Below are 58,604 nucleotides of genomic sequence, written 5' to 3' on the forward strand. Positions count from 1 at the left end.
GTTCAGGAGTTCTCTGGTGGATCACAGTCCTGGATTTGGGTCTCCAACCTCAAGCGTTCAAGCCTGAGGTCTTAGAACCAAGACCTCACAAGTCACATAGAACAGAAGACAAAACTCCAAGACTTTTGGTGAAGGCAGCGCTCAACATCCCAGAATACCCAATGAAACTGACCCCAGAATCCTCTGATATTTCTCAGATCTCTGGATTTGTTGTGGGCAGTGTGGGGTCAGCTCATCCTCAGGTCTGGCCTTATGTCAGCTTATCCTTTCTCCTAAAGCTCACTGCTGCTGCTGCTGCTGCTGCTAAGTCGCTTCAGTTGTGTCTGACTGTGCAACACCAGAGACGGGAGCCCAACAGGCTCCCCTATCCCTGGGATTCTCCAGGCAAGAACACTGGAGTGGGTTGCCATTGCCTTCTCCAATGCATGAAAGTGAAAAGTAAAAGTGAAGTCGCTCAGTCGTGTCTGACTCCTAGCGACCCCATGGACTGCAGCCCACCAGGCTCCTCCGTCCATGGGATTTTCCAGGCAAGAGTAGTGGAGTGGGTTGCCATTGCCTTCTTTGCCTAAAGCTCACAGTTGCCCCTAAAGTCCCTGTTCCATGCACAGACATGAGGGAGCAAAGACCGAGGCTTAATAGGGCACATTTGTTACTCAGGCTACAGAGTAGGGAGAATATAACAGCCACAGTTGGGATGTACTGGGGAGTGTCTGCAGAGATAGAAACCTTCAGGATGTTGTTACAGTCTCTGGCAGGTCATGTATTCTCCCAGAGCAATTGTCTCCAGATCATGAGTCCCTTCAAAGAGCCAAGCTGTTTAAGCTCCCAGCAAAGTGTGGGCAGTAACCTGTGCCTGCTCACAGCCTGGTGGTAGCTGCCACCTCTGGGGCTGAGACAGTATCAGCTATGATTTTTTGTCCACTGCCTCACTTTCCCCTGCTCTGGCAGTGACAGTAGCTTCCAATTTCACAGCTGGTGCTCCAACTGGTTTTGATGCTTTTGGTGGCCACTGGTGGGCACTAAGCCACTGTCTGCACATGTGGAGTTAGTGTTCTGGCAACAAGGACTTCTTGCCACTCTGAGGTGCAAAGTCTTATCTCTGGACTTCCTCCACTGAGCTGAATTAGCCCCCTCAGCGTATCCTCGGAGAAGGTAATGGCACCCCACTCCAGTACTCTTGCCTGGACAATCCCATGGACGGAGGAGCCTGGTATGCTGCAGTCCGTGGGGTCTCGAAGAGTCAGACATGACTGAGCAACTTCACTTTCACTTTTTACTTTCATGCATTGGAGAAGGAAATGGCAACCCACTCCAGTGTTCTTGCCTGGAGAATCCCGGGGACAGGGGAGCCTGGTGGGCTGCCTTCTATGGGGTCGCACAGAGTCGGACACGACTGGAGAGACTTAGCAGCAGCAGCAGTGTATCCTCACAGCAACCCATCCTGGTCCTCTCTGTGGGATCTGACACCCACGCCTGAGCCTGGTACCCTGCCCCCACTGTCTGCTGTGGGCAGTGATGTGCAAGTTGCTTCTATGCTGGAAAGGGGTGTTCTGCAGTGATTTCTGTGGTGAATTTTCTCTCTTTTGCCTTCTGAGCCCCTGCTGTTGCACTCTCCTCTCAAGTTCTGAAGGTCCTCCCTGGCTCAGCCTATAGGGGGCTTTCCTAGTGTGTAGAAACTTTCTTCCTTTGAGACTCCCTCCCCAGGTGCAAATCCCCATCTTGAAATCCTTTGACTCTTTTTTTGTTTTTATCTTTTGCTTTACCTCATTCTAAGAAGATTGGCTTGCCTTTTTGGAAGTTGGGGGTCTTCTGCTAGTATTCAGAAGTTGCTCTGTAGGAGTTGCTTCATATTCAGATGAATTTGTGATGTGTTTGTGGGGAGGAAGGTGATCTCCCGGTCTTACTCCTGCACCATCTTTTTCTGCCCCACTGCTACCCCATGAAGGTTTTGATGCAGAGATTCCTTATTTCTCTGTATTCTGGCATTATTATCAGTGTGATCATTGCAGAATTGTTAGGGTGACAGGGCAACCTTGAACAGCAATAAGTATAGAAATATTTTACTTTTAATTGTTTTAAACCTCTTAGCTTCAGGATGATTTGTACTCCGTTTCTTATAATTAAGTCAGTGACGCCACATGGAAGAAATTCTAAATCAATTATCTTACTGTTCCAGGTTACTTGGCTGAGCAATGAACTTTGGTTGCTATTCATAAACCACTGGTAAAAACAGGATATAACATCACTTCCTTGGGTTTAAAATAAAAATCCCCTACAAGAGTAAGTGGTACAGTCAAAGTTAATATGTAAGACCAGACACTTAAAACTCATTAGTATTCAGCTGTTGATGAAGAAAGTTATAGGCTTGGGAATTTACCAGATAATAAATTTACCAAAGATGCATGACATCATAAAGAGATAATATAGATTGCTCATGCCTATTCTATTGGTCCAACCTGCCCTATTCAAAGTGAAATTTTGACTCCACTTTTAATAGAGTGGGCAAAGAAAATCCCTGCTGTACACACCAAAGCTTAAAATGTGCAGACTAGCATGCAGGCCACTGGTTAAAACACATGTCATATATTTGGCACTTGTAATTTCCCCAAATGAGTCTCATTCTTTCTTTTTGCCTGTTACAAAGACCAAACTGCTTTGTTCAAACATTTGGCTTATCAGTCAGCTCTAAATGAGTTTCTTATGGACTATGTGTTCTTCAGCAGCTTCCTTACAATTTAATTAGGAAGTGCAGTATATCCAGAAAAGAAGTAGTGAACACTACAGACATTGCAGAATAAGATAATTCTGTGGCCTCAGAGCTTGATAAATTTTGGACCCAGTGAATGTTTGAAAGGGCCTTTGAAGGGTAAAGGACAGTTATGATTTCATTGGGCAGAAGGCCTATTTTTCCTCATACTAGACTATTTTGTGCCTATTAGGATTAGTTTATCAATGCACTGAGCATACAATAGCTGTTTTTTTTTTTTTTTTTTTCCCATACCCATGTCTTTTCACTTACCCTGTACCTACTTCATGAATCTAAAGAAATAAGCTTTATAGACAAATGAAAATCTGTTATCTTCTAAGCCACAGAAGTTTGCAAACTTAACTCAGCTTATGTTGAAATATAACTCCAAATATTCAGAACTGAACAGAGAAACCTTGACCGCTTCCTCCAAAACAATGAGTTTAACTTAATTATACTTTAGTCATTGATGTAGAACCCCTTGAAATTATTCCATATAGCATTCATCACCACCTGCATTTACATTAGTCTCTTTCTTAAGCACAGCCTGGCACTCCACTAAACATTCTTCAACTTTGGCAGACAGCTTAAATGCAGAAATAATCTCTTCTTCTTTGATTTTAAAATTGGCAATAAACTGAGCACTCAGAGAGACCTGATTGCAACTTGAGAAGTTGCAACACTTTAAATTTTGTTTCCCAAAGGCTCAAGGCTGCAATTAGAGAACTCTGAACAATCAATCAGCTGAGCTGTCTAACAGAGAATATAGCGTTCAGGCCAGAATAGGAAACCCAGTAAGTGCTTTAAATATCAATTTTGAAACCTTTAAAACTCAAGGTTTTGAAGATGGTAGAGGAATAGGATGGGGAAACCACTTTCTTCCCCACAAATTCATTGAAAGAACGTTTGAAAGCTGAGCAAATTCCACGAAACAACTACTGAATGCTGTCAGAGATCGGGCACCCAGAAAGGCAGCCCATTGTCTTAAAGGAGGTAGGACAAAATATGAAAGATAAAAAGAGAGACAAAAGAGGTAGGGATGGAGATCCATCCCGGCAAGGGAGTCTTGAAAAGAGAGAAGCTTCCAAACACCAGGAAACACTCTCATTGGTGGGTCTATGGTGAGTCTTGGACTCTCAGAGGGCAACATAACCAGGAAGAAAAATAAATAAATAAATAAATAATTAAAATCCACAGATTACATGCCTAATGGCTATTCCCAGCTGAAAAGCACCCCAGACGCTCACATCCGCCACTAGTAAGCAGAGGCTGGACAGGGAGGCATGGGCTGCATTGTTTAGGGTAAGGACTGGGCCTGAATGCCCCAAGGGCAATCTGAGGGAATTAACCTGAGATAGCAACCCAGACTGTGGGATAGCCGGGGGGGGGGGGGGGGGGGGGAGGGGAAAGAGAGAGAGGAAAAAGAGAGAGAGAGAGAGAACTATCCAGCGAAAAGGCCTAACCTAAGACACTGCCAGGCCTGCTCACAGAACAAAGGACTGAGCAGAGCTAGCCAGCTTCAGACTGGCCCATTCCCTGCCAGAGACAGGCAGGCAGGGGCAGCAAGAGCCAGAAAGGGGCAACTGTGGCCCCAGAGAGGCATCCTCTACCAAACTGCAAGCAAGCTTCTGTGCTAAACAAGAATATTTGGGATTCTGGACGGTTGACATCAGCTGGGAGGGTCGCAGCCAGAGATCAGCCCCCCAGAAGAGACACATAGCACACCCGAGAAGGCGCCCCCATTGTACACCCAGAAAACCAAGCAGCTGGGGCAGGGGAGGTGATAAGACGCAGCCCCCACCTGGGGGTGAGTGCACTCGCCAAGCACCTGGTCACCTGAGCTGCTCGGACCTGGGAAGGGCACAAAACACAGGCCCAACTGAGTCTGTGCCTTTCTGGAGTACCCAAGAACCTGAACCTGAGCGACTTAGACCTGGGATATGCATGCAAACCAGGGCCCGCCTCAGACAGTCCCTGGCGGAGGAACTTAGAGCCTGAGAAGTGTAGACCATGAAAGCACTCACGCCATGAGTGAGGGCAAACCCAATGTGGCTGAAACACTGCAAGCACTCCCCAACCACGACAACGATATTTGTTTGCAGTGTTCCTCCCTCCCCACAGAACAACTGAACAATTGAGCCTAAAAAAGTGACCACCATTGCCCCCTTGTGTCAGGGCTAAAATTAGACACTGAAGAGACCAGCAAACAGAAGAAGCTAAAATAAACAGAGGGAACCGCTTTGGAAGGGATAGGTGAAACAGATTAAAACCCTGTAGTTAGACTGACTACATAGGAAGGGGCCTATAGATTTTGAGAAGAAGTATAAGCCAGATCAAGGAACTATCTCAAAATGAACTGACCCTGCACTGTTCGCAACAGCTCCAGAGAAATTTCTAGATATATTTTTACTATTATCATTTAAAAAATTTTTAAGTCCTCTATTATTCCTTTAACTTTCATTTTTATAACCTACTATTACCCTGCAAAAAAAGACTATTTTAAAAGCAAACTTCATATATATATTATAATATTTGTGATTTTTTTTAATATGGTATTTTTGAGAATTGAAACTCTACTCTAGATTTTTAATATTTGCTTTTTAGTATTTGTTATCAATTCTGTACCTTTAAAAACCCAATGTTCAGTACCCATTTTACTTGGGAGTCAGATTACTGGCTTGTTTGCACTCTCTCCCTTTTGACTCTCCTTTTTCTCCACCAGGTTGCCGCTATCTCCTCCCTCCCCCTTCTCTTCTCTACCCAAATCTGTGAATCTCTTTGTGTGTTCTTGGCTGTAGGGAACACTTAGGGAACTGATTACTGGCTGGATCTGTCTCTCTCCTTTTGATTACCCCCTTTCGCCTCCAATCCACTCTAGCACTCTTGCCTGGAAAATCACATGGATGGAGGAGCCTGATAGGCTACAGTCCATGGGGTCGCAAAGAGTCGGACATGACTGAGTGACTTCACTTTCACTTTTCTCCTCCTGGCCACCTCTGTCTCCTTCCTCCCCCTTCTCTTCTCTGTGTAACTCTGTGAACATCACTGAGGGGTACAGAATGTGGAGAGCACATAGGGAAGTGAATACTGGTTAGCTTGCTCTCTCCCCTTTTGATTCCCCCTCTTCTCCTCCTGGTCACCTCTATCTCCCTCCTCCCTCTTCTCTTCTCCATGTAACTCTGTGAATGTCTCCAGGTGTCCCTCACTGTGGAGAAACTTTTCGTCAATAACCTAGATGTTTTATCATTGGTGCTGTATAGATGGAGAAGATTTGACGCTACTGTAAGAATAAGACTGAAAACCAGAGGCAGGGGGCTTAAGTCCAAAACCTGAGAATACCAAAGAACTCCTGACTCTAGGGAACATTAATCAATAAAAGCACATCAAAAGCCTCCATACCTACACTGAAACCAAGAACCACCCAAGACCCAACAAGGTCCAGAGCAAGACATACCATGCAAATTCTCCAGAAACACAGGAACATAGCCCTGAGCTTCAATATTCAGGTTGCCCAAAGTCACACAAAACCCATTGACATTTCAAAACTCACTACTGGACACTTCACTGAACTCCAGAGAGAAAAAATCCAGCTCCACCCAACAGAACACCAACACAAGCTTCCCTAACCAGGAAACCTTGACAAGCCACCCATCCAACCCCACCCACAGTGAGAAACCTCCACAATAAAGAGGAATCAAAATGGCCAGAATACGGAAAGGCCACCAAAATTCAGCAATCTAAACAAAATGAAAAGGCAGAGAAATACCCAGGAGGTAAAGGAACATGATAAATGCCCACTAAAACAAACAAAAGAAGAAGAGATAAGTAATCTACCTGATAAAGAATTCCAAATAATGATAGTGAAAATGATCCAAAATCTTGAAAACAAATTGGAGTTACAGATAAACAGCCTGGAGACAAGGATCGAGAAGATGCAAGAAAGGTTTAACAAGGACCTAGAAGAAATAAAAAAGAGTCAATCAATAATGAATAATGCAATAAATGAGGTCAGAAACACTCTGGAGAGAACCAACAGTAGAATAACAGAGGCAGAAGATAGGATAAGTGAGGTAGAATGCAGAATGGTAGAAATAAATGAAGCAGAGAGGAAAAAAGAAGAAAATAATTAAAAGAAATGAAGACAACCTCAGAGACTTCTGGGACAATGTGAAACGCCCCAAATTCGAATCATAGGAGTCCCAGAAGAAGACAAAAAGAAAGACCATGAGAAAATACTTTAGGAGATAACAGTTGAAAACTTCCCTAAAATGGGGAAGGAAATAGTCAGCAAAGTACTGCCGGAGTCCAGCTCCAGCAGCCAGCGATTCAACCTGAAGGGGTGAGCAGTGTCAGTGAGAGAAACTGAGGCAGCCTCTCATTTTAATTGGACTGCCTGTTTATTTCAAGCTTATGATTCTCTTTTATACTTTTACAAAAGCATTAGGTCAGAGGTTTGATATTTTTAGTTCCCATGAACCCAGATTTATTTTTCTCCAAAAATCATTGTTGCCCCTCAAAAGGAGTTCCTTCCTCAGCAATTCTCTTATCTACTTTTTCTCATGTGTCCTTGTGAATACACTGTAACTCATGCTAATGTCTGGGCTGCATACCACATTCCTCAGTTTAATTCTTATCTTTCTAAGTCCTGTTTTCCCCTAGTATCCTAAGCTCACTATTTCTTAGAAAGGGCTTCTACCTAATAATATCTCTAAAGTCCCTAATTTCTATAAGCTATAATAAAATATGTTAACATTACAGCAATCCTTAAATCTGTAGCTTCTATTTTAATTATTCCTAAGCCCTAAATTTAGCAAACTCCTTTGCCATAAACTTTTCTCACAAATGGGCTTCAGATAGCAATCCTTCCCATGGCCTCAAGCTGTGGCATGTGTGCTCACCCTGGAACACTTTTTGGTAAAAGTCCTTGAACAAATGTCAGAGATTAACTTTATAAACTATTCTTTGAGCACAGCTGCAGAAGGCTTTATGCCTTCTCATGCTCCTCTCAAAAACAATAAGCACCTTAATATTCTCTTCAGTCAACTCAGCCCAAGGAAAGGGAAAAACAAGTCAGAATCACAAAGCCTAACTCCTTCATTCTGGGTCTGTGCCTATGGAACAAAGGGAGGGGGTTTAGGGCCATGCCTCCATTTTGTCAGTAATGCCTAACGTGGCTCCCTACAAAGTACAAGAAACCTAGAAAGTCCAAAACAGGATAAACCCAAGGCGAAACACCACAAGACACATATTAATCAAATTAACAAAGATCAAACACAAAGAACAAATATTAAAAGCAGCAAGGGAAAAACAACAAATAACACACAAAGGGATTCCCATAAGGATAACAGCTGATCTTTCAATAGAATCTCTTCAGGCCAGAAGGGAATGGCAGGACATACTTAAAGTGATGAAAGAGAAAAACCCACAAATCAGATTACTGTACCCAGCAAGGATCTCATTCAAATATGAAAGAGAAATCAAAAGCTTTACAGACAAGCAAAAGCTGAGAGAATTCAGCACCACCAAAACAGCTCTTCAACAAATGCTAAAGGATCTTCTCTAGACAGGAAACACAAAAAGGGTGTATAAACTCGAGCCCAAAACAACAAAGTAAATGGCAACTGGATCATACTTATCAATACTTACCTTAAATGTAAATGGGTTGAATGCCCCTACCAAAAGACAAAGACTGGAGGAGTGGATACAAAAAACAGACCTCTATATGTGTTGTCTACAATAGACCCACCTCAAAGCAGGGAACACATACAGACTGAAAGTGAAGTGCTGTAAAAGGTATTCCATGCAAATAGAGACCAAAGGAAAGAAGGAGTTACAATACTCATATCAGATAAAACAGAATTTGAAATAAAGGCTGTGAAAAGAGACAAAGAAGGACACTACATAATGGCCAAAGGATCAGTCCAAGAAGAAGATATAACAACTATAAATATGTACACACCCAACATAGGAGCACCACAATATGTAAAGCAAATGCTAACAAGTATGAAAGGGAAAATTTACAATAACACAATAATAGTGGGAGACTTTAATACCCCACTAACACCTATGGATAGATCAACTAAATAGAAAATTAACAAGGAAACACAAACTTTAAATGATACAATAGACCAGTTAGACCTAATTGATATCTATAGGATATTTCACCACAGAACAATGACTTTCACCTTTTTCTCAAGTGCACATAGAACCTACTCCAGGATAGATCACATCCTGGGCCATAAATATAGCCTTGTAAATTAAAAAAAAAAAAAAAAATTGAAATCATTCCAAGCATCTTTTCTGACCACAATGCAGTAAGATTAGATGTCAATTACATGAGAAAAACTATTAAAAATTCCAACATATAGAGGCTGAACAACCAAAAAATCAAAAAGAAATTAAAATATGCATAGAAATGAATGAAAATGAAAACACAACAACCCAAAACCTATGGGACACTGTAAAAGCAGTGCTAAGGGGAAGGTTCATAAAAATACAGGCATACCTCAAGAAAGAAGAAAAAAGTCAAATAAAAACCTAACTCTACACCTAAAGCAACTTGAAATGAAGAACCCCAGGTTTAGTATAAGGAAAGAAATCTTAAAAATTAGGGCAGACATAAATGCAAAAGAAACAGGAGACCATAGCAAAAATCAACACAGCTAAAAGCTAGTTATTCAAGAAGATAAATAAAATGGACAAACGATTAGCCAGACTCATCAAGAAACAAAGGGAGAAAAATCAAACCAACAAAATTAGAAATGAAAATGGAGAAATCACAACAGATAACACAGAAATACAAAAGATCATAGGAGACTACTATTAGCAACTATATGACAATAAAATTGACAACTTGGAAGAAATGGACAAATTGTTAGAAGAGTAAAACTTTCCAAAACTGAACCATGAAGAAATAGAAAATCTTAACAGACCCATCACAAGCATGGAAATTGAAACAGTAACTAGAAATCTTCCAGCAAACAAAAGCCCAGGACCAGATGGCTTCACAGCTGAATTCTACCAAAAATTTAGAGAAGAGCTAACACCTATCCTACTCAAACTCTTCCAGAAAATTCCAGAGGAAGGTAAAATTCCAAACTCATTCTGTGAGGCCACCATCACCCTAGTACCAAAACCTGACAAAGATGTCACAAAAAAGAAAACTACAGGCCAATATCACTGATGAACACAGATGCAGAAATCCTTAACAAAATTCTAACAATCAGAATCCAACAACACATTAAAAAGATCATACATCATGACCAAGTGGGCTTTATCCCAGGGATGCAAGGATTCTTCAATATTCACAAATCAATCAACATAATACACCACATTAAAAAATAGAAAGATAGAAACCATATGATTATCTCGTTAGACGCAGAGAAATCCTTTGACAAAATTCAACATCCATTTATGATAAAAAAAAAAAAAAACGCTCCAGAAAGCAGGAATAGAAGGAACATACCTCAACATAATAAAAGCTATATATGACAAACCCACAGCAAGCATTATCTTCAACGGTGAAAACTTGAAAGCATTTCCCCTAAAGTCAGGAATAAGGCAAGGGTGTCCACTATCACCACTGCTATTCAACATAGATTTGAAAGTTTTGGCCACAGCAATCAGAGCAGAAAAATAAATAAAAGGAATCTAGATTGGAAAAGAAGTGAAACTCTCATTGTTTGCAGTTGACATGATCCTCTATGTAGAAAACCCTGAAGACTCCACCAAAAAATTACTAGAGCTAATCAATGAATATAGTAAACTTGCAGGATATAAAATTAACACCCAGAAATTCCTTGCATTCCTATACACTAACAATGAGAAAACAGAAAGAAAACTTAAGGAAACAATTCCATTCATCATTGCAATGAAAAGAATAAAATACTTAAGAATATACCTACCTAAAGAAACAAAAGACTTATATATAGGAAACTATAAAACACTGACGAAAGAAATAAAAAATGACACAAATAGATGGAGAAATATACCATGTTCATGGATTTAAGAATCAATATAGTGAAAATGAGTATACTACCCAAAGCAATCTATAGATTCAAGGCAATCCCTATCAAGCTAGCAACAGTATTTTTCAGAGAACTAGAACAAATAATTTCACAATTTGTATGGAAATACAAAATACCTCGATTAGCCAAAGCAATCTTGAGAAAGAAGAATGGAACTGGAGAAATCAACCTGCCTGACTTCAGGCTCTACTACAAAGCTACACTCATCAAGACAGTATGGTACTGGCACAAAGACAAAAATATAGATCAATGGAGCAAAATAGAAAGCCCAAGGATAAATCCATGAATCTATGGACACTTTATCTTCGACAAATAGGCAAGAATATACAATGGAGAAAAGACAATCTCTTTAACAAGTTGTGCTGGGAAAACTGGTCAACCACTTGTAAAAGAATGAAACTAGAACACTTTCTAACACCATACACAAAACTAAACTCAAAATGTGTTAAAGATCTAAACGTAAGACCAGAAACTATAAAAATCCTAGAGGAAAACATAGGCAAAACCCTTTCCAACATAAATCATAGCACGATCCTCTTTGACTCACTTCCCAGAATGTTGGAAATAAAAGCAAAAATAAAAAAATGGGACCTAATTAAACTTAAAAGCTTTTGCACCACGAAGAAAACTATTAGATCAGATCAGATCAGTCACTCAGTCGTGTCCGACTCGTTGCGACCCCATGAATCGCAGCATGCCAAGCCTCCCTGTCCATCACAAACTCCCGGAGTCCACTCAGACTCACATCCATCGAGTCAGTGATGCCATACAACCATCTCATTCTCTGTCATCCACTTCTCCTCTTGCCCCCAATCCCTCCCAGCATCAGAGTCTTTTCCAATGAGTCAACTCTTCCCATGAGGTGGCCAAAGTACTGGAGTTTCAGCTTTAGCATCATTCCTTCCAAGGAAATCCCAGGGCTGATCTCCTTCAGAATGGACTGATTGCATCTCCTTGCAGTCCAAGGGACTCTCAAGTGTCTTCTCCAACACCACAGTTCAAAAGCATCAATTCTTCGGTGCTCAGCTTTCTTCACAGGCCAACTCTCACTTCCATATATGACCACTGGAAAAACAATAGCCTTGATTAGATGGAACTTTGTTGGCAAAGTAATGTCTTTGCTTTTGAATATGCTATCTAGGTTGGTCATAACTTTCCTTCCAGGGAGTAAGCGTCTTTTAATTTCATGGCTGCAGTCACCATCTGCAGTGATTTTGGAGCCCAGAAAAATAAAGTCTGACACTGTTTCCACTGTTTCCCCATCTATTTCCCATGAAGTGATGGGACTGGATGCCATGATCTTCGTTTTCTGTATGTTGAGCTTTAAGCCAACTTTTTCACTCTCCACTTTCACTTTCATCAAGAGGCTTTTTAGTTCCTCTTCACTTTCTGCCATAAGGTTGGTGTCATCTGCATATCTGAGGTTATTGATATTTCTCCCGGCAATCTTGATTCCAGCTTGTGTTTCTTCCAGTCCAGCGTTTCTCATGATGTACTCTGCATATAAGTTAAATAAACAGGGTGATAAAAGACCGCCTTCAGAATGGGAGAAAATCATAGCAAACAAAGCAAATGACAAACAATTAATATACAAACAACTCCTGCAGCTCAATTCCAGAAAAATAAAAGACCTAATCAAAAAATGGGCCAAAGAACTAAACAGACATTTCTCCAAATAAGACATACAGATGGCTAACAAACACATGAAAAGATGCTCAACATCACTCATTATCAGAGAAATGCAAATCAAAACCACAATAAGGTACCATCTCACGCCAGTCAGAATGGCTGCTATTCAAAAGTCTACAAGCAATAAATGCTGGAGAGGGTGTGGAAAAAGGGTTCCCTCTTACACTGTTGTTGGGAATGCAAACTAGTACAGCCACTATGGAGAACAGTGTGGAGATTCCTTAAAAAAACAGGAAATAAAACTGCCATATGAATCAGCAATCCCACTTCTGGGCATGCACACTGAGGAAACCAGAATTGAAAGAGACACGTGTTCCCCAATGTTCATCACAGCACTGGTTATAATAGCCAGGACATGGAAGCATCCTAGATATCCATGAGCAGTAGAATGGATAAGAAAGCTTTGGTACATATACACAATGGAATATTACTCAGCCATTAAAAAGTATACATTTGAATCATTTCTAATGAGGTGGATTAAACTGAAGCCTATTATACAGAGTGAAGTAAGCCAGAAAGAAAAACACCAATTCAGTATAGTCATGCATATATATGAAATTTAGAAAGGTGGTGATGATAACCTTGTATACGAGACAGCAAAAGAGACACAGATGTATAGAATAGTGTTTTGGACTCTGTGGGAGAGGGCGAGGGTGCTATGATTTGAGAGAATGACATTGAAATGTGTATATTATCATATGTGAAAAGGATCGCCAGTCCAGGTTTGATGCATGAGACAGGGTGCTTGGGGCTGTTGCACTGGGATGACCCAGAGGGATAGGATAGAAGGGAGGTGGGAGGGGGGTTCAGGATGGGGACCACATGTACACCCATGGTGGATCCATGTCAGTGTAAGGCAAAACCACTTCAATATTGTAAAGTATCTGTGCAACCCCATAGACGGCAGCTCACCAGGCTCCTCCGTCCCTGGGACTCTCCAGGCAAGAACACTGGAATAGGTTGCTATTTCCTTCTCCAGTGCATGGAGGTGAAAGTTGAAAGTGAAGGCGCTCATTCTTGTTCCACTCTTCATGACCACATGGACGGCAGCCTACCAGGCTCCTCCATCCATGGGATTTTCCAGGCAAGAATACTGGAGTGGGTTTCCACTGCCTTCTCCATGTAAAGTAATTAGCCTCTGATTAAAATAAATACACTTATATTAAAAAATTAAAGAAAAGGACACCAAAAAAGAATTAAAAAAAAATAAAATTCAAGGATTCAAGTGTAGTATCTCAAAGGGAAATTTCATGTCTGTGTTATAAAGAGAAACCAAGTAAATTCCATGGTAATGGCCTTTTTGTAAATTCCTGAAAGTTGAGGTTAAGAAATCCAAGGAAAAAATATCCTAATGGTTACAGTTACTTTGACAAGAATTCCATTTCCCTCAATATGCCATCATGAGACTAGAAGAAAATTTTAAGAAAGTAAAGTTAGGGTATTTTCTCTGAGCTCCATCTCCATTCTAAAAAATTAGAAATAAGGAGGGAAAAACAAAACAAAACAAATAACCCCCAAATAAATGTTTACATTAATTTTATTGGGTTGGCCACAAGGTTCTTTTGTTTTTTTTTTTTTTCATAACATCTTATGGAAGAACCCAAACAAACTTTTTTGCCAATTCAATAGTTTTGCCTAGGCACACAAAGCGTTATATCTGAGGTGCATTTCCTTCTCAGTCACAGGTCTGATTTCAGAAGTTGACACCTGTGTCTTTGCTCTGGACAGTTCTACAGAAAACCATGCAAAAAATAGTTCATCCCCCCTCACCCATGCAAAATTTCAGCTTTTATCCCTTCTTAGTTATTCCCATTAAGCTACTCTTGCCCTCCTATTCTGATTTCAATTCCACCCTTTTCCCTTAGATACTAATGACTAAGAACAGTTTGTCCATAAAGAAGACTGTCATTTTAATTCATTCAAATTTGTATTTAACATCTATTAGGTGTAATGTCTTTTCATTCATCTGAACTGGGGGATGACGGTTTTAAACAAATACACAGACATGTGTTCATGTGTGTGCTTATGCACACAGGCACACACACATGCACACAGAAGTCTTTCCTGGAAATATTTCAAGGTAAGTCAGGTCGAAGAGATATTTGTCATGGAGTTTTTGGGTGAATGTAACTACACACCTTAATAGTTCTAAAAGATACCTATATTGAGAAAATTGAAAATTTGTCTAAGAAGGTTTTCCTCTCATCTTTCATAGAGAGGATGTGTTGAGATCTCAAAATAAGCCCTTTGTTTGTACTGATAAATTGACTAGACTCTCCAATGAAAGGATATCTCTCTATCATCCAAATTAGTAATGATTTTAGGTGGCCCAAATTATCTGAACTATCTTATATACAAATTAAGGATTAAGACAATCTCTTTAAAATACTTTTAACAGCAATAACAATAATTTATTTTATTGTCATTGGCAAACATGTTGAATGCATTTACTATATGCATATATACATATGCATACATATTTATATATACTGAATACTTCTTAAATTGCATTTATATTGACTAAAGTGAGCACTCATAAGTAGAGTTGAATATATATTATTTACATTTGGCAAGTGAGAAAAACTGGCAAAAGAATCATACATTTTTTTTTTCAATTCCAAAAGTTAAATAAGCAGCATATCTGAGATTATTAAATAGCTCAATAGCTATGTACTATACTACCTTTAAAAACTTGTAATTAGAATTAATTATATATCTCTTCTTTTGTTTCTGTAGTTACTCAGTAGGTAAATACCCCCCCCCAACCCCGCAAACCACATACTTCGGTTTAAAGGAATGCTTATGGTACAGCAGAAGGGAGAATGTGCTGATCCAGAGGTATTTGTGAGGCTTTCATCCCTAAAAGAGTATAAATCCTGAATCGGAAAGGAAGGGACTATGAGAATTTGCAGGAGTGAAGAAAAAGAACAACTCACAGGGGTGGGAGAACTGCAGAGTTATGCATCAAGATTCAAATTTCACATTGCGGCCAGATTTGCAGAGACTGTGACCAAAACTGGGTGACTGGAGTGCAACATGGGGAATGCACGTCTTGGGCTTTATGTGCTACTAGGAGAATCTACCTGTACTCATAAGGCTGACTGTTTGCTAAACCCAGGGTAGGCACGGTAGGAGCTAAGAGGCTGGCAGAAGACTCGAGGAGACATAGGAACTGCAGATATATTTATTATCTCCTGGCTGACACAGTAGCCATATCAGTGGACACATTATTTCTCTACTCTTGTGGCCAACCCAATGGACACAGCCATGAAGCAGCAGTAATTGCCACCCCTTTATAGGTGGAGCTCATATATCCCTACAGCACAAACTAGCTCATGACCAAGTGAATACCACGTGATGTGTGTGCACTGTGATATAAATGATTTCAGCTGTTACATAGTCATAATTTACAAAACATAGGGTGAGAGAACCTGAACATACCATCTTGGCTAATTTGCCCTCTCCCCACACTTTCCAAACCAAACCAATCCAGAGGACACAGCAGGAAAATAAAAACTGAAAGATTTAGTAGATTTCAGAAACATTTTTAGAATTGAAAGTGGCCTCAGAAATCATCTAATCTAACAATTTTTTTATAGAGGAGGAAAAAGGCCTGGGTGGATGGAGACAGGGATAAGTAGGCTACACACTTATTTAGTGAGAGAGCTGGAACAAGAGCTTTTTGTCTGTGTTTCTTTCCATTTCACTTTACTTCAAAGACAGATATTGCCTTGCAGCAAGGAAATAGCAATCTGAGTAGAGACACTTTAGAGTTAAAGGGAGACACCATTAGAAAAGACGTCTGCCTAATTACAGCTTTATAGATTACTTAAAAATTATACTAGCTACTCACCAGTTGCCTGCAGAGCCTGAAAGGTGAATGAATACATGGGCCTGTGTGCAGGAGGATTTGGTCAAGGGCAGAGTACAAATACTCAAGAGGAAAATAAAGGAGCTTCCATAACAAGGGAAACAACAGTGCACAGCTGTGGAATAACAAAAGAGTAACAAATCATGTTTGGAATTTCACAGCTTTGGGGGCAAATTTGCAAAAGTTGTACCTTATCCTGGGAACAGCAAGCGAAGTATGGGGAACACGTACTCTTATGTACCTGGTGTTCCAAGTTGGAGAGAGCTAGAAGCTTGGGAGAAGGAAGCCTTCCAAAAATCTACTGCATACCTGCTTTTTAGAAAGTCCACATATAAAACCACGCACACATGGACACCTTATCTTTGACAAAAGAGGCAAGAATATACAATGGAGAAAAGACAATCTCTTTAACAAGTGGTGCTGGGAAAACTGGTCAACCACTTGTGAAAGAATGAAACTAAAACATTTTCTAACACCATACACAAAAATAAGCTCAAAATGGATTAAAGATCTAAATGTAAGACCAGAAACCATAAAATTCCTAGAGGAAAACATAGGCAAAACACTCTCTGACATAAATCACAGCAGGATCCTCTATGACCCACCTCCCAGAATAATGGAAATAAAAACAAAAATAAACAAATGGGACCTAATAAACTTAAAAGCTTTTGTATAACTAAGGAAGCTATAAGCAAGGTGAAAAGACGGCCTTTAGAATGGGAGAAAATAATAGCAAACAAAACAACTGACAAATAATTAATCTCAAAAATATACAAGCAACTCCTGCAGCTCAATTCCAGAAAAATAAGTGACCAAATAAAAAAATGGGCCAAAGAACTAAACAGACATTTCTCCAAAGAAGACATACAAATGGCTAACAAACACATGAAAAGTTGCTCAACATCACTCATTATCAGAGAACCGGTCAGAATGGCTGTTATCAAAAAGTCTACAAACAATAAATGCCGGAGAGGGTGTGGAGAAAAAGGAACCCTCTTACACCATTGGTGGGAATGCAAACTAGTACAGCCACTATGGAGAACAGTGTGGAGATTCCTTAAAAAGCTGGAAATAGAACTGCCATAAGACCCAGTAATCCCACTTCTGGGCATACACACTGAGAAAACCAGAATTGAAAGAGACACGTGTACCCAGTGCTCATTGCAGCACTGTTTACAATAGCCAGGACATGGAAGCAACCTAGATGTCCATCGGCAGATGAATGGATAAGAAAGCTGTGGTACACATACACAATGGAATGTTACTCAGTTATTAAAAGGAATCAGTTCTAATGAGGTGGATGAAACTGGAGCCTATTATACAGAGTGAAGTAAGTCAGAAAGAAAAACACCAGTACAGTATATTAATGCATATATATGGAATTTACAAAGATGGTAACGATGACTCTATATGCAAGACAGCAAAAGAGACACAGACGCAAAGAACATACTGTTGGACTCTGTGGGAGAAGGCGAGGGTGGGATGATTTGAGAGAATAGCATTGAAACACGTATATTATCTTATATGAAATAGATCACCAGTCCAGGTTTGATGCATGAGACAGGGTGCTTAGGGCTGGTGCACCCTGAGAGATGGGATGGGGAGGGAGGTGGGAGGAAGGCTCAGGATGGGGAACACATGTACACCCATGGCTGATTCATGTGAACGTATGGCAAAACCCATCACAATATTGTAAAGTAATTAGCCTCCAATTAAAATAAAAATAAATAAAAGAAAAAAGAAAATTTAAAAAATACCATGAAGGATTATTAAAAAAAGAAGAAGAAGAAGAAGAAGAAATACCCTCACAGAAACACCTAGAAATCCTATCTTCTCACTCCATGCATGGACTAGTCAAATTGACACATAAAATTAGACATCATATTCCATAAGGGTAAAAGCAAAAAGAACTATGCAGAAATATTTTACTTGAATTTATAAATTTGTTTTTCACAGAAGTATGGATTAAGCAACTCTTGGAATTACTTTATATCCATTATAAGATTGTGCAAATAAATGTCTAGATTATATTTCTCAGCTATTAAAAAGAATGCACTTGAATCAGTTCTAATGCAGTGGATGAAACTGGAGCCTATTATACAGAGTTAAGTAAGTCAGAAAGAAAAACACCAATACAGTATATTAATGCATATATATGGAATTTAGAAAGATGGTAATGTTGACCTTGTATGTGAGACAACAAAAGAGACATAGATATAAAGAACAGACTTTTGGACTCTGTGGGAGAAGGTGAGGGTAAGATGATTTGTGAGAACAGCATTGAAACACGTGTATTACCATATGTGACATAGATCACCAGTCCAAGTCCGATGCCTGAAACAGGACACTCAAAGCTATTGCACCGGGACAACACTGAGGGATGGGATGGGGAGGGAGGTGGGAATGGGGTTCAGGATGGGGGACACATGTACACCTATGGCTGATTCATGTCAGTGTATGGCAAAAACCACTATAATATTGTTAAGTAATTAGCCTGCAATTAAATAAATGAATTTTAAAAATCTAATATATGCCTGCTTTTGCTGTTTGATATTTTACTAATCCTATAATTTAAAATGTGCATTTTTTCTTCTAAAGTTGCCTGAAGATAGGAAGCATAATGTTGAAAATATTAAAGTTAGCAAGCAAAAATGATTCAAATGGCATCAGGAGAACCTGGGTACAGTTATCTCTCAATATATTTTTAATACTTCAGTGAATCTTCTCTTCCAATACTCCACTCACACTCTATGTCCTTATTTTGCCCTTTCACTAGTCAAAATTCCCTTCTTCAACCCTCCATCCACATCTGCCCCCCCATAAAATCTCCAGAATCCCTAGTTTGTTCTCAGATCATAGATGCTGCTGCTGCTGCTAAGTTGCTTCAGTCGTATCCGACTCTCTGCGACCCCATAGACAGCAGCCCACCAGGCTCCCCCATCCCTGGGATTCTCCAGGCAAGAACACTGGAGTGGGTTGCCGTTTTCTTCTCCAATGCATGAAAGTGAACTCGCTCAGTCGTGTCCAACTCTTTGCGACCCCATGGACTGCAGCCCACCAGGCTTCTCTGTCCATAGGGCTTTCCAGGCAAGAGTACTGGAGTGGGGTGCCAATAGCTACCAGATCCTAAAATAGAATTTCCGTTCCTTGAAACAGCTGATAATACTAATTTATAACATGAATTGGATCACTGGTCAACCCAACTATACCTACAGCCCTCTGAGATGGTTTTCATCTTGTAATAAAAAGCTGGTTGGAGCCGGGTCACCTTTAAGGGACCTGGAAGGGAGTGTTTGGCCTCCGGAACCGCGTCGCGATGTGGTTCGAGGTTCTTCCTGGGATCGCCGTTATGGGCATGTGCTTGTTCATCCCGGGAATGGCCACCACGTGCATCCACAGGTTCAGTAACGGGGGCAAGGAAAAAAGAGTTGCCCATTATCCATATCAGTGGTATTTGATGGAAAGAGATAGGCGCGTCTCTGGAGTAAACCATTCCTATGTGTCAAAGGGTTTGGAGAACATTGATTAAGAAAACGTTTTCCTGGTTGATGAAGAACAACTCAGTCATGCTCTTCTATCCCTGCTAGTAGATTATGCAGCATATTGTGTAGCATGCATTGTATTTTGTAGTGTGTAATAAAAATAAAAAATAAAAAAAGCTGGTTGACTGAAGGTAATGTGTATTTAGGCCAGAGATTGGCAAATGTTTTCTGTAAGGAGTCAAAACAGTAAATAATTTTGACTTTTTGGCCATATGAAATCTATTGCAATTACTCAGTTCTGACTGATTTCAAAAGTAGGCATAGACAAAAATGTATTCATGAATAAGCTCATATATGAGTGAACATAGCTGCATTACAATAAAACTTCACTTATAAAAACAGGTTGGTAGTGGGGGTAGCTCAGCAGACTTTCTTCACAGAGCAACAAACATTTAGCTCATGAAAATTATAGAAAACAATTATTAAATTATATGAAAATTGCTCAAAGCAACACATAGGAAATGATGAAATAGTTACCCAAGAAAATCTACCAAATCTAATAAATCTCAGCAATAAAAGTTAGAGTCTGTGGCACTTAAGCTATGAGCTCCCATCCTCTGCCCTCCCCAGCTCTGTGTTATAGGAGCTTTACTGTAGGCATACTACAGTTTTACCTGACAGGGGCAGGATGATTATCTCATGCTCTCCTCTTGATCAATGTTGCTTAAGCACGATTCCAAACAGATCTAGCTGAAAGGACTGGAAGTTCTTCTGACTACCCAACTTAGACTCACAGAGTTAAGACTTTGCCTAAGAAAGGACAAAAAATGTGGGAGCCTGATTAACTCCATTCTCCTTTGCAGAGATCCTACTCTGAAAAAAACAAGCTGAGAAAAATCAAGTACTATCACACCCCACCTCCAAAATTCATGGCACAGGAAAGATTCACTCCTAGAAAAATAATGTGTTATTTTCCACTCTCAGCTCCTACTCAATGGCATAGAGATGTGAACAAGAGAAGAGGCAAGCCACAAGGAAAGAATGGAAAACTCCATACCTAAGTGAAGTCGCCTAGTCATGTCCAAATCTTTGTGACCCCATGGACTGTAGCCTGCCAGGCTCCTCTATCCACGGGATTCACCAGGCAAGAACACTGGAGTGGGTTGCCATTTCCTTCTCCAGGGATCTTCCTGACCCAGAGATTGAACCCTGGTCTCCCACTCTGCAGGCAGACTCTTTACCATCTGAGCCACCAGGGGCCTTGTCAAAACAGTGGAGATTTCAGCTAAGAACAATTAAGAGGCAGCCAGTAGCTCTGATATAAGCAAAACAGAAGAACAGCCAGAAGTGCAGTAGAGATCTCTAGAGAAAGAGAAAGCCATGAAGAACCCTCTTGGGATCACAGTAAACTCTTAGGGTTGGTAAGATTGTGTGCATGCACTACTAATGAGCAGTCAGAGTAGGACATGGGGTAGACTTGAAAGGATTCCCCAAACCACATACAGATAGATCAGCAAAAAGTGGAAGACTTCTTGGCTCAGGCAGCTTAAGCACAATATTTCTCAGGTATAAAAAGGAACAAAATTGGGTTATTTGCTGAGATGTGGATGGACCTAGAGTCTGTCATACAGAGTGAAGTCATAAAGAGAAAAGTAAATATTGTATATTAATGCAAATATGTGGAATTTAGAAAAATGACACAGATGAACCAATTTGCAGGACAGGAATAGAGACACAAATGTAGAGGATGCACAGATAGTAATGAAAGGGAATGGGGATGTGATAAAGTGGGAGATTGGGATTGACATATATACACTACCATGTATAAAATAGCTAGCAAGAACCTATTGTAAAGTGCAGGGAACCCAATTCAGTGCTTTGTGGTGACCTGAATTGGTGGGATAGCAAGGTGGGAGGATAATCCAAGAAAGAGGGAATATATGTGTGTATATATATATATATATATATATATATATATATATATAAATTTAAATATATATATATAAATTTAAATATATATATATAAATTTAAATATATATATATATATATATATACACACACACATTTGATTCACTTCATTGTACAGCAAAAACCAACACAACATGGTAAAGCAACTATACTCCAATAAAAAAGAAGTATATATAATAAAAATGAAAATTCTAGAGATTTAAAATATAATAAGCAAAGTGAAAAATCAAATGAATGGACTCAAGGGTGCATTGTTTTCAGATTAAAGAATCAGCATGCTTTGTAATAGCTTATAATGCAAAGTAATCTGAAAATAATGTAAAGCTGAATCATTTTGTCATACAGTCAAAACTAATACAATGTTGTAAATCAACTTCCCATGTGTGCTAAGCCATCTCAGTCTTGTCTGATTCTGTGTGACCCCATGAACCATAGCCAAGTCCAAGTCCAAGTCCCTGTCCATGGGATTCTCCAGGTAAGAATACTGGAGTGAGTTGCCACATCCTTCAACTGGACTTCAATGAAAAAAAGAATCAGCAAACTTGAAAATACATTAACAGAGATTATGCATCTGGAAAACAGAAAGAAAAAGGAGTACAGAAAAATGAACACAGTCTGAAAGAGAGATGCTACAAGATGAAGCAGACTAACAGTGCTGCTGCTGCTGCTGCTGCTAAGTCGCTTCAGTCGTGTCCGACTCTGTACGACCCCATAGATGGCAACCCACCAGGCTCTGCCATCTCTGGGATTCTCCAGGCAACAACACTGGAGTGGGCTGCCATTTCCTTCTCCAATGCATGAAAGTGAAAAGTGAAAGTGAAGTCGCTCAGTCGTGCCCGACTCTTAGAGACCCCATGAACTGCAGCCTACCAGACTCCTCCATCCATGGGATTTTCCAGGCAAGAGTACTGGAGTGGGGTGCCATTGCCTTCTCGAGACTAACAGTAGCATAATAGAAATACCAGAAGGAGAATATAGGAATAAAGGAACATAAAATCATTTTCAAAAGAGATGGCGGTAAACTTTATCAATTTGGTGAAAAATACTAACCTTAACATCCAAGAAATTTAAAAAAGAAACTTAAATTCAGATTAATAGGAAGAAGTCCATAACCAGACACATAAGCAAAACAATGAAAGCCAAAGAAAGAGAAAAACACAAAAACAGCAAGGGAAAAACAATAACATAAGAGGAACCACTATTGGATTGACAACTGACTTTATATCAGGAACAGTGGAAGTCACAAAGCAGTGAAATGGTATGCTCAAAGTGTTGAAAGGGCGTAGGGGGATCAACCAAGAATTCCTTATGCAGAATAAATATTCTTCAAAAATGAAAGAGAAATGAAGGCATTCTCAAATAAACTAAGAAAGAGATTTTCTTGCTAGCAGACATGCATTGTAACAAATACTGAATAAAGTTTCTTTAGGCTAAAAGGAAGTGATACTACATTACAATGTAAAATAACATAGAAAACCAAAGAACTAAAGTAAAGATAACTACTCAGTTAAAAAAAAAAAAAGCATAATTACATATATCGTTCCCTTTCTTCTCTAAAATAATTTAAAAAGCAAGTGCATAAAACAATATGCATACAATTGCATCACAGCAACCATAATATATGTCTATTGAGCATATTGGTAATAACAGTGTTGGAGTAAGAAAATTACTCTTGGTGGTAGTGTGAATCTACAGGAAGAAATGAAGAGAATCAGAGCTAATAAAAGAGAGTGAAATTATCTTTTTAAAAACTCTACAAATATATTGTGCTCTCATTCTTCTCCTAGCTTCTTTAGAAGAAACAAAATTATACATAGTAATAATTTTAACAAGGTATTGTTAATTTGTTCATATGTTTGTATATCTATATCTACAGAGTCTTATTTCTTCCAAAGTACCTGGAAGATACATATCTCCCATATGTCTTGTGCTTATATAGATTAGTACAGAAATGGGAGAGTAAATGAAGGAAGAAGAGACTGGCGGGATACAGTCAATGGGATTACAAACACTCGGGCAAGAAGAAATGACTGGATAAATGAAGCTATATAGGAATAAATTTCCTTTATTTTACTTTAATTAAGTTGGCATAAATCTAAAAGTAGATTCTAATAAATAAAAATATATGTATTAAGCATCTAAAAGTAGGTTCTAATGAATAAAAATATATGTATTAAGCCTAAGAACTACCAGCAAGAAAACAACTGAAAGCATTAATACAGCTAAAAACTCCTAAAGGAATAAAAATGGCATATTGGAAAATATCTACTTGGAAAACTCAGCGGTGGCCACAGGACTGGAAAAGGTCAATTTTCATTCCAATAACAGAGAAGGGCAATGCCAAAGAATGTTCAAACTACCGCACAATTGTACTCATTTCACATGCTAGCAAGGTCATGCTCAAAATCCTCCAAGCTAGGTATCAATAGAACGGGAAATTAAAACTTCCAGATGTACATGCTGGATTTAGAAAAGGCAGAGGAAACAGAGATCAAATTGTTGACATCCATTGGATCACAGCAAAAGCAAGAGAATTCCAGAAACACATCTACTTCTGCTTCATTGACTATGTTAAAACCTTTGATTGTGGATCACAAAAAAACAGTTGAAAATCCTTAAAGAGATGGAAGTACCAGACCATCTTACCTGTCTCCTGAGAAATCCATGTGTAGGTCAAGAAGCAACAGTTAGAAGTGGACATGGAACAACAGATTGGTTCAAAAGTGGGAAAGGAGTGTGTCAAGGCTGTATATTGTCAACCTGTTTATTTAACTTCCCTGGTGGCTCAGATAGTAAAGCATCTGCCAACAGTGCAGGAGGCCCGGCTTTGATCCCTGGCTTGGGAAGATCCCATGGAGAAGGAAATGGCAACCCACTCCAGCACTCTTGCCTGGAAAATCTCATGGATGGAGGAGCCTGGTAGGCTACAGTCCATGAGGTCACAAAGAGTTGGACACGACTGAGCAACTTCACTTTATTTAAGTTATATGTGGAGTACATTACGTGAAATGCCAGGCTGGATGAATTACAAGGTGGAATCAAGATTTCCAGAAGAAATAACAATAATTTCAGATATGCAGATGATACCACCCTAGTGGTAGGAAGTGAAGAGGAACTAAAGAGCCTCTTCATGAAGGTGAAAGAGGAGAGAGAAAAAAACTGGCTTAAAACTCAACAGTAAAATAGCTATGATCCATTCTACCAAGTTTTGCCTAGTTTTAACAGTACTCTTGCCTGGAAAATCCCATGGATGGAGGAGCCTGATCAGCTGCAGTCCATGGGGTCGCTAAGAATCGGACACGACTGTGCGGCTTCACTTTCACTTTCATGCATTGGAGAAGGAAATGGCAACCCACTCCAGTGTTCTTGCCTGGAGAATCCCAGGGACGGGGGAGCCTGGTGGGCTTCCGTCTATGGGGTCGCACAGAGTCGGACACGACTGAAGCGACTTAGCAACAGCAGTGGCAGTAGCAAGACATAAAGAACAGACTTATGGACACAGGGAGAGGAGAGGAGAGGGTGAGCTGTATGGAGAGAGTAACATGGAAACTTACATTACCATATGTAAAATACATAGCCAATGACGGGGGAAAGAAAAACAACAACAACAACAACAAAAAACTAAGATCATGGCATCAAGTCCCATGGCATATATATGAGGAAACAATGGAAACAGTGACAGAGTTTATTTTCTTGGGTTCCAAAATCACTGTGGGAGGTGACTGCAGCTATGAAATTAAAAGATGCTTGCTCTTTGGAAGATCCCCTGGAGAGGAATGGCAACCCACTCCAGTATTCTTACCTGGAGAATCCCATGGACAGAGGAGCCTGACCCTGGCAGGGGGTCGCCAAGAGTCAGACAGCACTAAGCACATACATACGCACAGAAAACAAAAGAAAAAAAGCAAACTATGGAAATGCCAATAATAACATTAAATTTAAATAGATTAAATGATCTAATCAAAAGTAAAGAATTAGAAAGTTGAAATAAATTAAAAGAATATTCAACTATATGCTGTCTACAGTGGACATACTTTGTTTTCAAAGCTAAAAATAGGTTGAAAATAAAAGAATGGGAAATTATATATTAAACAAATAGTAACCAAAAATTAGATGGGGTGACTATACTAAAATCAGACAAAATAAACATTGTTACAAACACTGTTACTAGAGAGAAAGAGGGATATTTATAATATAATGGTGATTTCTCGTTAGTAAAATGGCATAATTATAAACATGTTTGTATCTGACAAGAGAGCTCCAAAATACATGTAGCACAAACTGATATATTTGAAGAGAACTAAGTCACTTTTAAAATGGATAGACTGATAAGGCAGAAAACCAATGAGGAAATATAAGATGTTAACACTATAATATACATTTATAGAAAAATTCAAGAAACAGCAGGAGAACACATACTTTTTTCTAGATAGACATGACATATTCTCCTTCATATACCTATACTTGGCCATAGATAAAGCATTATCAAATTTGAAATGACTCAAACTATACCTAGTATGCACTTTGACTAAAACGAAAGTAAATTAAATTTGAACAATAACAATTTTTTTTTAAACAAATATGAACACACTTGTAAATAACCACTATATCAGAGAAAAATGTGAAAGAAATTGTAAAACACATTGAGTTAAAACAAAACAAACACAAAATACTACAGTTCCAGAGCTTATGGGATGGAGAAAAATCACTGCTTAGAGGGAAATTTTATCCATCAGTTCAGTTAGTTCAGTCTCTCAGTCATGTCCAATTCTTTGCAACCCCATGAACCACAGCATGCCAGGCCTCCCTGTCCATCACCAACTCCTGGAGTACACCCAAACCCATGTCCATTGAGTCAGTAATGCCATCCAACCATCTCATCCTCTGTCGTCCCCTTCTCCTCCTGCCCTCAATTTTTCCCAGCATCAGAGTCTTTTCAAATGAGTCAGCTCTTCACATCAGGTGGCCAAAGTATTGGAGTTTCAGCTTCAACATCAGTCCTACCAAAGAACACCCAGGACTGATCTCCTTTAGGATGGACTGGTTGGATCTCCTTGCAGTCCAAGGGACTCTCAAGAGTCTTCTCCAACACCACAGTTCAAAAGCATCAGTTTTTTGGCACTCAGCTTTTTTTATAGTCCAACTCTCACATCCATACATGGCCACTGGAAAAACTATAGCCTTTCTAGATGGAACTTTTTTGACAAAGTAATGTCTCTGCTTTTTAATAAGCTGTCTAGGTTGGTCATAACTTTCCTTCCAAGGAGTAAGAGCTTTTTTTTTTTTAATTTCATGGCTGAAATCACCATGTACAGTGATATTGGAGCACCCAAAAATATAGTCAGCCACTGTCTTCACTGTTTCTCCATCTATTTGCCATGAAGTGATGGGACCAGATGCCATGATCTTAGTTTTCTGAATGTTGAACTTTAAACCAACTTTTTCACTCTCCACTTTCACTTTTATCAAGGGGCTTTTTAGTTCTTCTTCACTTTCTGCCAAAAGGGTGGTGTCATGTGCATATCTGAGGTTACTGATATTTCTCCCAGCAATCTTCATTCCAGCTTGTGTTTCTTCCAATCCAGCGTTTCTCATGATGTACTCTGCATATAAGTTAAATAAGCAGGGTGACAATATGCAGCCTTGACGTACTCCTTTTCCTATTTGGAACCAGTCTGTTATTCCATGACCAGTTCTAATTGTTGCTTCCTGACCTGCATACAGATTTCTCAAGAGGCAGGTCAGGTGGTCTGGTATTCCCATCTCTTTCAGAGTTTTCCACAGTTTATTGTGATCCACACAGTCAAATGCTTTGGCATAGTCAATAAAGCAAAAATAGATGTTTTTCTGGAACTCTCTTCCTTTTTCAATGTTCCAGCAGATATTGGCAATTTGATCTCTGCTTCCACTGATTTTTCTAAAACCAGCTTGAACATCTGGAAGTTCACGGTTCATGTATTGCTGAAGCCTGGCTTGGAGAATTTTAAGCATTACTTTACCAGCGTGTGAGAAGAGTACAATTGTGTTGTAGTTTGAGCATTCTTTGGCATTGCCTTTCTTTGGGATTGGAATAAAAACTGACCTTTTCCAGTCCTGTGGCCACTGCTGAGTTTTCCAAATTTGCTGCTATATTGAGTGCAGCACTTTCACAGCATCATCTTCCAGGATTTGAAATAGCTCAACGGGAATTCCATCACCTCCACCAGCTTTGTTCGTAGTGATGCTTCCTAAGGCCCACTTGACTTCACATTCCAGGATGTCTGGTTCTAGGTGAGTGATCACACCATTGTGATTTTCTGGGTCGTGAAGATCTTTTTTGTACAGTTCTTCTGTGTATTCTTGCCACCTCTTCTTAATATCTTCTGCTTCTGTTAGGTCCCTACCATTTCTGTCCTTTATTGAGCCCATCTTTGCATGAAACATTCCTGTGGTATCTCTAATTATCTTGAAGAGATCTCTAGTCTTTCCCATTATATTCGTTTCCTCTATTTCTTTACACTGATCACTGAGGAAGGCTTTCTTATCTCTCCTTGCTATTCTTTGGGAGTCTGCATTCAAGTGGGTATATGTTTCCTTTTCTCCTTTGCTTTTCGCTTCCCTTCTTTTCACAGCTATTTGTAAGGCCTCCCCATACAGCCTTTTTGCTTTTTTGCATTTCTTTTTCTTGGGGATGGTCTTCATTCCTGTCTCCTGTACAATGTCACAAACATCCGTCTATAGTTTATCATAAGAAATTATATTAAAAAGAAAATTTCACAAATCAGTAACCTAACCTTCCACCTAAGGCACAAGGAAAGAAGAGCAAATCAAACCCAAAGCAAGCAGGCAAAAGATAACGAATGGAAATTTATGGAAAGATTTTTAAAAAGAGAAAAATTGCACAAAAATTGCTTCTATTAAAAGATCCAAACTCTTAAACTAATAAGGAAAAAAAATGATTCACATTACTAAAATCAGGAATAAAATCTGAGTCATTGCTATTCGATTACACAAATAAAGGTTATAAAGGCATACTATGATATTCCTGTATGAAAAGAAGTTATGGAATGCCAACATTTATTTTTATTCAGGTATAGTTGATTTACAGTATTGTATTAGATTCTGCTGTACAGCACAGTGATTCACACTAACATATGTAGATACTTATTCTTTTTCATATTCTTTTCCATTATAGTTTGTTATAGGATATTGAATGTAGTTCCCTGTGCTATATAGTAGGATCTTTTTGTTTATCTATTTTATATATAATAGGTTGTATCTGCCAGACCCAAACTCCTAATTATCCCTCCCACCCTCTTATAATAACCATAAGTTTATTTTCTATGTCTATGCATCTGTTTCTATTTTGTAAATAAGTTCATTTCTGTCATATTTTATATTACACATATAAGTGATACCATGTGATATTTGTCTTTCTCTTTATGACTTGTTTCACTTATTATTATAATTTTTAGGTTCATTCATGTTGCTTCCAGTGACATGATTACTTTATTATTTTCTATGGCTGAATAGTATTCCATTGTGTGTGTGTATATTCATTTATTGATGGACATATAGGTTGATTCCATGTCTTGGCTATTGCAAATACCTCTGCTATGAACACTGAGGTGCAGTTATCTTATCAAATTAGAGTTTTCTTCAGTGGATTGCTGGAATCATATGGAAACTATTTTTAGTTTTTTAAGCAACCTCAATATTGTTTTCTACGGTGGCTGCACCAGCTTACATTCACACTAATAGTGTAAGAAAGTTCCCTTTTCACCACACCCTCTCCAGCATTTATTATATTTAAACTTTTTAATGATGGCCATCCTTACAAGCATTAAGTGGTACACCATTGTAGTTTTGATTTCTATTTCTTTAATAATTAGTGATATTGAGCATAATTTCATATGCTCATTGGCTATATGTACATCATCTTTGGAGAAATGTCTATTTACATCTTCTTCCTGCTTTTTTTTGGCTGAATTGTTTGTTTTGTTATTGAGTTGTAAAAGTTGTTTGTATAATTTGGAAATTAAGCTCTTGTTGGTTGCATCACCTGCAAATACTTTTCTCCAAGTCTGTAGGTTGTCTTTTCACTTTGTTTATGATTTTCTTTGCTGTGGAAGAGCTCATGTTTGAATAAGTTCCATTTGTTTAATTTTGCTTTTATTTCCATTGTTTGGGAGACTGACCTAAGAAAATATCGATACATTTTATGTACCAGAGAATATTTTGTATGTTCTCTTCTAGGAGTTTTTAGGCAACATGTCATATTTAAGTCTTTAAGCCATCTTGAGTTTATTTTTGTGTATGATGCATGGGTGTGTTCCATTGATCTTTCTGTTTTTTGAATGCTTCTGTTCCATGGATCTTTCTGTTCCATTGATCGTACTGTTTTGATTACTGTAGCTTTGCCATATAGCCTGAAACCAGTGAGCCTGATTCCTCCAGCTTCATTTTTCTTTCTCAAGATTGCTTTGACTTTTAGTGTCTCCATTTTTTCCAAGATCTTGGATTATTTTTGTTATCATCACTCTGAATTATTTTATCTGATAGATTGCTTATCTCCTGATCATTTAGTTGTTCTTACAAGTTTTTATCTAACTCCTTCCTCTGCAACATATTGCCTTGTCATTTCATTTTGTAAAACTTACTGTGTTTGTGGTCTCCATTCTACAGGTGGAAGGATCATAGCTCCTCTTCCTTCTGGTGCCTAACCCCTGGTGGGTGAGGATTGGTCCAGAGGCTTTTACCATTATCCCCTTGATAGAAGGTTTGATTGGTGTTGTGTTGATTGAGCCTGTCCTAGATACTGAATGGGGCTTCCCTTTGCTCTGTGGTTACCACTGCCCTTTAAGGGGAGTGTCTGCTCCATAGTTGTTGGATTAGGGCCCCCCAAATCTGTTTTTAAGATGTGATGTGACATAGGTGGGATTGGAGCACTCCCACTGGGAGAGAAGTTATGGAATAGTCCTCCTCTGGAGCTGTTCACCTGTGAGTATGCTTTATTGCTGTCTCCTTTCACCCTTTGTGTGGGTTCACAAATTCACTGTTGTTGCCATTGCTCTAAGTTTCACCTTAACTGTGGGTGTGTGGGAAACTGGCCCTGGTGACTCTTGGCTGTTGTTTTCACTCAGACACTTGTGCAGATCAACTGAGGCCAGGCCCCAGGGCTGCAATAGTTGTGTAGTAGTCACTCAATTGTGGGAGCTATGGAGGCAATTTGAACCCTGGTCTGGCCCAATCTCCACGTGTAGGTGCCCACAGCTGTTAAAATCAGACCCATTCCAGCTACATGAGGACATGTTCTTTTGGATGTTTCACAGGTGCTGAATTTAGGAAGCCGTCAACAGAGGTGTTCATGCTCCTATGTTCATGCAGCCAACAGGAGGGATTTCAGCTCTTCTTTCATAGTTTCCCAGCCCCTGGTGCTCAGCTGTGGCTTCAGCGTTTCCTCTGGGCAGATTTCCTGGTGGGAAGAGCCTTCTGTGCCCTCCCCAGACTCCCTCCAGGGACTGAAGGGTGGGTCCTGATACCCACTGGTGGATTTTGTAGTAGTGAGAGGTTTTCATATGTTCCCAAGTGATGGGGGTACTTTTGGCACCCACTGATAGATTTTCTAGTGGAGAAAGTTATCCATGCACTCCAGGGACAGCATGAGCTGGTCCTGGCACCTGCTGGTGGGATTTCTAATGTCAGGAGCTGTCCATGTGCTTCCAGGTCAGTGTGGGCAGGTCCTGGGGCTCCCTGGCCATAAGTCCTAATGGGGAAAGCTGTTTGTGTCTTTCTGGGACAGTGATGGTGGGCCCTGTGGCCCACTGGTAGAATTTTTAATGGAGAAATCTATCTCTGACCTTATAGGTGAGTTTGGCATCTTCCTATGGGTCTGGAAGAGGTGGCCAGTGCCAGCCTCTGAAGCTTAAGATGGTAGTAGTGACTAATCTCTGCACCTAGAACTCCTATAGGCTGTATCTTATTGCCTGGGAGTGCTCACAGAAATAGAAATTCTTCTGGTGGTCTCACCTCTCTCCTCATGTGCCTCCCTATAATGGTGTCTTGTCTCTCTGGTATGTCCAGGATTCTTCCTAGTACACCATCAGTTGCCATGGCCTGACTTCTTCAAACTGTTTCCACACCTAAACCTGGTCCTCTCCCTGAGACTGAGCTTTGGAGCCTGAGTTTCAGCTCCTGACACACCAACCAACACTGACACCGAAAGAGAAGTGCAAGGTGGTAGTGCTGACCCTCTGTGCAGGTTATTTTCCATTTGCCTTCCACAAATAGGTTGCTGCTATTTCCTCTTGGGCTTGAAAATTCCCACTCCATCCAGTCTAATATCTCCACTGGTGAGGGCCTTCCCAAAGGTGTGCGAAGCTTTCCGCCTTCAAAGCTCCATCTTGAGGGCACAGGCCCTATCCTGATTCCTTCTTTTTGTTTTTCCTTTTGTTCTACCTCATTATATGGAGGTTTTATTGTCTTTTTAGGCATCTGAGGTCTTCTGTTGGTATTCATTAACTGTTCTGTGTGACTTGTTCCACTTGTAGGTGTATTTTCAGTATTTCTGAAGAGGGAAGTGAACTCTGCTTCCTGCTCTTCTGCAATTTTTATCCCACCCCTTCTTATGTTTGATTACTATAGCTTTGTAATAGTCTATGAAGTCTGGGAGGATTATGCCTCTGATGTAGTATATCCTCAGGATTGCTTTGGCAATTATGAGTCTTTTAAGGTTCCATATAAATTTCAAGATTATTTACTATAGCTTTGTTAACAATGCCATGGATAATTTAACAGGGATCACATTAAATTTGTAGATTGCCTCTAGTAGTTTGGTCATTTTAACAATATTAATTCTTCCAATCCAAGACCATAGGATATTTTTCCATTTCTTTGAATCATTTTTAATTTCCTTTATCAATATTTTATAGCTCTAAGCATATAAATATTTCACCTCTTCAGTCAGGTTTATTCCTAAGTATTTTTGGATGCAATTTTATAAATCATTAGATGGCTTAACCTAAAATTTAGACAAGAGCTAACACCTATCATACTGAAACTCTTCCAGAAAATTGCAGAGGAAGGTAAACTCCAAAACTCATTCTATGAGGCCACCATCACCATAATACTACAACCAGACAAAGATACCACAAAAACAAGAAAACTACAGGACAATATCACTGATGAACATAGATACAAAAGTACTTAAGAAAATTCTACCAAACAAAGTCCAACAACATATTAAAAAGATCATACCTCATGACCAAATGGGCTTTATCCCAGAGATGCAAGGATTCTTCAATATTTGCAAATCAATCAATGTGATACACTGCATTAACAAATTGAAAGATAAAAATCATATGATTTTCCCAATTGATACAGAGAAATCCTTTGACAAAATTCAACACCCATATATGATAAAAAAAAAAAAAAAACTCTCCAGAAAGCAGACATATACCTCAACATAATAAAAGCTACATATGACAAACGGACAGCAAACATCCTCAATGGTGAAAAATTGAAAGCATTTCCTCTAAATTCAGGAATAAGACAAGGGTGCCCACTCTCACCCCTACTATTCAACATAGTCTTGGAACTCCCAGCCACAACCATCAGAGAAAAAAAAGAAATAAAAGGAATCCAGATGGAAAAGAAGTAAAACTTTCACTGTTTTCAGATGACATGATTTTCTACATAGAAAACCATAAAGACACCACCAGAAAATTACTAGAGCTAATCGACGAACATAGTAAAGTTACAAGATATAAAATTAATATGCAGAAATCCCTTGCATTTCTACAAACTAACAATGAAAAATCAGAAAGAGAAATTAAGGAATCAATCCCATTCACCATTGCAATGAAAAGAATAAAATACTTAGGAATAAAGTTGCCTAAGGAAACAAAAGACTTGTATATAGAAAACTATAAAACACTGATGAAAGAAATCAAAGATGACACAAATAGATGGAAAAATATACAATGTTCGTGGATTGGAAGAATCAATGTAGTAAAAACGAGGATACTACCCAAAGCAATCTGTAGTACAATGCACTCCCTTTCAAACTACCAATGGTATTCTTCACAGAGCTAGAAAAAATAATCTCACAATTTGTACGGAAGCACACATAAGCCTTGAAATAGCCAAAGCACCTCAAGAAAGAATAAGGGAACTGGAAGAATAAGCCTTCCTGCCTTCAGACCATACTACATAGCTACAGTCATCAAGACAGTATGATACTGGCACAAAGACAAAAATATAGACCAGTGGAACAAAATAGAAAGTCCAGAGAAAAATACATGTGCCTATGGACTTCTTATCTGGGACAAAGGAGGCAAAAATATACAATGGAGAAAAGTCATTCTTTTTAACAAATGATGCTGAGAAAACTGGTCAACCACCTGTAAAAGAATGAAACTAGAACACTTTCGAATACCATACACAAAAATAAACTCAAAATAGATTAAAGATCTAAATGTTAGATGAGAAATTCTAAAACTCTTAGAGGAAAACATAAACAGAACTCTCTCTGACACAAATCACAGCAAGATCCGCTATGACTCATCTCCCAGAGTAATAGAAATAAAAAGAAAAATAAACAAATGGAACCTAATTAAACTTAAAAGCTTTTTCACAATGAAGGAAAAATATAAGCAAAGTGAAAAGACATCCTTCAGAATAGGGGAAAATAATAGCAAATGAAAAAACTGACAAATAATTAATCTCCAAAATATACAAGCAGCTCATGAAGCTCAATACCAGAAAAACAAACAACCCAATCAGTAAGTGGGCAGAAGATACAAATAGACATTTATTCAAAGAAGACATGCAGATCATTAACAGACACACACAAAAAGTGCTCAACATTGCTCATTATTGGAGAAATGCAACTGAAAACTACTATGAGATATCATCTCACACTAGTCAGAATGGCCATCATCAAAAAGTCTACAAACCATAAATCCTGGAGAGGATGTGGAGAAAACGGAACCCTCTTACACTGTTGGTGGAAATGCAAACTGATACAGCCACTATGAAGAACAGTGTGGAGATTTTTTAAAAAATCTGGGAATAGAACTGCCATACGACCCAGCGATCCCACTACTGGGCATCCATATCGAGAAAACTAGAATTGAAAGAGACACATATACCCCAATGTTCATTGCAACACTATTAATAGCTAGGATATGAAAGCAACCAAGATGTCTATCAGCAGATGAATGGATAAGGAAGTTGTGGTACATGTACACAATGGAATATTACTCAGCTATAAAAAGGAACACATTTGAGTCAGTTCTAATGAGATGGGTGAAACTTCAGCCTATTATATACAGTGAAATAAGTCAGTAAGAGAAGCAAAAATACTGTATATTATCGCATATACCTGGAATTTAGAAAGACAGTAACAACAATCCTATATTCAGGTCAGCAAAAGAGACACAGATGTGAAGGACGGACTTTTGGACTCTGTGGGAGAAGGAAAGGGTGGAATGATTTGACAGAATAACTTGAAACGTGTATTTTCATATGTAAAATAGATGACCAGTGCCAGTTTGATGCATGAAGCAGGGCACCAAAAGCCAGTGTTCTGGGACAACCCAGAGGGATGGGGTAGGAAGGGAGGTGGGAGGGGGCTTCAGGATGGTGTGACACATTCAGACCCGTGGCTGATTCATGTCGATGTGTGGCAAAAACCATGACAATATTGTAAAGTAATTATCCTCCAATTAAGATATATTAATTAAGAAAAATAAAGTTTTGAGTTTTCCTTTAGCTTTCCCTTTCTGTTATCTCATTGTTCATGTATAGAAATGCAACAGATTTCTGTGTATTAATCATGCATCCTTCTACCTTACTAAGCTTTTTTATCAGTTCCAGTAGATTTTTTGCATAGTCTTTAGGTTTTTCTATATGTAGTATCACTTCATCTGCATATAATGACAGTTTCACCTCCTCTCTTCCAATTTGGATACCCTTTATTTCTTTTTTGTGCCTGACTGTTGTGGCTACGACTTCCAATATGACACTGAATAGAAGTGGTGAGAGTGGGCATCCTTGTCTAACTCTAGGTTTTAGTGGGAATTCTTTCAGCATTTCACCATTGAGTATTATGTTGGCTGTGGGGGTTTTCATGAAGAGCTTTTATTGTGTTGCAATATGTTCTCTCTATACACACATTAGGATGCCAACAAATTTAATAACCAATAAAATAGACACATTCTTAGAAAGACACAAACTACTATATTGATTTTTGATGAAATAGAAAATATGAACAGATGTATATAACAAATATAATATATAATAAAAACTTCCCTAAAAGAAAATCTCAGGACTAATTGGCTTCTCTTGTGAAGTCTACCAAACAGTTAAAGAGGAATTAGTACTAATCCTTCTCAAAGTCTTCCAATAAAACAGAAGAGGAGAAATCATTTCATGCCCTACTCATTCTATGAGGTCAGTAGTACCTTACAAGTAAAGTTAGAAAAGATATCACAAGAAATGAAGACAAAACACTAATATCCCTTACAAATATAGATGCAAAATTCTTCAAAAAAAAAACACTAAATGAATCCAGTAATATGTAAAATATATTACATATCATTAAAAATAATACTTATATCAGGAATGAAAGGTTTGTTTGAACATCCAAAAATCAGTGTTATATACCTCATTAATTAAAAAGAAAATATATAATTATTTCAATAGATACAGAAGAATCATTTGATGAAATCCAATACACTACCATTATAAAAACTGCTCAACAAAGTAAGGAATTTGAGAAAGGAATTTCCTCAACATGTTTAAGGACATCTATCAGCAATCCAAACCTAACATCATATTCTTGGTGAATGTGAAATTGAGTGTTTCTCCCCTGCTATTTGGAACAAAATAGATATTCATTCTCATCACTTCTATTCAACATAGTACTAACCTGGGCAAATAGATAAGAAGAATTACAACTCATTTAAATCAGAAAGAAAGAAATTATCTATATTCAGAAATGACATAATCTTCTGTAAAGAAAACCTTAAGAATTCTACTAAAAATATATAAGAATTAATATTAGAGCTAATTGTTCTAAAGTTAAAACTAAGAAACAAGGTTACAGTATATAAGATCAACATACAAAAATCAATTATATTTACATACCCTAGGAATAAACAACCTGAAGATGAAATTAATAATATAATTTTGTTTTATAATACTATGATATGTATCTATTATATAATAATATAACTTGCTATATGTTGCAATAATATAAAAATGAATGAATCAATAAAGTGGAAAACTTGTACATTGAAAACTACAAAACATCATTGAAAGAAATTAGAGATGACCCCAATAATGGAAGTGCATTCTTGATCTTGAAAATGAAAAAATGAAAATAAATTTAGAGAAGTCTCAATTTTCAACTTTAAACCTAATACAAGGGAGCAGTAATCAAGATCGTGTGGTACTAGTATTAATATGAGCTCAGTTACTCAGCTGTGTCAGACTTTACCAGACTCCTCAGTGCATAAGATTCCCCAGGCAAGAATCCTGGAGTGGGATGCCATTTCTTTCTCCAAGGGATCTTCCGAAACCAGGGATCGAACCTATGTTTCCTGCATTGGCATTGGATTATTTACCCCTGAGCCTTGAGGGAAGCACGCTCATATCAATTATAATGGCTATAATTAAAATAAAATTTAAAAAATAAATATACATGAACAACAAAAGAATACAGAAAGTAACGTGTTTACAAGGATATGCAGTAATAATTGGAACCCTTATATATTGCTTGTGGGATTGCAAAATAGTGTATTTAGTTTGGAAAACAGCCTGTTTGTTACTCAAAAGGTTAAAATGGAGTTGCCATAGGATCTAGTAACTGTATCCCTACATATTTACTCTAAAGAAATAAAAAAATTCCACTCATACAAAAATTTGCACAAAAGTTCTTAGTAGCCTTATTCATGATAGTCCAAAATTCAAAACAATCCAAATTTATATCAACTGATGAATGATAAACAAAATGTGGTATATCTGAACAATGAAGCATTAAACAAATATTAGAGTGGTGATGCATATTACAATGTGAATGAATCTTGAAAATATTATGCAAATTGAAAAAAGTTAGTCACAGAATGCCACATATTTTATGATTCCATTTATATAGAAGGTTCAGGACAGACAAATCTATACAGACAAAAAGCGTATTATTGATGGTTTCGGGCTGGAGGTGTGGAGGGAATGGAGAATGACTGCTAATGGTTTCCTTTTGGCATTCCAGTAATGTTCTAAAATGTCCTAAATTTGATTATAGTAATAGTGTACCACTCTTTAAATAAATATGAAGTTAATGGCATAAACATTAGATATGACCTGCATGTCATACCTTGCCAATTCCCAACTTTAGTGATAGAATTCCAATTTGTGGGATAGAGGAGAATGGTAGGTAGAGATTGGGCAATGGTTGGGAGAAATTAATTTTTCAGTCCTTTTCTAACACATAACACTTAAGTAAATCTATACAAATATGAAAGAAAGTGAAGTCGGGTAAATTTTCTTAAATAAATATACATCTAACATTAGCCTTATCAATTTCCCTCTTTTTTCTTTAGTTCCTTCACAGTTCTGAGCTACTGAAATACAAGCCCTATCCTTGTCAATAGGAAGATGATGAGACCTCTGTTGTTTTTGTTCAGTCGCTAAGTCATGTGTAACTCTTTGCAACCCCATGGACTGCAATGTAACCATCTCATACTCTACTGCCTCCTTCTCCTTTTCCCTTCAATCTTTTCTGTATCAGAGTCTTTTTCAATGAGTCAGCTCTTTGTATCAGGTGGCGAAAGTATTGGAACTTCAGCTTCAGCATCAGTTCTTCCAATGAACATTTAGGGTTGATTTCCTTTAGGATTGACTGGTTTGATCTTCTAGCTGTCCAAGGGACTCTGGAGAGTCTTCTCCAACACCACAGTTTGAAAACATCAATTCTTATGCACTCAGCCTTCTTTATGGTCAAATTCTCACATCCATACATGATTGCAGAAAAAACTATAGCTTTGACTATACACACCTTTGTCAGCAAAGGGAAGTCTCTGCTTTATTTTTTTAATTAATTAATTTATTTTAATTGGATGCTATTTACTTCACAATATTGTAGTGGTTTATGCCATTAATTGACATGAATCAGCCATGGGTGTACATGTGTCCTCCATCCTGAACCTGCTCCCACCTCCCTCCCCATCCCATCCCTCAGGGTTGTCCCAGTGCACTGGCTTTGAGTGCCCTGTTTCATGCATCAAACTTGGACTGGTCATCTATTTCACATATGGTAATACACATCTTTCAGTGTTATTCTCTCAAATCATCCTGACCTCACCTTCTCCCCAAAAGCTTGTTCTTTATATCTGTGTCTCTTTTGCTGTTCTTTATATCTGTGTCTCTTTGCTGTTCTTTATATCTGTGTCTCTTTTGCTACCTTGCATATACGATCATCATTACCATCTTTCTAAATTCCATATATATGTGTTAATATACTGTATTGGTGTTTTTCTTTCTGACTTACTTCACTCTGTATAACAGGCTCCAGTTTCATCCACCTCATTGGAACTGATCAAATGTGTTCTTTCTAATAGCTGAGTAATATTCCATTGTGTATATGTACCACAGCTTTCTTATCCATTCGTCTACTGATGGGCAATCTAGGTTGTTTCCATGTCCTAACTATTGTAATCAGTGCTGTGATGAACATTGGTGTACACGTGCCTCTTTCAGTTCTGGTTTCCTCGGTGTGTATACCCAGTAGTGGGACTGCTGGGACGTATGGCAGTTCTATTTCCAGTTTTTTAAGGAATCTCCACACTGTTATCCATAGTGCCTGCTCAGTTCAGTTCAGTTCAGTCGCTCAGTCATGTCAGACTCTTTGCAACCCCATGAACCGCAGCACGACAGACCTCCCTGTCCATCACCAACTCCCAGAGTTTACCCAAACTCATGTCCATTGAGTTGGTGATGCCATCTAACCATCTCATCCTCTGTCATCCCCTTCTCCTCCTGCCTTCAATCTTTCCCAACATCAGGGTCTTTTCAAATGAGTCAGCTCTTCGCATCAGGTGGCCAAAATATTGGAGTTTCAGCTTCAACATCAGTCCTTCCAATGAACACCCAAGACTGAATTTTTTAGGTTGGACTGGTTGGAGCTCCTTGCAGTTTGCATTCCCACCAACAGTGTAAGAGGGTTCCCTTTTCTCCACACCCTCTCCAGCATTTATTGTTTGTAGACTTTTGGATAGCAGCCATTCTGACTGGTGTGACATGGTACCTCATTGTAGTTTTGATTTGCATTTCTCTGATAATGAGTGATATTGAGCATCTTTTCATGTGTTTGTTAGCCATCTCTATGTCTTCTTTGGAGAAATGTCCATTTAGTTCTTTGGCCCATGTTTTGATTGGGTCATTTATTTCTGATATTGAGCTGCATGTGCTGCTTGTATATGTTTGAGATTAATCCTTTGTCAGTTGTTTCATTTGCTATTATTTTCTCCCATTCTGAAGGCTGTCTTTTCACCTTGCTTATAGTTTCCTTCATTGTGCAAAAGCTTTTAAGTTTAATCAGGTCACATTTGTTTATTTTTGCTTTTATTTCCATTACTCTGGAAGGTGGGTCATAGAGGATCCTGCTGTGATTTATGTCAGAGAGTGTTTTGCCAATGTTTTTCTCTAGGAGTTTTATAGTTTCTGATCTTACATTTACATCTTTAGTACATTTTGAGTTTATTTTTGCGTATAATATTTGAAAGTGTTCTAGTTTCATTCTTTTACACGTGGTTGACCAGTTTTCCCAGCACCACTTGTTGAAGAGATTGTCTTTTCTCCATTGTATATCCTTGCCTCCTTTGTCAAAGATAATGTGTCCATAGGTGCATGAATTTATCTCTGGGCTTTCTATTTTGTTCAATTGATCTATATTTCTGTCTTTGTGCCAGTATCATACTGTCTCGATGACTGTATCTTTGTAATATAGTCTGAAGTCAGGCAGGTTGATTCCTCCAGGAAGAAATAGAAAATCTTAACAGACCCATTACAAGTCTCTGCTTTTTTATATGTTGTCTAGGTTTGTTATGGGTCTTCCCAGTTGGTGCTAGTGATAAAGAATCTGACTGCCAATGCAAGAGACATAATGAGATGTGGGTTTGATCCTTGGATTGGGAAGATCCCTTGGAGGAAGGCATGGCGACCCTCTCCAGTATTCTTGCCATGGATAGAGGAATCTGGGGAGCTACAGTCCATAGGGTGACAAAGATTTGAATACAACTGAAGTAACTTAGCTCACACACATGCTAGGTTTGTCACAGCTTTTCATCCAAGGAGCAAACATCTTTTAATTTTATGCCGCAGTCACCATCTACAGTGATTTTAGAGCTCAGGAAAATAAAATCTGTCACTGCTTCCATTTTTTCCCCCTTCTATTTGCCATGAAGTGATGGGACTGGATGCCATGATCTTAGATTTTCAATGCTGAATTTTAAGTCAGCTTTTCAACTCTCTTCTTTCACCCTCAAATGGCAAGAAATTATTGTGCTATTGTTGGATACCTGAAGTTCGTAGCCATACTCTGAGAGTACTCTGAGAGTGGGCTTAGAACTTATTACAAATTATCATTGTGACTTCGTATAATAATGTTATTGATAATAATAATAATAGCTAACATAAATTTAATGCTTACTTAGTACTTTGCTTATATTAACTTTTCATACTGTTCATGGGGTTCTATGAACAGTAATAAATATATTAACTTAAATATGCCTCACAATATCCCCACACAGTAGACTCTATTATTATCCACCTTGTACAAATGAGGACATTCAGACCCTGGGAAGTTAAACTGTTTGTCTAAGATTACAGGTGGATCTCTAGAGACTTTGGTTTTAATTATTGTACTATGTGATCATTGTACCTCAAGTTTGGGAAGGATCAGAAGAATTAGTGAGCTCAACAATTTTTTCCAAATGTTTTTAAAGCTTTCAAATTATTTATTTAAATCACTTTTACATAGGAATTATATATATATATAACATTTTAACATGGAACTCTTTGAGTTTTTTTTTTTTTTTGCCAGTGTTCCTGCATTTCCAGATTCCTTCAAAAAGTGAAAATGAAAAAAAATGATAGAAGGGTTTTTAAAAATATTTTGGAATCTTTGACATGGCATAAGTTGCCTTCATGTGCTTAAAGTCTTCTGCAGCATCTCTGCTTTAGTAGGCTTAGGCTGACATAACAGAATAGACTGGGTGTCTCAAAAAACAGAAATTTATTTTGTCATAGTTCTGGAGCCTGGAAAGTCCCAGGTCCAGATTCTGGCAGGATTTAGGATTCAGTTTCTGGTGAGAGCTTTCTTCCTGGTTTGTAGATAGTTGCATTCTCACTGTGTCGTCACAAAGGGAGAGAGACGGAGACAGAGAGAAACAGAGAGAAAGGGAGAAGGTACTCTGGTAGCACTTCCTCTTTTTATAATGTCACCAGCTCTATTGGTGGAGAAGGCAATGTCACCCTACTCCAGTACTCTTGCCTGGAAAATCCCATGGATGGAGGAGCCTGGTAGGCTGCAGTCCATGTGGTCACTAAGAGTCGGACACAACTGAGCGACTTCACTTTCACTTTTCACTTTCATGCATTGGAGAAGGAAGTGGCAACCCACTCCAGTGTTCTTGCCTGGAGAATCCCAGGGACGGGGGAGCTTGGTAGGCTGCCGTCTATGGGGTCACACAGAGTTGGACACGACTGAAGTGACTTAGCATAGCATAGCTCCATTGGATTAAGGGCCCATCTTTTTAACTTCATTTAACTTTTAATATCCCCATCACAGGCCAGCCTCATCTCCAAATGTTATCACATTGGGGACTATGACTTCAACATAAGAATTTTGTAGACGCTTTGATTCACTGCACAGCAAATCCCATTATGAATATTCTAGCTTCTACTTTCATAACTTCTGGGGGACAAGGAACTCATTTGCTTGCCTAGGTTGTCTTTTTAAATTTTGACATAAATAACTGCTTGAATGTTTCTTTTTCTAACATTTAGGAAGCATATGTCTCTTGGAAATCTGCATTTATGGCTTCCTGATCTCCCTTTAGAATTGTGTTAATCAATCTGCTTATGTAAATAGCTTGGTTCTATAGCTGATGTATAGTGATTTCTGAATAAGATATTGTTATTCTTTTGTATAACAGCCATTGACTTATTTTAGGATAGAGGGCATGTGCTCCATTCCAAATTCCCAGATTCTGCACACTAAACTTCCTCAGTTCTTTCAACTGTCTTATCTGGTACCTTTTTATTTTGATAGATGTTCTCTTCTTATTGTAGTCTCGCCTCAAATTGGGGCCACCTGAACTTTATAAACAGTAAGTAGAGTTGACTAACTCAGAGTAGAATGTAAGTATCACCTCCATCATTCTAGATAGTTTATTTTCATTAATTCAGCCTAATATGGAATTTATTTTTTGCTATTGATGATGATTATTGCTCACTGCTCACTGATCCTGTGCCAAGTGTCAGCTGAAATTCCTCAGTCTTTTCTTCATATGATGCTACTTAGCCACGTTGCTCCTTTTCTCTAAGTGATTGATTACAATTTTGGATATAGAGTAAGGCAAGGGACTTTTCCTATTTAAAACTTATCTTATCAGAGCCATTCCTGTTTAGGATGCTCTTGGATCTTCAGTGATGAGCCTTTTCTGAAGCTCAACCACAGTTTCAAGTTTGCAGTAGGCATCTCATGCTATACAGAGAAATCCTGAGCCAAAGTGAGATATATATATATATATATATATATATATATATATATATATATATATATATATGGTTTCCTTGTTACATGATGCTGTCAGGTTATATCTGCCTACATTTAGTTACTTAAGCAACAACTGAAGTAAAATGTACGTCTAAAATGATGTGAAGTGTCTGATACAGTCCCATATTTAACTAGCTTTGTGACTTTGAGCAATTCTCTTAGGTATTTAAATCATCTGTGGTTCATTTTCCTCATGTATAAGAGAGTATAACAATATCAGGGCTTCCCTGGAGGCTCAGTGGTACAAAACCCACCTGCCAATGCAGGAACCATGAGTTCAATCCCTGGATCAGGAGGATCCTCTGGAGAAGGAAATGGCAGTCCACTCCAGTATTCTTGCCTGGAGAATCCCATGGATAGAGGAGTCTGGTGGGCTGCAGTCCATAGGGTCACAAAAAGAGTCAGACATGACTTAGCAACTAAACAACAAATAATAATACCTGCTCTACTTATCTTCCAGGACTATTATGAATATAGCATATCACCACTTGTGGATAGCCTACCTAAGAATAAAGCCAAATCAGAGGAAATAAGAGTTTAGATATGACAAAAAATATCTCTGCTTTGATAGTCTGAGAACCTAAGTGCAGCAATGCTTGAAGTCCTGGAAATTCCAGGTACATAAGCTAACACATTTTTTAAAAATCCCGTTTAATTGGGTTTCTGTCCCTTACATATGAAAGTGTCCTGAATAAAACATGTAGGGTAGGGAAGAGGATGATTTGATAGAGATAATAATTGAGATGATAATCCCTGAGAGTTCAAGTGTCTATGCTTCTTTTCCTTAGTCAAGGCATATGGAAGGTAGAGGAAAGGAATAGCAATGAGACACATGTGGAGGCTTCAGAAAGGGGGAAATGACTTTGAATTCATCTATTGAGTATTCTATTAATTACTTGACAGGGAGCATGGCCTTTTGGGACAGGGGACCAGGGATTCACCTTCTCCCTACATAGTGGCAAGGGGAGCAGCTTTTCACTACTATTCATTTACATTTTACAAAGTTAAATTTTTCATACATAATGCCATATTCTCTAGGTTGAAGAATCTGTGCTTTATTCAACATTTCCTTTCCCTTTTTGTCATCTCTCCTCTTCTACCATTACTCATATCTGAAAGTACCAGCATAAACCTGAATTCAACACACTGAGGACCCCCTTTTCCACCAGTGACCCTCAGAAAGATAACATTGAGGGAGATAGAGATTAAGAGAGATTTATTTCTCATTCAGATCAGATGAATCGCTCAGTCATGTCCGACTCTTTGCGACCCCATGAATAGCAGCACTCCAGGCCTCCCTGTCCATCACCAACTCCCGGACTTCACCAAGACTCACATCCATCGAGTCAGTGATGCCATCCAGCCATCTCATCCTCTGTCGTCCACTTCTCCTCTTGCCCCCAATCCCTCCCAGCATCAGAGTCTTTTCCAATGAGTCAACTCTTCACATGAGGTGGCCAAAGTACTGGGGTTTCAGCTTTAGAATTATTCCCTCCAAAGAAATCCCAGGGCTGATCTCCTTCAGAATGGACTGGTTGGATCTCCTTGCAGTCCAAGGGACTCTCAAGAGTCTTCTCCAACACCACAGCTCAAAAGTATCAATTCTTCAGCACTCAGCCTTCTTCACAGTCCAATTCTCACATCCATACATGACCACAGGAAAAACCATAGCCTTGACTAGATGAACCTTTGTTGGCAAAGTAATGTCTCTGCTTTTGAATATGCTATCTAGATTGGTCATAACTTTCCTTCCAAGGAGTAAGCGTCTTTTAATTTCATGGCTGCAGTCACCATCTGCAGTGATTTTGGAGGCCAGAAAAATAAAGTCTGATACTGTTTCCACTGTTTCCCCATCTATTTCCCATGAAGTGATGGGACCAGATGCCATGATCTTCATTTTCTGAATGTTGAGCTTTAAGCCAACTTTTTCACTCTCCACTTTCACTTTCATCAAGAGGCTTTTGAGTTCCTCTTCACTTTCTGCCACTTTCTGCCAAGAGTGGTGTCATCTGCATATCTGAGGTTGTTGATATTTCTCCCGGCAATCTTGATTCCAGCTTGTGTTTCTTCCAATCAGCGTTTCTCATCATGTACTCTGCATGTAAGTTAAATAAGCAGGGTGACAATATACAGCCTTGACGTACTCCTTTTCCTATTTGGAACCAGTCTGTTGTTCCATGCCGAGTTCTAACTGTTGCTTCCTGACTTGCATACAAATTTCTCAAGAGGCAGATCAGGTGGTCTGGTATTCCCATCTCTTTCAGAATTTTCCACACTTTATTGTGATCCACACTGTCAAAGGCTTTGGCATAGTCAATAAAGCAGAAAGAGATGTTTTTCTGAAACTCTCTTTCTTTTTCCATGATCCAGCGGATGTTGGCAACTTGATCTCTGGTTCCTCTGCCTTTTCGAAAACCAGCTTGAACATCAGGAAGTTCACGGTTCACATATTGCTGAAGCCTAGCTTGGAGAATTTTGAGCATTACTTTAATAGCATGTGAGGTGAGTGCAATTGTGTGGTAGTTTGAGCATTCTTTGGCATTGCCTTTCTTTGGGATTGGAATGAAAACTGACCTTTTCTAGTCCTGTGGCCACTGCTGAGTTTCCCAAATTTGTTGGCATATTGAGTGCAGCACTTTCACAGCATCATCTTTCAGGATTTGGAATAGCTCAACTGGAATTCTATCACTTCCACTATCTTTATTCATAGTGATGCTTTCTAAGGCCCACTTGACTTCACATTCCAGGATGTCTGGTTCTAGGTCAGTGATCACACCATTGTGATTATCTGGGTCATGAAGATCTTTTTGGACATTTCTTCTGTGTATTCTTGCCACCTCTTCTTAATATCTTCTGCTTATTTTAGGTCCATACCATTTCTGTCCTTTATCGAGCCCATCTTTGCATAAAATGTTCCTTTGGTATCTTTGATTTTCTTGAAGAGATCTCTAGTCTTTGCCATTCTGTTGTTTTCCTCTATTTCTTTGCATTGATCACTGAATAAGGCTTTCTTATCTCTTCTTGCTATTCTTTGTAACTCTGCATTTAGATGTTTATATCTTTCCTTTTCTCCTTTGCTTTTAGCTTCTCTTCTTTTCACAGCTATTTGTAAGGCCTCCTCAGACAGCCATTTTGCTTTTTTGCATTTCTTTTCCATGGGGATGGTCTTGATCCCTCTCTCCTGTACAATGTCATGAACCTCATTCCATAGTTCATCAGGCACTCATTAGACTTAAAATAATTTCCATGGAGCTCATCCTGATTATACTGTATTGGATGAGATTTTTAACTCTCTTGGCTTTAATTTCCTCACCTGTAAAATGAGGAGATTGGACAGTTTAGTGGCTTGTAACCATTTTGGGGGATTACTATCTGAAAACTCTCAACTCACTAAGCTTTTCCTGCCAGGATGAACTTCCTGAGAGCAGATAATCCAAGGTGGCCCCAGTCTCATCCAAGTATCAGATTAAAATATGGACTTTCTCCCCACAAAGTTGCATGTATGTTTACACACAAAAATTTTATAAATACTTTCAGAGAATCCAGAACTTTCTGAAGTTCCTGCATGGCCCACCAGTAAAAACTCATGCACAGAAAGATGTCTAAGAATTCTTTTACTCCAATACTTTTTCTCTTAAGTGGTCAGCATGCTTGGCCCAAGGCAAAATTATGTGTGGACATAATTTCCATTCCTTTTCAGTTTTCCTTTCCTGTTAATTGTCCTGAAACTGCCAGGGTCTCTACTTAGAACAGATTTGCTTGACTAACCTACACAAAGTATGGAATATGAGGCTATCTATACATGTTATGCTTCTCAACAGAGTTTGCTTTTGCAAAAAGGACACAGAAGAGGAACAACAACAAAACATTTCTGAAATACTGACTTATCAGACCTGGTGGCAGATTTGTGAATGGGCTTTTGAGTGTTATAATATTTGCACAGAGTTTTACATTATACAAGATAAATGACTTTCTAGTCTGTTTATGGATAAGTGTGTTTCTTTCTCTGTTAGTCATTGTCCATGTGTGTATGTCTGAATACAGGCTGTATAATGTGATCTTGCTGGGCTTCAGCTGAATCCCTTATTACTAAAGGTCTAGTACAGTAGATATCCTTCTTAACTGTGCATGCATGTGTGTTCAGTTGCCTCAGTCATGTCTGATTCTTTGCGACTTCTGTCCATGAGATTCTCCAGGCAAGAATACAGGAATGGGTTGTCGTGCCCTCATCCACGAGATCTTCCTAACCCAGGGATAGAACCCAGGTTGCCTGCATTGCAGGTGGATTTTTTTACCATGAGCAGGTGGGGAAGCCCACCCTTCCTAACTACTTATGCTAATTATAAGGACTTAAAATAAGAAACAATAAAATCACCTTTGCTTTGGATTCTGGTTAGACTGTAGATCTTTTACTATGTTCCCTTGGGTGCTGTTCTTATTGGGAAATCCAATGCTCGTTTACATCTAAACTGTTGATTTCAGTATAATATTCTTGGATATTTTCAAAATAATAAAATAGGTTCCCTTCAGGCCCTAAACATGTCTTAATACATGATAACCACTATTACTTTTAACACTGTGTTCTGGATCATATATCTTTATTATCTAGATAAAGGATGAAAATTCAATGAACAAATTAAACTTTACTACTTTGGTTTTGTAAATGAGTATGATCTTGAATAAATTGGCTCTTATTATTTATTTCTCTGGAATAGAAACAACTTTCCACTAACTCCCCTCTACTTTTTTGCTAGATTCAGTAAACTGCTATAATGTGAATACTGTTTTATCATCTTCTTCCATGATTAAATAAGAGACTCTACCCCAAAGAAACACAAAGATACAGGTATCTGATATAAATGAAAACTTTGGCAAAAAAGGAGGGAGTTGAGTAGATTATCTACCTTAAGACTGCTTGAAATTTTGGTATTTAGAGATATATTTCAGTCCATTTAGAATGACTTGGGAGTTCCCTAAATATGGAATCTCCTTTATGCCATAATCCCATAACACCTAGACTATGATAATTTTTCTTTTGGCCTTGAACATCTCATGAATGTGCACTTATAAGTACTTTTATTGTCTCTATATTTATAATAATTAATAGAATTTGGTTTAAATATTATACTTTGCCAACAGGTACCACTATATCCTGAGAATCAATAATGATATTCTCTCTCCTGAAATCTTAATTTCAAAACTCCAAATCAATCCTCAGCATTTCTTGACTATCAAAACTGTGTAACTTGGGGAAAGTTAGTTAACATCTCTGAACCTGTCTTTTTCCAATTATAAATTGGGGACAAATAGTACCTAAAATATAAGGTTGTTTTGATAAGTAAATAATGAATCTAAAACAGGTATTGTAGAGCCTGGAACACTGCCAAACCTCAGATCATGAAATATCCTCTCCTTTCACACCAAAAAGTGTTTTACTTAAAGTAGGAATGAGTATAATTAGCATTTTAACTGATAACTCCCCCAGGAAAACAATTTAGGTACCTATTTTTAATGTATTTAACCTTTTAATTGCAGATTAAAACACATTTTACTTATACATTTATAAATGATGATGTGTTATTTTCATGAATTATAATGTGTTAATTCTATAAAATTACATAAAAAGGCATAAAGCTTTCTGCAGAATATACAATGCTAAAACAAATGCTGGCAATGAATAAATCACAACCAATGAAAGTTTAAGCTAATGAAAAATCTTAGAAAGGGAGAACCTTTGGTATTTAAAATTGCAGATATGAAAAACAGATATTATATTAATGATAATCTATATTATACCATGTAATATTTTATGTACAACACAACAAAAATATTAAATTGAAATTTGGTAATTTTAGAATTGTGAGGTAAAATGAAATATTTATTAAAAAGAAAATTATCTCCTTGAAGTAATCATAAAAGCTCAAACCTTTACTTCCACATTACTATATTTTATATTTCAAAATTAAATTTTTGAGAATGAATAAAGAATTATCTTGATCTGTAGATCTGTATCCTTAGTTTGAATGAGCTTGACTTTCTTTAAGCAAATCTAACTCAAAATATCCACTCCTTATATGACTGAGTGACTAACACTTTCACTTTATATGCACACACACACATACTTACACACACATGCAAATACATAGTTGTTATTCAGTCAACAAGTCATGTCCAACTCTCTGGGACCCAGTGAATTGCATCACACCAGGCCTCCCTATCACTCACCATCTCCCAGAGTTTGCCCAAGTTCATGTCCATTGAATCAGTGATGCCATCCAACCATCTCATCCTCTTCTCCTCCTGCCTTCAATCTTTCCCAGCATCAGGGGCTTTTCCAATGAGTCAGTTCTTCGCATCAGCAAAGACCATAGCCCCAACTATACAGAACTTTGTCAGCAAAGTGATGTCTTTGCTCTCTAATACACTGTCTAGGTTTGTCATAGCTTCCCTGCCAAGAATTAATTGTCTTCTAATTTCATGGCTGCAGTCACCATGTGCAGGGATTTTAGAGCCCAAGAAGAGGAATCTGTCACTGCTTCCACGTTTTCCCATTCTATTTGCCATGAAGGGATGGGACCGGATGCCATGATCTTAGTTTTTTTAACATTGAGTTTTAAGCTGGCTTTTTTACTCTCCTCTTTCACTCTCTTCAAGAGGCTCCTTAGTTATTCTTCAATTCCTGCCATTAAAGTGGTATCATTTGCATATCTGAGGTTGTTGATATTTCTCTCGGCAGTCTTGATTCCAGCTTGTAACTCATCCAGCCCAGCATTTTGCATGATGTGCCCTGCGTGTAAGTTAAATAAACAGGATGGTAATAAACAGTCTTTTCATACTCTTTTCTCAATTTTGAACCAGTCACTTGTTCCATATAAGGCTCTAACTGTTGTTTCTTAATATGAATACTGGTTTCTCAGGAGACAGGCAAGATGGTCTGGTATTCCCATCACTTTAAGGGTTTTCCAAAGTCTGTTATGATCCACACAGTCAAGGAAGGACTTTAGCACAGTCGACGAAACAGAGGCAATTTTTTTTTTTTTTAATTCCCTTGCTTTCTTTATGATCCAGTGAATGTTGGGAATTTGATCTCTGGTTCCTCTGCCTTTTCTAAACCCAAATTGAACATCTGGAAGTTCTCATTTGATGTACTGCTGAAGCCTAGCTAAAAGGATATTGAGCATAACCTTACTAGCATGTGAGATGAGTGAAACTGTCAGGTAATTTTAACATTCTTTAGTTTTGCCCTTCTTGGGAATTGGGATGAAGATTGACCTTTTCCAGTTCTGTGGCCACTGCTGAGTTTTCCAAATTTGCTGGCATAAAGAGTACAGCACTTTACCAGCATCGTCTTTTAGGATTTTAAATAGCTTTGCTGGAATTCCATCATCTCCACGAGCTTTGTTGGCAGCAGTACCTCCTAAGGCCCACTTGACTTCACACTCCAGAATGTCTGGCTCTGGCTGAGTAACCACACCATCCCGGTTATCCAGGTTAACTTTTTTGTACAACTGTTTTATACAGTTCTTCTGTGTATTCTTGCCATCTCTTCTTGATCTCATCTTCTTCTATCAGGTCTTTACTGTTTCTGTCCTTTATTGTGCCCATCTTTGGATTAAATGTTACTTTGATATCTCAGATTTTCTTGAAGAGATTTCTAGTCTTCCTCACTGTGTTGTTTTCTTAATTTCTTTGCATTGTTCATTAAATAAGGCCTTCTTGTCACTCCTTGCTATTCTCTGGAGCTATGCATTCAGTTGGGTTTACCTTTCACTTTCTCCCTTTCTTTTGGTTTATCTTATATTCTCAGCTGTTTGTAAAGCCTCCTTAGACAACCACTTTGCCTTCTTGAATTTCTTTAACTTTGGGATTTTTTTTTTTTCACTGCCTCTTGTACAATATTATGAATCTCTTTCCATAGTTCTTCAGGCACTTTGTTTACTAGATCTAATTCCTTGAATCTATTTGTCACCTCCACTGTGTATTCATAGGGGATGTGATTTAGGTCATATATGACTGGCCTAGTGGTTTTCCCTGCTTTCTCTAATTTAAACCTGAATTTTGCTATAAGGAGCTGATAATCTGAGCCACAGTCAGCTCCAGGTCTTGTTTTTACTGACTGTATACAGCTTCTCCATCTTTGTCTACAGAGAATGTTCAGGATGGGGAACACATGTATAATTTTTTTAAAATTAAAATTGAATAAAAAAAAAAAGAGAGAGAATGTAATCGATCTGATTTTGGTATTGACGGTTTGGTGATGGCCAAGTGTAGAGTCATTTCTTGTGTTGTTGAAAAAGGGTGTTTGCTATCACCAGTGTGTTCTCTTAGCAGAATTCCCTTAGTCTTTTCCCTGTCTCATTTTGTACTCCATGGCCAAAGTTCCCTGTTATTCCAGGTATCTTTGGACTTCCTACTTTTCCATTCCAATACCCTATGATGAATAGGACATCTTTTTTGGTGTTAGTTCCAGGAAATTTTGTAGGTCTTCATAGAATTGATCAACTTCAGTTTCTTCAGCATCCATGGTTGGGGCATAGACTTGGAATACTGTGATATTGAATGATTTGCCTTGGAAATGAACAGAGATTATTCTGTCATTTTTGAGATTACGTCCAAGTACTGTACGTCAGACTCGTTTGTTGATTATGAGGGCTCCTCCATTTCGTCTAAGGAATTCTTGCCCACAATAATAGATATAATGGTCATCTGAATTAAAATCACCCATTTCCGTCCATTTTAGTTCACTGATTCCTAAGATGTTGATGTTTACTCTTATCATCTCCTGCTTGACTATGTCCAATTTACCTTGATTCATGAACCTAACATTCCAGGTTCCTATACAATCCTGTTCTTACAGCATTGAATTTTACTTTTATCATCAGGCACATCTACAACCGAGCATTGTTTTACTTTGACCCAGCTGCTTAATGCTTCCTGGAGCTTTTACTAATTGTCCTCCTCTCTTCCCCAGTAACCTATTGGACACCTTTCCATCAGGGAGGCACATTTTTCAGTGTCATTTTTTTTTTTTTTGCCTTTTTATACAGTTCATAGGGTTCTTATTGCAAGAATACTGGAGTGGTTTGACATTTCCTCCTCCATACTTGGAGTAACAGGAAAATTTGGCTTTGGAGTACAGAATGAAGCAGGGCAAAGGCTAACAGAGTTTTGCTAAGAGAATGCACTTGTCATAGCAAACACTCGTTTCCAAAAACACAAAAGAAGACTCCACATAGACATCTCTAGATGGTCAATATCAAAATCAGATTGATTATATTCTTTGCAGCCAAAGATGGAGAAGCAAAACAAGACCAGGAGCTGACTGTGGCTCAGATCATGAATTCCTTATTGCCAAATTCAGACTTAAATTGAAGAAAGTGGGGAAAACCACTAGACCATTCACGTATGACCTAAATCAAATATCTTACAATTATACAGAGGAAGTGAGAAATTGATTCAAGGCATTATATCTGATAGACAGAGTGCCTGAAGAACTATGAATGGAGGTTCATGACATTGTACAGGAAACGGTGATCAAGACCATCCCCCCAAAAAAGAAAAGCAAAATGGTTGTCTGAGGAGGCCTTACAAATAGCTATGAAAAGAAAAGAAGAGAAAGGCAAAGAAAAAAAGGAAAGATATACCCATTTTAATGCAGAGTTCCAAAGAATAGCAAGGAGAGATAACAAAGTCTTCTTAAGTGATCAATGCAAAGAAATCGAGGAAACGAATAGAATGGGAAACACTAGAGATCTCTTTAAGAAAATTAGAGATACCACGGAAACATTTCATGCAAAGATGTGGTCAATAAAGAACAGAAATGGTATGGACCTAACAGAAGTAGAATATATTAAGAGGTGGCAAAAATACACAGAAGAACTATACAACAAGATTTTCACAACCCAGATACTCACGATGCTATGATCACTCACCCAGAGCTGGGCATCCTGGAATATGAAATCAAGTGGGCCATAGGGAAGCATCAATATAGACAAAACTACTGGAGGTGATGGAATTCCAGTTGAGCTATTGCAAATCCTAAAAGATGATGCTGTGAAAGTGCTGCACTCAATATGCCAACAAATTTGGAAAACTCAGCAGTGGCCACAGGACTGGAAAAGATGTTTTCATTAAAATCCCAAAGAAAAACAATGCCAAAGAATGTTCAAACTACTGCACAATTGCACTCATTTCATATGCTAGCAAATTTATGCTGAAAATTCTCCAAGCCAGGCTTCAACAGTACATGAACAGTGAACTTCCAGATATTCAAGCTGGATTTAGAAAAGTCAGAGAAACCAGAGATCAAATTGCCAACATCCATTGGATCATGGAAAAAGCAAGCGATTTCCAGAAAACCACCTACTTCTGTTTTATTGACTATGCCAAAGCCTTTGACTGTGTGGATCACAACAAACTGTGGAAAATTCTGAAAGAGATGGGTTACCAGACCACCTGACCTGTCTCCTGAGAAATCTGTATGCAGGTAAAGAAGCAACAGTTAGAACTGGACATGAAAAAACAGAATGATTCCAAATCGGGAAAGGAGTACGTCAAGGCTGTATATTGTCACCCTGCTTATTTAACTTATATGAAGAGTACATTATGACAAATGCTGGACTGGATGAAGCACAAGCTGGAATCAAGATTGCCAGGAGAAATATTAGTAACCTCAGATATGCAGATGACACCATCCTTATGACAGAAAGTGAAGAGGAACTAAAAAGCCTCTTGATGAAAGTGAAAGAGGAGAGTGAAAAATTTGGCTTAAAGCTCAATATTCAGAAAACTAAGATCATGGCACCCGGTCCCATCACTTCATGGCAAATAGATGGGGAAACAGTGTCAGACTTTATTTTTCTGGGCTCCAAAATCACTGCAGATGGTGATTTTGGCCATGAAATTAAATACACTTACTCCTTGGAAGGAAAGTTATGACCAACCTAGACAGCGTGTTAAAAAGCAGAGACATTAGTCAAGTCTATGGTTTTTCCAGTAGTCATGTATGGATGTGAGAGTTGGACTGCAAAGAAAGCTGAGCGCTGAAGAACTTATACTTTTGAGCTGTGGTGTTGGAGAAGATTCTTGAGAGTCCCTTGGACGGCAAGGAGATCCAACCAGTCCATCCAAAAGGAGATCAGTCTTGGGTGTCCACTGGAAGGACTGATGTTGGAGCTGAAACTCCAAACTTGGCCACCTGATGTGATGAGCTGACTCATTTGAAAAGACCCTGATGCTGGGAAAGACTGAGAGCAGGAGGAGAATGGGACAACAGAGGATGAGATGGTTGGTTGGCATCACTGACTCAATGGACATGAGTTTGAGTAAACTGCAGGAGTTAGTTATAGACAGTGAGGCCTGACATGCTTCAGTCCATGGGTACACAAAGAGTCAGACACGACTGAGCGGCTGAACTGAACTGAATATTTCTTATTGAAATCCTGCCATTCTTAGTAGACTCAGCCTACTCTCTCCTTCCCCTGTAATACTTTCCTGAGTTCCATCCTGAATTTCCATTTCTCACTCCAGTCATTACCTTACTTCTGCTGTGAAATCTTGCAACCTTAAATGTGACATTATTAGACCCTTATCACATATATGTTGCTTCATATTTGTGGCAATTGCATAATGTCTTATCTGGCTAACTAGATGCTAAAAATTTGTTCAGACGTGGTACCCTGCCCTTTGCTATCACTTGTTTCCCACACTTTCCCCCTCATTCTCTCCTCCCAAGCTGCATTTGATCCACTTGTCTTTCATTTAGCAATTTTGAAAATATTTGCTGAATGGAGTATGAGAGGGAAAGAGCATCATAATAAACTCTAGAGAAACCCAAAGCAAATAGAAACTTTTTAAAAAATAAACAAACACAGCATTACCCCCATATTCTGCCAGACCTTGGAGTACAGAATAAAAAGAAAAAGCAGGGGTAATATATTTTGGTCTATTGTCAGCATACCTGACTTAAGGAAAATTTAGATTAATTTACTCTCCCCCCACCTTTATTTTTCCCCAACTAGCTCAGGACTATTCTCACCATAGGTATCATAGTGTAAATTCATTAAAGACTATTTTTGGAAGCTTAGTTTTCCCATCCTGGAATCTCTTCAGTTTTCCTTTATGACTTGTTCCCACTATCTACTTCTGTCTTTTCAATTCTAATTAAATCATTTACACTAAGATTTTAAGTAAGTACATTTTTAAGTGAGCATCAGAATTGGAAAATCAACTTTAAAAAGAAGAAATGCTTACCTCCAAAGGGCTGGTGTCGCAGACATTAGTGAAGGAAGCATTTTAAAGTAGAGCCCTACAGGTTCTCCATATAGTATATCACACAGATATGTCCTGGTGTGAGACTGGACCTGCACTAACATACTTCTTTCTCCTATGGCCTACATGAAAAATGTCCTCTCTCTGATCTAAAAATCAAATCTTGGGAAGTGCTTTTAGCTGTCTCTTGTTCATCTTCCAGTGGTTCTAATGGTGGTAATGTGGTAGGGTGTGTGTGTATGTTCATTCACCAAGTCATGTTCAATTCTTTGCAACCCTATGAACTACAGCTTGCCAGGCTCTTCTGTCCATGGGATTCTCCAGGCAAGAATACTGGAGTGGGTTGCCATTTCTTCCTCTAGGGGATCTTCCCAACCCAGGGATAAACCCACATGTCCTGCATCTCCTTCATTGGCAGGTAGATTCTTTACCACTGAGCCCCTGGGGAAGTCCAGTGGTAAAGTATTAGGTGCCTAATACAGTATGGTGCTAAACTCTGGGGCTCCAAGGTTCCATCTTCAAGAGATTGTGGTTATGAATATTAGCTACAGGAAACAAGCCTCTTTTCACTCAGTCCTCCCTAAACTGAAAGGAAATGAGTGCTTACCTACAGTTCCTGGTCACAAAGGTTCTGAGGGAAATGGGGAATGGGTGGACAGGATATGGTGAGTTAAATATCTCCAAACCTCTTAAGTAGTAGGGTATTTATTTCATTGTTAAGACTTTGAAGATTTAAACATAAAAGAATACTCTAGGCAGAGGTCATCCCTAGCTTGACCTCTCCTATTTCAAGCTACCTAAGGGACATCCTCTTGAAGAGATCTCTACTATTTCTCATTCTATTGTTTTCCTCTATTTCTTTGCATTGATCACAGAGGAAGGCTTTCTTATACCTCCTTGCTATTCTTTGGCACTCTGCATTCAAGTGGGTATATCTTTCCTTTTCTCCTTTGCTTTTCGCTTCTCTTCTTTTCACAGCTATTTGTAAGGCCTCCTCAGACAGCCATTTTGCTCTTTTGCATTTCTTTTCCATGGGGATGGTCTTGATCCCTGTCTCCTGTAAAATGTCACAAACCTCCATCCATAGTTCATCAGGCACTCTATCTGTCAGATCTAGTCCCTTAAATATATTTCTCACTTCCACTGTATAGTCATAAGGGATTTGATTTAGGTCATACCTGAATGGTCTAGTGGCTTTCCCCACTTTCTTCAATTTAAGTCTGAATTTGGCAATAAAGAGTTCATTATCTGAGTCACAGTCTGCTCCTGGTCTTGTTTTTGCTGACTGTATAGAGCTTCTCCATCGTTGGCTGCAAATGATATAATAAATCTGATTTCAGTGTTGACCATCTGGTGATTTCCATGTGTAGATTCTTCTCCTGTGTTGTTAGAAGACAGTGTTTGCTATGACCAGTGTGTTCTCTTGGCAGAACTCTGTTAGCCTTTGCCCTGCTTTATTCTGTACTCCAAGGCCAAATTTGCCTGTTACTCCAGGTGTTTCTTGACTTCCAACTTTTGCATTCCAGTCCCCTATAATGAAAAGGACATCTTTTTTGGGTGTTAGTTCTAGCAGGTCTTGTAGGTCTTCATAGAACCGTTCAACTTCAGCTTCTTCAGCGTTATTGGTCAGGGCATAGACTTGTATTACCGTGATATTGAATGGTTTGCCTTGGAAATGAACAGAGATCATGCTGTCATTTTTGAGATTGTATCCAGTACTAACCCTAACCCTGCATCTTGAGAAACCTGTATACAGGTCAGGAAGCAAGAGTTAGAACTGGACATGGAACAACAGACTGGTTCCAAATAGGAAAAGGAGTACGTCAATGCTGTATATTGTCACCCTGCTTATTTAACTTATATGCAGAGTACATCATGAGAAACGCTGGCCTGGAGGAAGCACAAGCTGGAATCAAGATTGCCAGGAGAAATATCAATAATCTCAGATATGCAGATGACACCACCCTTATGGCAGAAAGTGAAGAAGAACTAAAGAGCCTCTTGATGAAAGTGAAAGAAGAGAGTGAAAAAATTGGCTTAAAGCTCAACATTCAGAAAACTAAGATCACAGCATCTGGTCCCATCACTTCATGGCAAATAGATGGGGAAACAGTGGCTGACTTTATTTTTCCGGGCTCCAAAATCACTGCAGATGGTGATTGCGGCCATGAAATTAAAAGACGCTTACTCCTTGGAAGGAAAGTTATGACCAACCTTGATAGCATATTAAAAAGCAGAGACATTACTTTGCCAACAAAGGTCTGTCTGGTCAAGGCTATGGTTTTTCCAGTAGTCATGTATGGATGTGAGAGTTGGACTATAAAGAAAGCTGAGTGCAGAAGAATTGATGCTTTTGAACTGTGGTGTTGGAGAAGACTCTTGAGAGTCCCTTGGACTGCAAGGAGATCCAACCAGTCCATCCTAAAGGAGATCAGTCCTGGGTATTCATTGGAAGGACTGATGTTGAAGCTGAAACTCCAATACTTTGGCCACCTGATGCGGAGAGCTGACTTATTTGAAAAAACCCTGATGCTGGGAAAGATTGAGGGCAGGAGGAGAAGGGGACGACAGAAGATGAGATGGTTGGATGGCATCACCAACACCACAGACATGGGTTTTGGTGGACTCTGGGAGTTGGTGATGGACAGGGAAGCCTGGTGTACTGCAGTTCATGGGGTCACAAAGAGTGGGACACGGCTGAGTGACTGAACTGAACTGAAGTGAAGGGAC

The 58,604-nt window shown here is 38.6% G+C and overlaps 1 pseudogene across 1 annotated transcript; it reads left to right on the forward strand.

The window, feature by feature from the left end:
* The first annotated feature begins 19,594 nt into the window (after positions 1-19,594).
* On the forward strand, positions 19,595-19,991 carry LOC147340686 (NADH dehydrogenase [ubiquinone] 1 alpha subcomplex subunit 1 pseudogene; annotated as a pseudogene). The gene has a single exon (XR_015159082.1). The product of XR_015159082.1 is annotated as an NADH dehydrogenase [ubiquinone] 1 alpha subcomplex subunit 1 pseudogene (transcript).
* Positions 19,992-58,604: the final 38,613 nt, after the last annotated feature.

Source organism: Bos grunniens, chromosome X (genome assembly GCF_055505025.1).
Source record: "Bos grunniens cultivar Pamir isolate PY7600 chromosome X, Bosgru_T2T1.0, whole genome shotgun sequence".
NCBI classification, from domain to species: Eukaryota; Metazoa; Chordata; class Mammalia; order Artiodactyla; family Bovidae; genus Bos; species Bos grunniens.